The sequence below is a fragment of the Pseudonaja textilis genome, chromosome 2, assembly GCF_049901715.1.
Source record: "Pseudonaja textilis isolate UNSWEBS1 chromosome 2, rPseTex1.2, whole genome shotgun sequence".
Lineage (NCBI taxonomy): Eukaryota > Metazoa > Chordata > Lepidosauria > Squamata > Elapidae > Pseudonaja > Pseudonaja textilis.
In genome coordinates, this window is record NC_141991.1 from 77,178,709 (window position 1) to 77,250,797 (window position 72,089).

Genomic DNA, 72,089 nt, shown 5'->3' on the forward strand with positions numbered 1-72,089 from the left:
TAAAGGACTGGCCTGCGCATGCCCCCCCGTGCTCTGTTTTGGCCAGCAAAGTGTTGTAGGAGGTGGTCCAGGCCAAAAACGGAGCATGGGAGGGCCATGCGTGCACCCCCATGCCCCATTTTGGCCAGCAGAGTGCTGCAAGAGGTGTCCATCCTGTCTCCCCACCTCCTCGGCTGGCCCACAGAAGAAGTATACAATGCCGCTTCGGCCCTCAAAGAAATCCAGTTTGACCCCCTGATCTAGAATATATAGGGGTACTTCAAATTTATGTAGAAAATGTGAACAAGAGGGGACATTTTATCATGCTTGTGGATGTGTCAAACTAGAAAATTCTGGGTTCAAATGTACATACTGATTCAGCATATTTTAAAAATTAATATACAATTGAGACTAAAGGTTTTTCTTTTGAGACTGGTGAAGAAACATTTAGGAAAAAAGTCATGGAACTTTGTTTTTGTACATGAAAACTGCAGCAAGGTTATTGTATGCAGAAAGATGGAAAGATCACTACCCACAATGGTTGAATGGTTGATGAAGTACTGTAAATATGACTGACCAAAGCAAATAACATTATAGAATATTATAAAGGCTCTCAGAAACTAAGCTTGATTCCTGATGAATAAATGAGACCCATGTTATTTTCTTGGCAGCCATATGGATACAGTGATTCATAATTCTTTTTCTGGCATCTTTTCTGACTTCCCAATCTGGGCTAGAGCTGTGAACTTTTCAGGTGGGTCTTTTACCTAAGAACATAGCCAATGCCATTTAGCTTTTTCATGTTTAGCTAGCTGCTGCCATCTACTGTGACAGTGAGTATTTTTATAATACTACAATAAAATGCTGTCTAGATTCCGCAGTTTAATTCCAGTTCTTATAGAAAAGCAGTATTACAATCTCATTAAAACAATCATAGTTTGAAATCAACTTGTGTTGGAAACTGGCTGCCCTAGATAATGAAAAATATCCATGTCTAATCAAGAATAATCTCTGTATATTTTATTTTTAATATTCAGAAGGTGAGCTTCTCAGCTTAAAAGAGTACAGTTAGGTGCTAAGGGGACATAGTTATCTTTTAGAGCAAGAATTTATTCTTCCTAACAATCAGTGGTGGGATTCAAATATTTTTATTACCGGTTCTGTGGGTGTGGCTTGGTGGGCGTGGCAGGGGAAGGATATTATAAAATCTCCAGTCAGAGGCAGTCTTTGCTGGTTCTCCAAACTACTCAAAATTTCCGCTACCGATTCTCCAGAACTGGTCAGAACCTGCTGAATACCACCTCTGGTTGGTATACCTCAGATGTTCTAAACTGACCCCTTGCTAGTAATGTGTGATGGCTGGAAATGGTCTGAAGTGACCACTCACTTTTCCTTTAAGCTTGACATTCTGCAGAAACTAGATTCTTATTATCTTCCTCCATTTCTATCATCAGAAAGCTGCCGTTCATCAAAACGTAACAGTCATACATTGATTATTCACAATCAAATACTGTGCTGTCCAGACAGTTTAGAGTTAATGGGATTTGGGATAGTTAGTTAGGAATTGTGAGCTGTCCTCTTAAGGGAATGCATCATGCTAAATGTAGTTAAAGTATCCTGGGAAATGTAGTCCATGTCATGTGGTCACATCTGTAATCCAGATTGGTCACTAAATTGACCCTTGGTGGGTCAGGGGAGGTCTCCCTCACTCTTGCCTGAAACCATCATACCCTGCAGCCGCTTTAATCATCATGGGGTTGAGGTTTTATTATCTTCCTACACCACAATTCACATATACAAAGGATTGAACATTAAGAAGAACTTTGTCTGTTGTATTCCTCTTTTCTGTTGCTTTCTGACATTATATCGATTTTTCACCTTACTTTTCCCTTTCTTGGTTGTTTTTTTAGAGCTTAAATTCTTAATTTTCTTCTCCTTTTTACCCTTTTCTTTCTGATTTAAAATCATATGTCCATTAAAGATGGCTTCTTCTTCATCATCCCAGTCTTTTTCTTGTTGCATTTCCTGATAAGTAGAAATCGCCATTTCTAAAAAGCAAAGAATAGATCCAAAGGAACCCTTGCCTTCTTCTTCCTTTTCTCTTAATTTTTCAAATTGCATTTTCAGTTCTTCAACAGATACCATTGTGAAAAAAATTTTTTTAAAACAATCCAAATGTTTTCTTAGTCTTTCAAAAGATAGTTAAAGTCCCAAAGTCATCAAGCAATCAAAGTCAGCACAATCAGCACAGTCTATTTCACTTTCTTCTACTTTCTCTTCCTGGGGTAGAATTCAATTACACAATTCCAAGGTATTTTTTGGAAGTTTTATTGCGATTTAATCTCTAATCTTATAAAACTCCAAGCAGTCTCCTTCAACAAACGTTAGTATAAATCATTTACCTCTCTTCCTTCCCACTTAAAGCAAAAAGATTTTAATTTTTAAATGTCAGTGTTTAGAAATCTAATGTCCCCTTGGCTTTAATTTTGAAAGTTAGTACCTTCTGCTGCCAAAGCGGGTATTTCCAATTTCCATCTGCTGTCTCCATGGGAAGGAAAGTGAGGAGGAAAAAAAAAAACTTTCCCTTTACTTTCCACCGCAGCTTAACGATCTTCTGGGAAACAATATATCACTTAAAAAGCCAAAGTTCCAGGGTATTCAGATGTTAATTGTCGTCCCGGTTCATCCAAAAGCCTTCTCTTTCTTCACTTCCTCCTGCACACAACTTCTCCGGCTGAGATGTTCTTTGTGACGGCCATTACTGACCATCGCTCCACCACCTTTGGAAAAGGGAGTTAAGCCAGCTGGGAAAGGGGGGTGCGATATCCCCCGACCCCTGCCCAGATCTCCCCTCTCTTCAGTTATCCCTACAGGATAACTATAGCCTCCTAATCCAGTTGGATCGAAGGCACTCCAGCAGCGAGCGCAGCAGGGATCACGCACAAACACGAATTCCTGCTGCCTCCGAAGCCTGACAAACCGGAACTGCAGAACAGGCAGAATCAATACCAATATAATATTCTAGGCATGTAAAAGATTCGTGTATTTTTCAGCAGAATGTATATTTGAATGACTAGTTTTACCAATGCTTTACCTTTATTTTTTGTATCTTGAGGTTGTTCTTTCTCCCTTTCTTTTTTCTTTCTCCCTTCCTTCCTTCCTTCCTTCCTTCCTTCCTTCCTTCCTTCCTTCCTTCCTTCCTTCTTTTTTTCTTTCTCTTTCCTTCTTTCTTTTCCTTCCTTCCTTCCTTCCTTCCATCCATCCATCCTTCCATCCATTCTGTTACTCTGGGTGGCTTTCTTAAAGAAGTTGACTGCTCCTATAATTGCATGTTTAATAACCAAGGACTAAGACACCTTATTTACATTTTCACCAAGCATCTTCTGGAGAATTTGAGACTGTCAAATCATACAAAGATGCTTTGCAAACTAGGGACACAATATGCTGTGATTGCTATCCTTCACAGACGATTGGTTGTTTAAGGAATTTCAGTTAAAAGAGATTCTAGGATTTTCTTTTAATTATTTGCTCACAAAAAACAAAACATTAAATCAAACATTAAAGGAAGAAGAGGTCCTTAAAAACAATTTAAAGATAAAATGAGACAGAGGTGGTATTCAGCTAGTTCTGACTGGTTCTGGAGAACCAGTAGCAGAAATTTTGAGTAGTTTGGAGAACTGGCAAATACCACCTCTGACTGGCCCTGACCCCATCTATTCTCCGCCTCTTGAGTTACAGCTGATCGGCTGGGTCTTCTTTTGTTGCCCTGCACAGAAGAACGGAGCTGGAAAGCAGGATAGTGGGGTGTGGAGCGAATGGGGATTTTGTAGTATCCTTCCCCTGTCACGCCCACCAAGCCACGCCCACAGAACCGGTAGTAAAAAAAATTGAATACCACCACTGAAATGAGAGTACCTGCTAGAACAGTTAAATATACAATGATACTAAGTTTAACAAATTGCAATTAAACCTTGACGATATGAATTTTATTTTTCTTCTTTATATTTATAATATTTTTCTGCCTTATTTTAAGTTATTTTCAGGTTTCTTGTTTTTGTCTTATTATTAAAAACAAATCCATGTTACTGATAATAAATATTTTTAAATAAAAGAGGTCACCTAATATGGTTTTTGTCTATTGTTTTTGTATATTCTAGCTGCTTTTACTATGAATTTTTGTTGTCTGAATTTTGTGCCATCCCAATCTAAATTACTTTAATACTTATGACACAAATACTGAAAGTAGGTGCAAATAACAAATAAACATTTGACAAGTCCACATATCTAAAAATTCCATTTTTAATTTTAAAGCTTTGAAAATTGACTTTTACAACATTTGAAATTTTACTGGCAACAATCTGGACAGTACAAAATAGTATTTCTACCCATGCAAATCTTGTAAGGGGTAAGCAATATCAGATGTCATGATTTAATTATCACCTGATGGATAGTGTTAATCTTTCAGGATCAGCTATCAACATTAATGGAACCGCTTATACACAAGAAATGCACTGCAGACTAACACTCAGAGTAGAAATAAGAAAGTAATGGCAAAAAAAGAAGCTGGTGAATGGATTGGCACCTTGGAACCAACGTTCCCAGTCATTTGACTAAGATTCTCATCAAGTATCTTATTGATACTGTATGTGTATATCTTACTGGTATAGTTTGATACATTGCATTATATAGTACAGTACAGTATGATTCCTCCCTTCTTACAGTAAACTTAATCTTTCAAGTTGGGAAAGGATCAGTCTATAACAGCCTACCATGTATTTAAAAACAAGGAACTTCTCAGAAGTAAGAAGTGAAAATTGATTAGTAAGAACCTCAGCTGCAATGTATGAAACTCTCAGTTCAATTTTCTCCCACATTTGAATGTCAACTTTTTGTTCAATTTAAAAAGAAGTATGCAAATCTGAGTAAAGTCTTATCTAGCAAATAGACAACATAGAAGGCCCTTAGATAGCACTGAAAATTCATTATTGCTGCCTGGTCTGGGCCAGAGTTTTAATTATTATTCTCAATCTGGAGAAACATCTCAATATTTTACTGTGGGAACAGAGAAGCCATTGCAACTCACTAAGCAAGGTTGTGAGCAGTCTAGTTTGACAGCTTATAGTTTCTATGTTGTAATAGCCTGAGGCTAAAGTTCACTTGCCAATTCAGACTTGGTGTATATTTAAAACTTTCTCATCCTATTGCCCAGGGCATCTAATCACTTTATGTGTGACAGAAATATTAGTAATGGACATTGGCACTTTGACCAAAGTAGGACTTATGGTGACCACTTCTTTCTAGGTTCTACCTTTCCCTCAAGATAGGAAGCCATCAAGCAGCTTCTTAAATCTAGCACCCCTATAGTTCTCTAATATCTCCTTCATGCGCCTCACATGCCTCAACATGCAAGTTAAATAGGAGGATAGGATTTTCATTTCATTTTTTACTTAATGAATTTATACCCTGGCTTTCTATTTATATAAACATGTAACGCAAACAAATGGGAAGGTTCAGAATATAACCCATAACAATTAAAATACCACAATTAAAATCAGGGAGTGAGTTTGAGGTAGTGGTTAAGGCACAAGGCTAAAAACCAGGAGAGCATGGATTTTATTCCTGCCTTAGGCACAAACCAACTAGATCAGGTTGGGCCCGTCAGTCTCTCGAAGCCCTAGGAAGGTAGCAAGGGTAAGCCACTTTGGAAAATGTTGCCAATAAATGTTTTCTAGCAATTGACAGGAGTTTAAAAATTCACCCAAAGGCATAAATAAATATATAAACAAATAAAAGAAAAACACATTTAATTATATCATGACATTAATTCATCACAAAAAGCTGGGTGAAAGAATTTCACCATTTTCCAAAATAGACAGTGGAGGCCAAACATATCTATCAATTTGCTTGTTTTTTTATTAGATTTATAGTCCATGTTTTGTGCAGAAACTCTTCTGGAATCTTCAAGGGCTGCCCCAGGAAAGTAGAAGGTATTCCTTTTTCTAGATAGTCATAGTTGGTACAATTGGTTGGTCATGGCTAACTCTCTAATGGCCAAGTCTCTATCTTTTCTGCAGGGCCATGAGTTCAGGAATACTTTAAATTATTGCTGTCCTTGGAGAGCACTGCCATATCAAGAGCCAAAGATGGTATAACCACAGATTCATTGAGTTTCTGAATGAATCTGAGTCTGAACATGTTTCTCCCTAACAGCTTTAAGACATGAGTTTTTTTCTCATTCAGCTCAAAAGAGAGAGAGAAAGATGAATATCATCATCCTGTTGATTGTTTGATAAGATGACCTGTGGAAGTGGCTTCAGATAGTTATGAAGCAGTGCAAGTTCCTAAATTTTTATATGCTTGTATCCATTTCTATACTTCTATTTCTTATTGTTAAATCTATACCAATAATCTATACATACTGAAGAGTCCTATAGACTATTCCTAAAAACTTAATTTTATTAGCTATACTTACTTAAGAACTAAAATTATGAGTTGCTTTCTGGTGACTACTCTTATGAATTAGTTCCTTATTCCCTATTCCTTTTTCCAGCACATCTTTGCACTGTCGTTTGCTGAAACCCTCTAAACTTTAGACGTAATGAGTAACTGAGTTAAAAGGTCATTTTCTGGTCATTTTAACTACTGGACCTACTCTTGTGATTCACTTCAACCACAACTTTCATGCCAATTTTTTCCGTTGATAGCAGTAGCGTTCTTACTAGACCTAAGTATCTACTTTTCTAAATGACTTCCGTCCTTCCACATCAATCCCACACATATAATGTTTTTGCAGTAGATAAGACAAGATGTAACTAAGGAAGAAATAATTATTGGCTCAGGAAATATTGTTCATTTGTTCCTTACTACTATCACTACCTCTGAATACAACCCTACCTTGAGGAGCACTCTTAAATTGAAAAAGTGTGATGGGTCTGGGAGAATAAAAACTTTATTCATTCAACTGTTTCCTTGGCATCAGCATTTAATTTCATCTTCTTTTCCCTCATCATCCCTTTAATGAAACTGAGCAGTATTTCAGAGCACAATATGGACTTAGATGATAACAAGTGGTAGAGATGTTTGTCATCAGTATACATTGTCTATCTAAACCTCCAAATGATCCCCCCCACCCAGCAGTTTTTCAAATTTGAAACCACATAGGAGACAAGTCAACCACATAGGAGTTGAACAATATCCACTGGCATAACATTATAAGTGTGTTCTGACAGAAAGACTGAAAGTGGCAACTGGACTTTCTGGTTTTTCTTTGAAGATGTTTTGCTTCTCATCCAAGAAACTTCTTCAGCTCTGTGGGACAGAGGCAAGAGCAAACCACTTCTGAAATTTTGCCAAGAAAACTGCAGGGACTTGTCCAGATAGTCACTATGAGTCAACACTGACTTGAAGGCACACCCATAGTTATACCCAAAAGCTGCTATACTAATTCCAGCCATATTCTTAGACTCTGTTACCTGGTGGGCAGAGCTCCCCTTTTCTTAGCCAGCTTCTCCATTATGTATGCCAGGACAATACTTTACATCCTGGATAAGTTGCTACTTATCCAGATCTAAAGGTCTGGCTTTTTAAAAAGTTGCTACTTATCCAACATTTTTTTAAAAACAGACCTTTAGATTATAGGGGCCAGCTAAACTATTATCTATGTTTCTTTGATTAAACTGCAACCGAAAGAAAAAAAGACCAAACACTACTGTGACATCTATTCACAGCACCCCCAATTTTATCATGTTTCTAAACTGCACATGGATATGGAAAATGGGACAACTTATAGCTTCACTATCCCTTTCTGCATGTTTGATGAAACATGCATTACAGCACAAAATCTTCTCCTTACATTCTTGAATGAGATAGAAAAGGGTGGAACTTGCTTTGTGACATCAAAATACAATTTTCAGTACTGGCAGGATCATTCAGAAGTTAAATGTAGGCATTTACCACAATGGATTAAGGCTATCACAATAGTTTGCTGAATCAGATCAATCAAGATTCTTTTATCATCCTGACAAGCCAGCTGCTTATAAATATGCAAAACCACCGTCCTACTTATATCCCCAGAAACTTGCCTCACAAGATACATTGCTTTTTTTTGACCAGCACTTAAATTACTTGATGAGCTAACTGAATGCTGGTTGTTTCTATAAACAATGTACTGAATGTGTGTTGTTGTATATTTATATAAGAACTCCTCCTTTTGTTCCTTGTCTTTTGCACTGCCTACAGGCCAGGCAACAAATTATTTCCACTTAAAAAGACAGAATGGACAATTAATTCACCAAGTTTATTTTTGGAAAATGAATACTTGATGACCCAATGTGGGTTTTCGCTTGAGCCTTCTCATGGCCACGAAATAGAAGGAAATTGAGTAGCATCAGTCCTTGTTATGGACTGTGTTAACTCTCCTAACTGGCCATCAACCATTTCTCCATTTCTGCTATTTGTATCTGGCCTCTCTTCCATGAACTCAAAACAGCATACACAGAACTTTCTCCTCCAGCATTCCCTCACAGCAACCCATGTGTAAGTAGATTGGGCTGAAAATGTGACTGGCTTAAAGTCACCCAGCAAACATCTATGCTTCCAGAGTGAACTAAATAATATTGCCTTACTTTATTGAAAAGGAATGTAATGATTTCATGATCAGTAGTCGCAAAGATGATTGTATTCTGAGCTGATAGAAGAATAAAGTTTCAGGCCTTTTTCAGATATATAAATACTTGTTCCTTTTTCAAAAGTCCTTCTTTCAGTTCCCCATTTGCCTTCATAATAGCTGTGCACTGAATTTTGTCCTGCTAGATCTTTTTGTGGTTTCTTGAGTCTGGATGAGGCAACAAGGCTTTTCATTCCAATTGTACAGCAAAGGACTTTGGCAATCCTGCTTTTGGACAACAACCTTGCCCAACTGGCTATTGCTATCCTGACATTTTTTGGTGTTTAAAGGTCTATTTACCCATTTGTGCGTTTGTTTTCTAAATTACTTAATTGCACATCTGTTTTGTGGTTTACATAGAATAATTATAGTCTCTAGTTCACTTATTTTTTGTGGAAGAAAACTCAAGTAAAACATCTAGAAGTAGCTGTAGAGTTCACTATTTACATTTATCTTGAAAGAAATTTTGCTATACATTTTAGCTTAAGCTGACTGGTGTTAAAACTTCAGGTGAGGAGAAAGGCATTTGAGTGTTTCTCAGAAGATAGAGAAGAAATTAGTTCATGGCCCAAATTACATGTCAAAATGAACGATTCACTTTTACATATAGATAGTGCCAGGTCATCTTCAATCAAGAAAAAGCAATGGATATCATCGGATACTGGTATGCCACCGGGCTGTAATAATAAAGAAATGAGTCATCCTATATTAAGTAAGGAAATCATTGTCCTGAGAAATGATCCATTCCTCTCTTATCAATGGAGTTAAGAAAAAGTAATGTCAACCTGCACCTGAGGCTGGTTGAACAAGGTTCAGGAGGACAGCATTCACATTTAGCAAGACAATTGTATTGCCTTAAAAAGGTTATTAAAAAAACTAGTTCAGGTCAAGTATTAGAAGAGGTACTGAAATTTGGGCCAAGACACCTAAAAATAAAAATGGGGCCACTGGTATTTATTTTGAGAAAATACGTCCCTCATGATTACTATTTTTCAGTTTGATTCATCTCATAAAGTTGTTGTTAGTGTAATATAAAGGGGAAACCTTGAGCTCCTTGTGATAGAATTATGATGCTTATGAAATTATTTGACAAACCAGCAATTTTATTCCATGCTATAATTCCAAAGTTCCCCCCCAAAAGTAGGAAATGTATAATTCTCTAGATTTCTTTGAATTCTAATCACTATCAACCTCAAAGAGGGCAGCCAGTTATTAGAAATACAGGAACTTTGGACTTAAGCAATAACTGCAGTGTAGAATCCACAGATGTTTCCCCCTTATTCTAAATATATCAGTACACCAAAATGAAGAATGTGAAGCCTATATGTGGAGCTTCTTCCTAGCACCAACCTATTATTTTTCTAGTATTCACATGTAAATTCACTTGCTTGACTCTGTCTACAGAAAAACATGAGTTCTGTGGATCAAAACTTCCTTAAGTACAAATTCAATTTCTTTCAAAAACCATGGGGGTTAGCACATACTTCTAAAAAACTTTATGTTGGAATCATCTGTCATAATTGTGAAGCTTACAACCAACCACAACCACACTGCCAAGAAAATTACATGGCTGTGTCCAAAGACTGAATCTGACTTGAAAGAAACTTTACCTTATCTATTTAAGTTGAAACTCAAATTTTATTACAGATTGATTGTTTACTTCAAGGTTTTTATGAGGGAGAACTCCATGGCTTTTTTAAATGTGAGGATGTATTTTCACATGTGGGAAGAACAAAGGGGATGAAAGTTAGAACCATATGTGTAAACCAAAGTTAATCAACAGCACTGGTCAAACTATGCCTTGCATCATGCAACGTTCTTAATTGGAGAAAATATGTAGCTCAGAGTTGAACTGTGGAGTCCTTGGTGATCTCTGAGCTTGGTTGTTTTCCTTGCATGGATTATGTTACTTGGTTGTCTGCAGGCAAAACAACCAAGCTCATCGAGCGCTAAAATTCCCTGATATCAATAATGAATGATTTTTTTAAAAAAAGGTTAGAATGAAGAATTACATGGAAGATTTTCAAAGCACAGGGAAGAAGTTAAAATAGATTCTTGCTAAAGTACTTATTTTATTTTATTTTATTTTATTTTATGCATTACTATTACTATTAATCCTCCCTTCCTTTCACCCATCTCCTCCCACTTATGACTGTATGACCGTAATTTTGCTGCTTGTATCCTAACAATTTATATTGACTGTTTCCTAATATGATTTGATTGCTTATTGTACCCTATGACTTTTATTAAGTGTTGTACCTGATGATTCTTGACTCTTGACGAATGTATCTTTTCTTTTATGTACACTGAGAGCATATTCACCAAGACAAATTCCTTGTGTGTCCTATCACACTTGGCCAATAAAGAATTCTACTCTATTCTACTCTACTCTACTCTACTCTACTCTACTCTACTCTACTCTACTCTATTCTGGTTATCATACAGTACAAGATTATAGATCATTTTTTAGAAAGCTCATGTCAACATATGCAATACCTTGTACTTGCCCAAGTGGCTTTGGACAACAGCCTCTCGCATGACATCGCAAAAACCTTTTGAATTCTAAACACTTTTTAAAAGAGTGGTTGTTTTGTCAGATCTGGAGATGGTACACTATGAGAGAGCAGAAAGTAACCCAGATTTGGATTGTCACTGACAGAGCCACATTCAATTGACAAAATTCAATTTTACTTTGCATAAAATATGTATATACAAATTCCAAGTTATTGCAATTGAGAAGAAAAGGGTAATGATTATCATCGCAAAGTTTCAGGCTTCCTTTTAAAAACATATCTAGAGCTGAAAATTCAAACGATCCCTTGGAACTGCACAAAAAGGGTCATTGGCATCCTCTGCCACAGTCAATGGCAAAACATTTATGAAAAGTGTGTAAGTTATGTAAGACGAAACCCATGAGTTGTACATCATCATGTCATAATGCACATTCTGACATTTTCCCCCTCTTGCCTCTCCCCCCTCTCCAGACACCTATGAGAAAGGTCAAATTATAGGGCTGTGAAGATTGTGAGCCTCAAAGCAGAAATAGAGATAGAATCTTAAACTCAAAGTTTATTCTACAATATTTTTTTAAAAAAAAGAGTGCAATTTTAAAAAGAGCATTACAATTGAAAAATTCCTAATATGTAAAGAGAAAGTAATGATTCTGCCAGTATACAGTAAATGTACATGAAGGCTCTCTGACTCTATCCAAAAATATTCCTTGACAAAACCATATAGAAGCAAAATCTTATTGTTTGAACCTTACAAAAAATTGACCATCCCATTGGACTTGAGAATATAAAAATAGTTTAGGCTCTTGATCTCTAGCAATTGTTTTAGCAGTGAAAATGAAAATATAGTTTAAGGGATTGCAATTTGGTCTACAGACAGAATATAGACAAACAAAATGGAAGCCAACCTGAGAATTATTTAGACTAAGAGTGCTCAATGTCTTCATTTACTGCAGCTAAAGTCCAAATAAATCATTAAAAAAATAATTTATGGAAGAAACCTATTCAATGGAAGAGAGCAAGGTTATATACATAAGATCTAAGGCACTGACACTAGCTAACAAATTCCATCAGAAGATACAGGAAAGCTGTTCCTTTGAGAACTAGGGCAACTTTTGTCCAGTGAAGTAGAATCCATTGGACTAAACTGTTTAATGGGTGAGCTAAGCATATGACACCCGGTTCTCTTTCTTGGTACACCCTACAATACTAGGGGTTTTTCTTTGCTTAAGCTCATATGACTTAAATAATTTTGGAATAGATAGTTGCTAAATTATCCTACTATTAGGACAAAGTAATCTTATAAAGTGATGGCTGTGTCTGGCTATATGGCTTTTATTTTCTTTATTTCACTTCAAAAAGAAGATCACCTTTGCATACATTCCACCTACATGGCGGTGTTTTGTTTTGATTAAATTTAGGCTTTGCTTTCCACAGTAAAAATCAACTGAATCCTTGACTGTGCTTGACATGTAGATTGCTGTTCACTTTAATGTTTCATCCTGGCTAATAATCTGGAATACACAGGAGCTGGAAAATAAAACAAAAGGGTGGGGGGAGAAGAACCAGCTTTAAAACACAAGTCATGTTATTTGATCTCTCACAGAAATTTGCACTAAAATTAAAATCAGTATTCAGGTATTGTCTCTGTTCCAGGCTAATTGATACTCCAGAGGCAATGGGTCAGAACTCCTAAAATTCTCTTTAACTGTAGACTATGTTGCTAAGAGCATGTAAGGGGCTATGAGGATAACCTTGAGGGAGACAGGAGGAATTGCCCTGAGCCTAGACAACAGCCTGATAAACAAAATCTGAGTGAAAAGGAAAGCTAAAGATAGAATGAGATCTTACAAAGGACAAAACCACCCCCACAGCCCAGATAACAGGAATTTAAAAGGCAGGGAGGGAAGTACAGTCAGACTTAAAGATTCTGTTACTATAACCTTATAATACAAGTAGTATTAGTATTTATAATGTGAGTTTCCTTGTCTGGACTACCTTGAAGAGTTAAGGGGGCATATAAAAATTGTGAGTTTACAATAATTTGCTTTCTATTAGTCTAGTTTGTCTACAGTCTATTTGGAAAACTATTCAGCTATAATGATGTCCAGTGATCAACAGAATGTTCATCGATCCACATTTTAGATCAGGTTTAGACATGGAGCAGAATTAGGAAGAAATATAATGACAGAATCAATTATACTCACTACAGAGTGCAAGTGAGGGGGGAAATGTATGGGTTTTTTTAAAATCTTCTAAGTGAGTTTAGAGCTGGTCTCCTTGATGTGGTAATTTTTAAACAGATTTTTAAATAGCAATGTTAATAATAATATACATGCTAAATAATATACATGCTAAATAATATACATGCTAAAACTTCTTGTTGCCTTTTATGAAAATGCATCTGAAAGGGATATTTTTTTTCCTCCATCAAGACAGTGGAGTATTCAAAATAGGACATTTATTTTATTTAATTATTGATAGTATTTATAACTTGCCCCAATCCCAAAAGACTCTGGGCGATATCTACATTTAACAAAACAACATTACAGGACAAGTTATCGAGTCAATAGGTATGATAAGAGCAATGGAAGCTTTGCTAAAAGAATATAGCTTATATTTGTTTACTGAAAGCTTGTTATTGACACTTGGGGAGCAGAAAAAAGATTTCCAAGGATGAGAGGCTACCTGTGAAGGCTGCTGTCCAATCCATCTTCTGTGTCCTTGTGGGCATGGGGAAGACATTGTGTGTGTGTTTGTGTAAGAGAGAAAGTGTCTATGGAGATTCTCAGTCATCCAAGACGTGATTTTCCCAAAGGTGCTTTTTCAAGAGGCAACTGAAAAAGCCTTTCGGGTTTTTTCTTTTGAGCTGAAGAAGCTTCTTGGATGAGAAATGAAACGTCTTCAAAAAAAAAAAAATCAGAAAGTCCAGTTGCCTCTTGATAAAGCACTTTTGGGTAAGAGAGAAAGAGATAAAGGAAAAGAGTGCTTTAAGAAGAGCATTATATTAGCTTAGCTTTTATGGTTGTATTGTGTTTTCTGATTTAACATAATTCTGAGCAGACTGAAGACTACTAAACTCTTTCAAATAAGAGTTTAAGAAAGGTGTAGTAGCCATAGGCTGAAATAACATAATCCATTTTGCTATTTAACAATTCTACCCTTTCATTCAGATACATTGCTAAATCAAGTTTACTCTTAGGTTCTGGCAGACGAAAGAAACAAATTTGTTAAGATTTTGGATAAGGAGAATCTCATCACTGAATGACAATGAAAATTAAGACTAACGATTAAGTCATATAGACAATTAATTTATAGATTTTTACAGTCTATAGTCTATTTTTATAAATTATGACAAACAACTATTTTGGAACTTGGGTAATGCACTCTATATCTGCTGTCTTGGGACACTACAATCATTTGCAGGTTGACTCAGATATTTATGCCAGTGTGATATGATCATGACAGGCCTTTGCCTTATCTTTCCTTGGCTATATTTGCCAAGTTGTATTTGACAAAAAGAGAATTAATAGTATATTGGCTCCTTAAAGCAAAATTATACAACACAAGCTAATGTCGAGATTCTTAACAATATTACTTCTTGCTGATTGCACTAGAGGTAAAAGTATGTATGTATTCCTGTGTGTGTAAAGATTATGCAAGACTGTAAAGAAGATCCATGTTGAACCAGACTGAAGGTGAATTTAGTCCAGCTTCTGTCTTCACAATGACCAGGTAAATAGCAATAGCAATACCACTTAGACTTATATACCACTTCACTGTGCTTTACAGCCCTCTCTAAGCCATTTATAGAGTCAGCATATTGCCTCCACCCATCAGTTGGGTCCTCAACTTACTGACCTCAGAAGAATGGAAGACTGAGTCGGCAGTAAGCAGAAGTAGCCTGCAGTACTTCATTTTAACCACTGCGCCATCACGGCCCTTTCATGCAAAATAATGCCTCTGACAAGAACATAAATTGGATAAAATAACACAGTCCTACTTAGGCTTCCTAGCACATGAATTTGAGACCATTCAGCTCTGATAGAGTTATTATTTTGCTTAGGCATCCATTCATTATCTTCCATCAACTTACAAGTTGAAATATAAAATCATCTCAATCAATGCCCCTTCCTTCCTACATATGTACACTATTTATAAATACAGCTGAATTTTGGACTGCCATGTGCCAATATGTCTCGGAAATTATTGCACATCTCAATTTAAGGCTAATGCAGGTTCAGTAAATGCTCTGGTGTTGTATACAAAAGGATTTATGCTGTTACAGAGATGGCAACTTCTTGGCCCAGTGTTTCTCAGGGAGTCTTGTGAGCTAAAACCCAGTCCAGTCATTTCTTAGATTTCCATCCGGCTGCACAGTTAATAGCTATAAGCATTGTTGTACAAATTATTGTTGTATAAACTCTGATTATTATTTTTTTAAATGAAAAATATGTGTTGAGGTATTGTGACACAGACCGCATTTTAGCCATAAGTTTTTTGTTTTGTTGTCACTTCAGAAACATAGGTTTTGTTTTCCATTCCCCTGAGGATGCTTGCACTTGTATATCCAAGAAGAAAGTCCATAATCTTATTTCATATTATTAAAGAAGGCAAAATATGTCACATACCGAGCCGAGCATCCCTTAGCGAAATCTGTCAGGAACAAAAGGGAAAAACATCATTGAGCAAATAGAGGTCCAAACCCAGAGAAAGTCAGGCAGTATCTGTGTGCCTTTCAAAGACATCATTTCTTGCTGTCCTCTTAACTCAAAACAATTTCAGACTGTTAGGAAAACTTTCAGAGACGCTCTGGGCTACACAAAGCTTCCATTAGAAAAGAATTCTTGCAGAAGAACAGAGCATCCAGGGGGATATTTTGGATTACAGGCTACGTAGCCCTTGCAAGTAAGGTTGGAAAATATTTAATTGAAATGTTAGCCTGCTACAATCCAGCAATTCTCAGAAGCGTAGTAATGTAAAACATCCATGGCACAGTTAGTAATCAGTATATAATAAAGTAATTAAAAGGATTACAGGCTATCTCTAAAACCAGTTCCTGTAATTTTCTTCAACAAACAAAGCTCTCTGAAATAATTTGGCTTAACTGACTTCTGGTGGGCAGGAAGTGACCCAGTAAATCTGATTGCCCAGGAAATACTTGGACACTACAATGGCTCTACTCAGCAAAACTCCTTCCTCAGCCTCAACACTCCAATGTTGGAAAGCAGGCCAATTCATATCTCGGGGTTGTCACAGGGAAGACAGAAGGAGAAAGCATTAGCCTATGAAAAGTGAGATATAAATCTAGCAAGAGACAAATAGGCTGGATGGTTTTGTCAATGGCTACAATGACCTTCTGATCTAAGGAAGCCAGTTCACTTACAAGTTTAAGACTGAGATTGTAGATAAAGACTAAAGCAGATAGGCACCAGGATATTTCTTAAACATGAAAGTTGACTGGATGTCTTTGGGCCAGTTACTCTCCAACAGCTCAGCCTACCTCACAGGTTTGTTTTTGTGGGGCAATCAAAAGGAGAAAGGATCATTTAGGTATGTTGAAGAAAAATAATAAAGGTGGGATCTGAATAAATAATCTAATTATAATTATATATGTTGAGCCTGTTCAGGAAATACTTTCCAGCCTAGTTTTTTGTATGCAGAAAGATTAAAACTGAATCTGGATTTTGCACAACTCTTTCTGATTCTCTCACAATGCATGTGTTTGTGAGTGTGAGGGTGTATGTGTGGACACACAAATGAGGGAATTGCATTTATTGGTTTTATCGGGGAAAAAATGCCTTGATCAAATAACTGTAAATCAAATGACAATTTTAGAAAAATATATAATGATTTAAGCATTATATATACCTTGGATAATGCAGAAGCATGCTTGAAGATTTCCAGAGAAGGATCTGCAGGATCATCGCTTCTTTCATTATGCTTAGAAGCTGAAAGGACAACATTCAAATATATTAAAAAAAAAAAACCTGTATTCTCTAATTCACAAATCAGAACTCTTTATTTTATTGTATTTTATTATTTTATTATAATATTTTTCTTTGGAATTTATGCAATGTGCAGTGTTGACCAATACATATTTTTACAATAAAATTAATGGAAACCTGGCAAAAAAAAATTCAATAGTATTCTGGATCAGTACCCTGTCCAGATTAGGAAACACCTAAATAGTCCACACAGATTACATAATAGCTGCACCCTGATGTCCGTTTTTTAACAGTGTTTCTGAATCAGTCACTGGTCCACTCAGCAAGGCCTACCATAATAACAATTTGTTCCCAAGGTTTCAGCTGGAAGTCTTATCCAGATGTATCCTGCTGATTTGGGACAGATAGAAAAGGCAGATAACTATTTCCTAACCCGATGCCTATCCTTCAGAGGAAGCTACAATTCCTTTAGTGTCAGCCTCTTGGCTGCAGAAAGTTGTAATTCCCAATATTGTAGAGTTGATTTTCATTAGTGAACATAAATATGATCACTCTGTTCAAGAATTTGGGTTTTTTAATCTATTTTTTTCAACCAAATGAAAGGTTTGCAGCTGTAACCTCCAGCTTGAAGGAGTATCAAAAGGTGCTGGCAGTTTTGAGGGCAGGAAAAGGGATTGTCACAAAGTAGATAAGAGTAACATTAGAGTTTGAATAGCAAATAATATTTTTTTACAAGTTAACCCCTGATCTTTTTGTTGCTCCTCTTCTCCATCAAACATGTACAGGACCCACAAATCAGCAGAGGTACATAACTAAAGCCACATTAGAATCCATATGGAATAAGCTAACAAGCCAAGCAGAGAGTTTTCAAGAATGAGTTTGCTAAAGGCCATTCTGAAAACAGATAAAGTATACAAAAGTGCTTTGGGAGAGAGGAGGATCGCCGATAAGCTGCATGGAATGGCTTTGTGTGATTCCCAGTAAAAGTGCCTGATCAAAGGAAAGGTTACTCTTTCTTTTTCTAATCAACTAATTTCTGTCTGGCAAGAGTGTTTGTTTCAAATAAGGCTGCAGGAATGGGTGCAGATAATGTATGAAACCAACTTGAGCAAATCACTTGCTTGTAAACTTTTGTATGCACCCTGTGATCAAACAGTTTTAGAGACCTCTTCAGCTGTTGTTTTGCAGTGAATTGGGGTTAAGAAAGGGTTCCCCAAGCTTGATTGTCCTTTTTGAAGAACGATGGATGTAGTTTCCGAGCAACTCCTGCGTGGGATTCCAGGCTCAGGAGCTTACATTTGAAAGCCTCGTACTAGTCTCAACCTTAGCACCCAATGTGTGACAGCAGAGACAGATTTCCATGTGTAAGGATGTTATCATGAATTGTTCTTCTGATCCACATGGAAGAGATTCCAAGAAGCAGATAGAACCTGCCCACATTCCACCATATCCAGCCTCTATGGCAGGGGTGTCAAACTCAAGGCCCATGGTGGAGTGCTTAGATCTGGCCCATGGGGTCACCCTGGAAACTGCAAAGGACCAGCCTGTGGTGCCTCTGCCAGTGAAAACAGAGCACGGGAGGGCCACACACGGCCTCCTAGGCTCCGTTTTTGCTTGCAGAGGGCTAGCCAAACTAAAGAAAACAAAAACAAAAGGAGAAATGTTTCCCCTTTTGCATCTGAGCATCCAAGAAGGGACAGGAAAGGAGAAAGGGAAAGGGGACAGACCCACCCCCCGAGGTCAAACACAACCCTGATATGGCCCTCAATGAAATCGAATTTGACACTCCTGCTCTACAGCGACCAATACCAAAACAAGAGGCATCTCCATCCAATACTGACCTGGAGAATACCTCTGCGCATCTATGGAAGAATGTACAATTGTTGTCAAAGGAAATGATTCACCATATTTTGTGAACCCAGCTTTCCCTTTTTCCTCCCAAAGCACCAAGAATTATTTATTATTTTGCTCTGAGAAAGCCAGCACACACTTTAAAATGTATATGCTTTGTTTGCATGCCTTTTTTAAAAAAACAGATGCGTTAATTAAAGAGGAGGAACACCTGCTTGTTTCCTTCTGCGCAGGAAATGAACTTCCTTTCTACATAGGAATGTACTGGTGTTTATAATAATAGCGTGCCTTTAACTACTTAGGAAAGAGAAGCAAATCTAGGGCAAAATGTGTTCTGCTTGAACTCAAGCTGACCTACCTGGGGGTTGTAAGATACTATTGACTGCATAAATCACACCATTGGTGGCCATAATATCAGCTTCGGCAACAGGAATCCTGTTGATGTTTATTACGTGGTTTCTCTGAAGTAGAAAAGGTAGAGATAAATTGTCAAAGCATATGAAGAAATGAGATGACAGAACATAAACTAATTTGCAAAAATCTAATATATAAGTAGATTGTAATATTCATATAGGCAGGGGTGTTTTTTTTTTTAAATTAAGGTTGCTTCTGCTATTGACTGGTTTCGGATATTTTGTTCTCACAAATAAAAGCTGGAGCAGGCGATGTTTCAAAGAAGTACAGGGTCAGTTATATACATGTTTTTCTTTGCACAAATGCTGGGTGGGGTTGTGGAAGCTTGGCCGGAAGTAGGCACTCAGTGACAGAGCTCTCTGGGTGATTCTAGGCCAATCACGATCTATCAATAGAGGAGAATATTTGTAGCTCAGGGGTTGAAATGAGGGCTCCTTGGTGTTCTCTGAGCTTCATTGTTTTCTAGCAGATGTTTCATTACCCAATCTTACCTATAAGTGATGTTACCTCGTTTGGGTAATGAAATGTCTGGAAGGAAACAACCAAAAAGTCAGAGAACAGTAAAAACCTTTCAGTCACAGTCTCTTAGCCCAACTTAAGAAAATGAGAGGAAAAATATCACTGATCTTGCCTTGAGCTTTAATGGGAAAGGTAAGGTAAAACACAGTAATAATATTGTCTCAAGAAAAGTTCTGCTTTGCCACACCATTATAAACCCATTCTGAAGCCCTAGCCCAAACTGAGAAATGGAGTAAATTAGTGTTTATATAGTGTGCATGCACACACACACACCCATACACACACAAACCTTGATTGGGCTGTGGTAAATGCTACTTATAACTCATTGGTCTTTCTCTGTAAGGCAGATTCTGATTTTCAAGCCTCTGTCTTTGGCTAGGCCAATAAACTAATTAAAGGTTTTTATTGCTGAACTACTCTTTCTCAAACACAGAATTTACAAAAAACATTTAAAAGTGCAGAGCTGCTTAACATCTTTGCATTAGTATCACTAAAACTCACTTATCTGGAACTATGTGTGGGAGAGTCTTATTTTAGTTCCATCCTCCGTAACATACAAATAATTTTTTTTTCTAAACCTTATATAATCAGTGCAATATAAAAAATAGTTGTCATTCCCAACCAACCAGCAGGTCTTGCTTTGAGACTACATGGCAGAAAGAATGAAAACCGTGGAAGGGTAAATGAATGCTAATCTTGAATAATAAAGACAATGTCCACTGGGAAAAAAAACAGATTTTCCCCTAACATTAGACTTTAATAGTTTTACTTCCTAAGGCTCCATCTGGCAACCTCCAGTCTGCTAAATCCTAGTGGCCTTTAAAAAAAAAAATTAAAGGTGATATAAATTTAGTAGCTGTTCTTTAAACTGCATTCCGACAGATTGAGCTACAATAAAAAAATATCTTTTTTTAAAAAAGGGAGGGCAACATCATAAACTTACAGAGCTGACTTCCAGTTTATCACCCTGCAGAGACTTGATTCTTACAACAGCACCAACTGCTCCGCTCACTAAAATTTCATCCCCAATGTGGTACTTAAGGATGTTGGCAAGTTCTTTTGCATTACCTAGGACAGGAAGGAAAGGTAGGAGGAGACCAATCATATTTCAGGTTTATAGCTTATTTCCCATATTTCGTGGTAATTAAAAAACAAAACAAAATATCATATTGGCAGTGTTCATAAGCAAAGTATCAAAAGTGTTCCCTTTACATTAAACCAAGCAGCTGTTTCCCGTCTAGTATTTCTATCAAGATTCCCCTAGACAATCATAGCAATTCCTTCGACCTAATAAACTGTTTCACACTCTGCAGCTGGAGCACTTTGGGCAACAGCAGGAGGGATACAGTGCCCCAAACAGAAAGAAACACATTTATTCATGTTAGGTGCAAAAAGTGCAAAAAAAAGACTTGAATTTTGGGAATTCTATACAAGAGGCCAAACTGTCCTCTCTTTTTAGGTCAAATGCTAGTTTGGCGTAAACCTGCTTTGCCATTTTTTTTCTGTCCCATTGACATAATTAGCTGCTCTTCCTGTTCCTTGCATATTTTTAAATAAACGAGAATGGCAGTACATACTGACACTGAATCCTTACATCTGGTGTATAAAATTGCTTTTTGGCAAAAGTTTCTAAATGTGGCCAAAAATAGCTGGAAGATTGAGAGCAAACACTATTCTATATTTTTTAAGGGCAAAACTGAATCTCAAATGGAAGTCTAAAAAATAGATAATTCATTCCCCCTGGCCCAAAGACTGGTAGACATGGAACTACAATATATTTAGCATGAAAGAGCAGTATTTATCTTTGATCTCTGGGAAAATGTTGGGCTCAGAACTAATGATTGAATTATCTAATGTATAATTATTGAATTATCTGGGCATTGTGAATTTGAGGATAATGATGGTTTAGCTTTCCTAAAGATAAAATGTTGAGATCTTTAGATACAGAAACAATAAGAGGCAGGTATTTTACAATACCATCTATATCACATTCAAATTGCTAACATGTTTATCAGATTTTTGATACAGCCAGTCAGTCAAATCCAGGGGCCCCAACTCCACTCTAACTATCACATGGACAGTCAGAAATCTGTCATTCTATGGATCAGCTTGTTTCACAGAACTTTGCTCTCCACTTTCTATTTGTATTCTGTATTTTCCTACCTATGACTGATCACTTTCAGAAAGAGTAAGCTAAACATTTGCTTATAAAGCATAAGAACATTTTGACTGATCCTGGGATTTTTCAGCATCTCAACTGCTTATAGTAGCTACAAATCAATTACAAAGTATTTCTAAACAATAGAACAAATGTGCAGAATGCTGCTCTAGGAACTTACAAAGGATAGTCAGCGCTCATATGTTGATATCTGCTTTATTACAATGTCTCCAAACTAGTTTCAATAAATAAAATATAAATTCATATTATTTCAAACCCATAATTAAATATTCTCTGCACAAGCCTGAATGCTTCATTACTTGGAGAAAAGATGACTGAAATATTCATGTCTCCTGTCCTAATATGGCTTCATATTGATTATTTTCAAGTGACCATTTCAGCTAATGTGTATGATATTACTATATTGAACCTACACATTTTTGACCATATTATTATTGCTGGAAAATATCTGGATTGTGACTGGAATTTTGGATGACTTCACAATCAGCTGTGCATGTATAGTCTATGCTTCAGTGGGTGAATCAGTTCTATTAATGGATGTGGATCGGTTGCAGGAAAATCTTACTACATATATTCGTGAGTAATGGTAAAAATATAAGTTTTCTGGGTCATTATTTTAGTGGAGTTAGTAAAAGTGCACTTCTTTCTTGTGAGAAAATGGAAAAATACATAAGATATTATAAATTTAAATAAATACTAATGTAACAAAGGCTAATAGAGTACCAATTTGTAAAAGCATCAGTCTATGTTTTAGTCTAATAATATTTCTGTACACTATTTTTTCACTAGTATATCAAAGGGAAGCTGTGTATTTTTGAGGCTGAAACAAAATAAAATATTGGAAGTTTACTGGAAGGCTGAGAATAAGTAGTATAAATATAATTGATCAATAAGAACTTGGGAAGTTACCCATAAGTCTGTTTAGCTCCCTCTGAGGCATGGCTTGAAAAGCTTCATTTGTCGGTGCAAACACTGTGAAGGATCTTGGCCTATTCAGTGTTTCAGTTAGGCCTGCAGATTGGATGGCAGCCACCAGGGTACTGTAAAAAAAATCACAAATGAACAGAAATCCTTGGTTAAGAATTACAAGTTTCCAAAGGCAGTATAAAATATCACAGCTACAATGCAGTAGCCCCAATCTTTACATGAAGTTCCTGAGCAAGTGACTTATTCGTTCGTTTCAGAATTCACATACCTATAATAAATTGTTGAACTGGAGCAAAGTGATTAAGGAAAATTAGCAATGATTTTTAAGCTAAGACTTCCCGGCAGATTGGTTGTTTAATTTTTTGAGAAGCCTGGTGTACAGAGACTTTTATCTTTGCAGTTCACAAACTGCTTTCATTAGAACAAAAGCATCTTAGTGGCCTATCTGGCAAATTTGCTCAAGATGTCTGAGATCCAAAAAGGATTCAATGAACGTTCTTGGTTAACTTCAGGGAAGCCTGTGTGAGGTTTCAAAAAATAATAATAATAACATGGCAGTTGTGACTCCAATATCAAAGGCCTGTCTTTTTTTTTATGCATGTTGATGTACATAAAAAAATGATTTGTTTAGATTGTGTGGTTGTGACCACTATCTTGACTTCTTGACCGCTTGTAAAGATGTCAGTGGTTAACTTCCTGTCTAAACTCTGTGAAAATAGTTTTTTTTTAAGGCTGAATGTAAATCTGTAAAACCACCAAATGTATTTTAAAAAGCAAGCAAAAAAGCAACCTCTAAGAGACCCAACTTCTATAGATCTTCCTTTAGTATAGGTCTATGAACAGCTGATAGCACAATAGGGAGAAAGGGAAGGGGGAGTTATTGTATATTTCATATTTTTTTCCATTTTTTTTTATTTCAATCTACATATAACAACAATACATTAACAGTGTGGCATCAATATATCATACATCTCTCATTGCATTATATTCATATTAATTCATAATTCTTCAATATATATTTTCAACCTTACTCTCTCCAAATGCCTACCACCATATCAATTAAACATACCTAATAATTCCATTATTCAATTTTCTCCGTTTTTCATTTTATTTTATTTTTAATGAAAAATTCACATCTCAATATGAACATGACCATACTTACCTATTTTATGTTTCATATTTCCATCCAGCTGTTCCCCACCCCCCGGCTTGCATGCATGCTCACGCATACACACTCACTCACACACCCACTTGTGAAAGCTAACCCAAGGGTCAAAGCTTCTTTATGTTAATCAGTTTGAAGAGGTGGGGCATAGGAAGATGTAGCAACTGTACACAGATATCCTGTTCTCTTTTTCTGTCATAGGACACAGCTTGTACAGAAGGTTTAACAGATAGCAACAGGTTTGGTAAGCTTACAGTTATCTTTCTGCAAATAGAGAAGGACGACAACTTTTGGCTGTAAGTGTGTGCCAATATTTTAACACAACAAATGTCATTTAGGATTGCATTAGGCGCATTAGAAGAGGTGAAGCAGATTCCTCTCAGAAACTTTGGAGTGTCACTACCAGTCAATAGGGACAATAATGAATCAGATGAGCCAGTAATCTGATATAGTTAAAAATAACTTCTGTTTCCTGCTTATTTTTTTTAATATATAAGAGAAATACATACAGGTAGTTCTCACCTTACAATCATAATTGATCCCAAAGTTTCTGTTGCTAAGTGAGTCATTTGTTAAGTGAATTTTGCCCCATTTTATGATCTTTCTTGCCATATTTGTTAAGTGAATCATTGCAGTTGTTAAGTTAGTTATATGGTATTAAATGAATCAGGCTTCCCCATTGACTTTGCTTGTCTGAAGGTTGCAAAAAGTGATCACATGACCCCGGGACTCTGCAACCGTCATGAGTTAGTTGCCAAGCTTCTGAGTTTTGATCATGTGACCATAGGAATGCTGTAATGGTCGTAAGTGTGAAAAACAGTCATAAGTCACTTTTTTCAGTGCCGTTGTAATTTTGAATGATCACTAAATTGACTGTTGTAAGTCGAAGACTATATTTAAAACCTAAGCTTTATGTTTGTATATACATATATATACTTGTATGTTGTAAATAGAAACAATTAGCTTCTCCAAACAATCCTTACAGAAGCAAAACTGTTTTTCCTACTCTACTGCTTGTAAAATAAGAAGAAGAAGGAAAACTATTACCTGAAGCGATCATCTGCTTTGAGTATATCCATAACAGTTCCCATAGGGGGACTTAGCAGCTTGTCCATAGCAAACAAGGTACCAAATCTTCCTCTCTTGTCATGAGCAGCAATGCAGGCATTTTCTATGCAGAGATTCTACAAGAGGGATTGCATAAATTTGGAATGTGTAACATTTTACCAAGTTTGGTCCTAATCAGGACCAAACACAACTGCCTCCTATTATTTATCTAAATCATATGAATAAATGAAGATAAACATCCCCCTTCTACTTGTACCTCCCTATGGGCTTTCAAAATATGCTTTGAGGAAGCCACAAACTTCTAGAATAAATGATAAAGGTGCCCCAAAAGTTACAGTGAAACAATAAAAAGGAAGTGCAGTTAAGCCTCCACTCTTAAGAAAGAGCTTTGATATACATTTGCTCCCAGTTGCATTCTGCTGATCAGTTCAACATTGTTTGAAAAAGCTTTCCAGTGAAAAAGAAAGATAAAAATAAGTAGTTTTTTCTGAATCAGGAACAGAATGTGTCTTCTACTACATATAAATTATTGGCTATAGAATAGGAAGGTCGATATACCAATCATGAGGAGACATGATAGCGGTCTTCCAATATTTGAGGGGCTGCCACAGGGAGGAAGGGGGTCAAGCTATTTTCTAAAGCACCTGTAGGCCAGACAAGGAATAATGGATGGAAATTGAACAAGGAGAGATTTAACCTGGAAATAAGGAGAAACTTTCTGACAGTGAGAACAATCAACCAATGGAATAGCTTGCCCTCAGAAGTTGTGGGAGCGCCATCACTTGAGACTTTCAAGAAGAGATTGGACTGCCCTTTGTCAGAAATGGTGTAGGGTCTCCCGCTTGAGCGGGAGGGGGCGTTGGACTAGATCACCTACAAGGTCCCTTCCAACTCTGATTATCTGTATCTGGAATATCTTTATATATGCTGCCAAGAGTTATTTGGGGGAAAGTTATAATCTGCAGGCTGCAGACATATTATAGCATAAAACATAATAGTTATCTCCCAGTTGGGTTCTGTATATGTTTACAAACTATCAAAACATACTATAAGACTTAAATATCAAACTAGCAGTAATTATTAAAGAGAAACATACATTGCGGTATACAAATACTCTCAATTCTTTTCCACCCAAAGTTTCTAGCTTCTGTCCATGGAAAAGATATTTAGAAGAAAGCTGCTCTTTGATTATATGATTTTGAAGCAAATTTCTGTTTGCTGAAGGACTGTGATCTGCAGAAAAATAATAATAAAACCATTATTCATACATTCAGATCAGCACACAGTCAATTGCTTTCATTTGAAAATACATACAGACGGGAGCATCTGTATGAGATGACAAAGGTGGCAAATTATAAAAGCCGTGCTACGATGCAATTCTTCCCTTTTACACATGCATCGAGATTTTGCACACACGTACCAAAAGGCATATGTTGCAACATTGCAATAGAGCTTTCATCATTTTAACCAATCCTGTGGATGCCTCTGCATGAAAAGGTCATGGAAACAAAATCAGCATTTCCTTCAACTTTCTCTCCCTCTCCTTCTCTGCAATAGTCTAAGCAATGAACAGCAATTGCATTTTTCAGCCTATTTACAGCAGAAATCTCACAATTTTCCATCTACTCCTCCCCACCCATGTTCAATTCCTCCTAGGTTGTTACCAGATAGATATTCTACAAAAAAAAAATCATTCTAGGTTTTGGCTGGCATGGTGATGGTGGTATGAAAACCCAAATACTTGAGGACTTTCCATTATGATGGCCTCCAGATATGTTGAATTGACAACCTACCACCCAATTTATTTTATTTATTGTTTACTTAGAGTACTTTTATACTACTCAATTCGATCATGAAAGCTTACAGTTTATGCTAATAGCTTAGAACATATCTATTCTATCTGCAAGCATTTGCTGTCACGTAAATTTGCATGCACTAAAACCCACTTTGATAAGATATAATTATATACTAAGGATATTTAGGATGTTGTATACACTATTTTATCCTCTTTCTCCCCATTTTCTGTCCCACTGCTCCAACAATTGATCAACAATCTATTTTAATATGATAGATCTACACTGGGTCATTTTTAAATCTTTAACAAGATTTATGTTTAACGTTTTGACTCTCTTATGTATAAATGACCTTGTTTTAACCAGCTAAGAATCAACTTTAGGAAAATGTGTGTGTGTGTGTGTGTGTGTGTGTGTGTGTGTGTGTGTAATTGAGAACTATTACAAATCCTGAATTCCAGCAAAAAAGAGTAGGATTGGATATGGTTTTGTAATGCAATCCTACTAATTAAAAATTATTCTTAGCAGTTAATTCAAGTAGAAGGCACATCCAAAGGCACAATTCCAGGCACGGGAAGAGGGATGTGCTTTCCACCTCTCCCTCCATTTCAGCTTGTTGATTGGACATGAGGCACTTAATGACAAACAGATCTCACTGTATAAGAGTTCAAGTATACAAACCTTTGTAGAAAGAATTGATGGGAGCCAGGACTGTCAAACGCTCATTCCCAGTAAGATGTGAACCGAGACCAGCTTGTCTAAAAAGGTCAATAGATGTTGAAACATCGGATTCCTTTCCCAACTCCAGCAGAGTTTTAGCTTCAATTAAAATAACAACAACAGATGTCAACATGGATTTCATAATTATTATACATATTAAAACAGTACCTGATAAAGGGGCAGGATTGTATTTGTTAAAACTAAAAATAATAATCATACTAAGTGTGCTCAGTGAATTCAACAGGGCATTGTTTTTTGTTTATTTGTTTGTTTTATTTATTCATTAAAATTTCTATGGCTGCCCCTCTCAATCGACTCTGGGTAGCTTATAATTCAGAAAATACTACATTACAATTAAAATTCTAAAAACATTTTAAAACACTAAAAATATCCCGATACATGGGAGCAAGGTATTTGGCCAGTTAGCAATACAGACAAGAAACTGGGCCCTTCACACACTCAGCAGTCCAGACACAGGAGCATAGACAAGTTTTTAGGGCCTTACAAAAGACTAAGATTGGGGGCACTTTAATCTCCCAAGAGAAGATAATCCATAGAGTAGGGGTCACTGTGGAAAAAGCTCGTTTTTTTGGTCCCTGTCAACTGATACTCTTTGGCTGTCAATATTTGCAGCATGCCCATTCTACTTGATCTCGTTGGGTGAGTAGAGATTCTTGGAAAAAAGCAATCCCTCAAGGACCCCATGACTAATTTGTCATGACTAATTCCACTGGTTTCAGTGAGAGCAATTTAGGCCTAATTAAATTTGGATCAAAACAGTTTCAAAATTATTCAAAAACAAATCATTCTTCGTGTTTTTAGTTTCTTCCATGTTTTGTTTAAACAGAAAGAATTAGCACTGCCATTCCGTATTTCTCCTTATTTCATTTTAGAAGTTGAAAATGATAATTTTTTTAATGAAGTAAAGCATCTTCCTAATTATACACAACCTTTGTCAAGGTGAAAAATATCTAGTTTTAGCCTGATTGTCTCTTGCCCATTTTCATAATTATATCTGCCTGAAAGTAATTTGCGGCTTTTTTTTTTTAACAATACCTACCACTTCTCAAAAGTATAGGGAACATGCAAGGATCAGAATCTCTATGAACAAGGAAGCGTACATTATAGCATGGGCATAAACTATATGCAATTTCCATTTTCCTATTTCACATTCATTTCAAATGGGCAAAAATGAATAGTTCCATAAACCATGTTGGAAGAAGAGGAGGAGGAAGAGGGTGTTTACCAGAGTCTGGGATGAGAAGTTCATTGATCATGTGTATCACTCCATTTGTGGCCATTACATCCTTGTCAGCAATGATGGACTTTCCATTGAGAATCAGCTGGTTGCCAACACAGCTTACTTCCAACATATGACCCTCTAGAGTTTCCATGGATAAACCGGCAATAATAGCTTCAGCGCACATAGCTGTTTTTAAGATGTGGTTGTTCAGCAGTGCTATGGTAGGTGAATAGAACATAGTAAGCAGAATATTTTTTAAAGTAGTTTGTACATCTCTTCTAGTGATTGGTAAGCCATGGAGTGAAAATTAAATAATATTTCAGAACAACGGCAGGCTGACATGCTTAATATGTTTGTTTATAAATAAGCAAAATAGTCAAGCTAAAACAAATCTTGCAAATTGCTCAGTGCAGCTTTCTCTAATCTAATGCCCTCCTGATATGTTGAATCTACAACTCCTAGAATTATATCTGGAGGATACGCTGAGAAGGGTGGACTCATTGTTTTTGTTCATTGCATATATAAAAAAAGAGATGCTTTACGCTGAGAAGGGTGGACTCATTGTTTTTGTTCATTGCATATATAAAAAAAGAGATGCTTGTAGCCTCCAGTCTGCCTGGTCATACAGGCAAATCAATTATAAATACAATACTTAAGGGCATAGGAGCTGCTTAAGGACAAGGAAGGAATTCTACTAGTCTGAGCCAAGGAGGAATCAGTTGCTTGTTCCAAATCCAACCATCCTATCATCATCATCATCATCATCCATAAAGGGGAGATTACTATTGGCAGACATTCTGTAGCCATTTCTCTAAGAGAGTCCTGCCCAGTAGTGGTGAAATTCCCTTGTTGGAATAGTTGTTGGAACTATTGGAACAAAAATAGTGAGGCATAGAAACTTGTATATTGTAATAATATTATTATGTATCCAAAGAACCCATACTGGCTGTCTCCAGGTTGAGAACATCTGACTTATGAACAATGCATACTTACCAATGGACTGGTAATGTCACTAAAAATGGCAGACGGTTTAGTCCTTCCTTGAGCCAATGAACTGCTGATGGTGCACAATGTTTTCATAAACCACTGAAGCTGTGTTTTTTTTTAATATACTGCCTGTTTTCAGGAGTGTTCAGCAGTTCATGTAAACACTGCATAGCATCAGTAGTTTATCAGCTGAAAGAAGGAAAAGCCATCTGTCATTTTTAGTAATAGGCAGTCTATTCATAAATATGAGTTCCAACTTACATATTTCAAATTAAACACAGAACCCATTCAAATGGAACAGAATCCATTCTTAATCCAGGAACTGCCTGTAGTCTTCAAATCCATTCTAAGCCTTCCTTACTATACTAAAATATTTCTTTGCTAATAAGTGCTTATATCGTACAGTATAGTTTACATATACAAAATCAGGTACATTTATTTCCTAAAGATAAGATGTTTCTCAACTCTTACCGATCCTTGGCAAAACTGAGGATTGTTTCCCTGTTTAAAAGTACAGACAACTGGTCTAAATTATACTATGCTTTGGCTTTAGAAATGAATGAGTGTTGTTTATTTTGAGGCCCATCTAGTGTCATCAAATACATCATTAAACATTCTGATTGCTATTGTTCATCTTTCCCCCCATAGAAAGTGCTGATCAGCTTCCTCAGTTCTCTCTGCATCTGCTTTCTTGGTCATGAGTCAATGCTGACACAGCTTTCTCAAGGTTTCCTCTCTCCATTCCTGCCTTCAAGTCAGCACAAGGGTTGAAAAAGCTCATTGCCAAAGCAGTGACTCATGTAAACATCGTATACTAAAAGAGTTTAGGAAGAACCACCACTGTAGTAGGGAAGCATCTAAACACTGCAAACTATTACTCCAGTCAGGTTCCTTCCATTCATATATAACCTGTTGGTATAACAATTGAACAGAGAGAAAAAGGGACACACAATCAAAGCTTTTGCCTCTCTTAGCTCTAGATCAGGGGTGTCAAATCCAATTTGATTTGGGCCACATCAGTGTTGTGTTTAACCTTGGGGGGCCAGGATGGATGTGGCCAGCTTGACATCACTCATGCTGGGGTTGCCTTTAGAGGTCTGAGCACTCGGCCAGTGAAAACGGGCTCCTGAGCTCTGTTTTCAGCTGCGACAGCTTCTTGCAACCCTCTGCCAGTGAAAACAGAGCTCAGGAGGGCCATCTGCAGCCCTCACAACTCCATTTTTGGCTGCGGTGGCATCCTGAACCCTCTGCCAGTGAAAACTGAACTTGGGAGGGCCGCAGAGCTCCATTTTTGCTGGAAGAGGCACTGTGGGCCAATCCTTTGCTGTTTCCAGGGCGGCCCTGTAGGCTGGATCTAAGCACGCCATGGGCCGGATCTGGCCTCCAGGTCAGGCCTTGCGTTTGACACCCTTGCTCTAGATCATGAGAACTGACATCTTGATTAAAGTTTTATTAGATTTCAAAATAAGTGGTCTAATTCTTTAATTAGAACCTCTAGTTAAAACCGGAAGGCAATTTCATTTGTTCGAATGAGTTGAAAAGCCTAGTGACTAGGTTCAGTCCATTTTTAAATACATAATGTTGCCTTAGATTATAAGGTGATATGCACATATGTGTATTTACATTCACATACACTATGTATACTCAAACATTCGTTACTTTCACAAAGTAGAAATAAAATGTAATTTCATTAGAAGTTTAAATAAAGTTTTCACCACAAAGTATAAAAAAAAATCTTTGGATTTCATAACTGAGAAAGATCAATAGTCTCCATCAATGGTACATCAGATAAGCTGATCTCATACTATACATACCTTTAATATTAATGCTAATAATATTTAAAAACTTGATTAATTCTCCCATACAAGTATTTATTTCTTATGAAAATAAGAACATCCTAAAAGAATATGATTCAAAGGAAGATTCAGCTTTGCCAAGAGAATGTTGAAACATGATTTCTATATATCTGAAAGGATGAATGATAATGAAAGCTAAAATTGTCATTCATAATCTTCAGAATAGTGTGTTATACCTCAATACAGTTCCTGTCATTTGTAACCACGATTTACTGTCTCACTATAATTCAAGGGAATAAAGAGGATTGAATAGTAATAAATTTCAAAAATACATTTAGCTTCTACATAGACTCAAATCTCTGGTGAAAGCAATAGACTTTCTATGGTATTATTATTATGGATAGATTGTAGTTATTTACCTTTCAGAGCTCCTGGGTCTCCCAGGATCCTGTTTAACATTTCTTTAGGAATCTTCTCGAAAGCTTCATTGGTTGGTGCTAATAAGGTAAATTGACCTTCCCCGTCTAAAAGATTATTGAGACCAGCTGCTGCCACAGCAGTCTTTAAACAAATGGAAAAGAAAGAGAATCGTTTAAGTTAGACTAAATCTAATAAAGCTGCCAATTACACAAATTTCAAAGAAAGTGATCTCACGTTCCATTGGTGTAAGGAAATAAGATTGAAATCATTTGAAATGAACTTACCCTAAGAGTTTCAAGACTTTCTTCAATCTCTACAACTTGCAGGATACTGTTGGAAGTTGTAGAAATGACTTTGTCTATCAGATGGACTACTCCATTGGTAGCATGATGGTCAGCTTTCAGCAATCTAGCACAGTTCACAGTCACAATCTGGAATGGGCATGACAGGAATAAATGAAAATGAATATATTGTTGGCATTAAATGTCTATATTGATTTGAAGGATGGCATAACACAAGAAGGGTATCATTAAGAGAGAATGAATCTAGAGATTGCTTGTGTAGATCTGACAGAATATTTTGAAGAATCTATAGATTTTACAAATAGCTATTTGTAAATTAATAATTTTACTTTAATAAAAACTCATAAAGTTAAAGATCAATTTCAAAGAACACCTTTTTACTCAAACTTTTTTACTTGAACACAAACATCTAAATCCAAGGCACTGAACCTATAAAAACCGATGCATATATAATTCACTGCTTTTCCTTCATATAATTTGTATTATATTCACTCTACACCTATGTACAGTAGAAGTTTTCCCCCTTCTGTCTCAAAATAATTTAGCAGTTTTCTTTTAAATTATATATTATAATGAAAATATATGGCTGCAGGGAGATGTGAATAAAGGAGATGTGTTCAGTTTTTTAAATCTTTGCATTCCTACAAACATGCTATATACATATATTCATCATAATGGGTATGATAACATCTCTTTAAAGGGTTTCTTTATGGTAGCAACTCCAGATAAAAACAATTTAAAAAACTAGTCTTCTATTTTTTTGGCTATCATACTGTAGAAAGCTAATTTATATTAATATAACTGGCTACATTATTAAGCCATCCAAAATGAAATAATCTTATCTTCATCCAGTTAAGTCTAAGTTAAGCAGGGGTGGGATTCTACCAGTTCACACCTATTTGCTAGAACAGGTTGTTAACATTCTAAGCAGTTCAGACAACCAGTTGTTAGAAGAAATTACCGGCCTAATCCTGTAAGGAAGGCAGGAAGGAAACATTTTGGTGTTGCTTACTGAAACTGCCTCTTTGTTAACCCTTATTACATTCTTGGCAGGACTAGACTTCCTGTCTCAGGAACTTCTCTTGAGTTTTTTTCCCTTCCTTGGCTGGTACTTTGCTTGTGTGGAGTGACCATTCAAAGTTACAATGGCATTGAAAAAAGTGACTTAAGACCATTTTTCACACTTACGACTGTTGCAGCATCCCCACAATCATGAGAGGCCAGGCGAGGAGATAGTGCCTCGATGTGAGTGATGTTGAGATGGCCACACCCAGTCAGTCACATGACCACCAAGCCATGCCTACCAACTAAGCCATGCCCACAGAACCGGTTGTTAAAAAATTTGAATCCCATCCCTGAAGTTAAGTCTGTGCCCAACTGTATTTGTAAATTTACCGGATACTTACTCCATTTGGGTAATGATGAATCTTGATGTCAATATTCTGATACATTGAAGGGAGAGAAAGCCCGTGTTTTAGCTCATCAGTTAGGACTCGTTTATTCACCATGTGATATCGCAGAGCATTTAGCAACTCAATATTGACATTGCTCACCAAAGAATCCAACACTTCCTAAGATCAAGAAATCATATTAAAGAGTTGGCTGTTCTGAGCATCCTATCCCAGGTCTGGTCTTATGTATTTTATGTGACTATTTCTATCTGCTTTCTGCCTGGTAGGAGGTAGGGAACTGTACAAGTTTCCCTAGGGTGAGAATTGAGAGCTATGCCAGAAAAACAGCAGTTGCTATCTCAACATTTTCTTAACATAAATTTTCCTTACATCTGCTTCCTTTTCCAACCCAATGCATTAAAGTACGGCTACCCTAATTCTCAGTTAACATGGTTAGTAACAGAACAATTTGCAGGCACTATGTCGAGGTGGCTTAACCTTGAGAAAAGGAATTTTGCCTTTCCAAGTCGGAAACCAAGCTAATGAATGGGGTGCAGTGATAACTTCAAATTCAGTCAGTGCAACAATATCTACAGAATTTTATTGTTTTCATTAGATTGGTGAAAGCACTGGTAGCAGTTTATGCCACAAGTTCTTACATTTTGAAGCAGATGTGCAACATTGCAGCAGGTGTATAAAAATGGGAAAGCTTGTGACATGATAACCCAACACTACCTTCAGGAGACACTGGCTCAAAATAAAGACAAAGAATCTACTTTTCGATTGCCGATCTGACATTCATCTTCAACATTCTTTTGCAGTCTAACTTGTTCTTAGCTTTCATGAGCCTGGATAGCTATAGTTATATCCCTCTATTTGCCGCAAATAGTTTATATAATTCCACTTAATCTCATATTTTTAAAAAATATGTTAAGCATATTTCAATAATATTTCTGATAAAGACAAGGCAAATGTTTCATTTCACAGGCATAACTCTGGATCCAACTTCTTCACATTTATGTATTTTTAGTTTTATTCATAATGATTGGTTAAAACCAAGCTTAGAGTTCTATCACATGAGGAATTCCACTCATGTTGAGCAACATGCAGCTGCCTAGACTTACAGCAGGCAGGGATGCCCAGGCTTCATTGGTGGGGGCAAAGATTGTGTAGCTGCCGGGGCCTGTGATTTCAGCACTCAGGTTAGAGCTGGCAGAATAGAGCTGAGTGGTGGTGGCTCCAACAACTCCAAGTGTCTCATAAAGATTGACAAGTGGCAAAGCTGTTAAAAATAAAGGCATATCTCTTTAGCAAAGTCATAGTCAGTTAAGAACAAAATCTATTCTCTCTCCCTCTCCCTTTCTCTTTCCCTCTCCCTTTCCTTCTCTCTCTGCCTCTCCCTCCCTCTCTTTTTCTCTTTCTGTGGTGCCTTCAAGTCAGCATTGACTCCTGGTGACCACCTGGACAAGTCCTTGTAGTTTTCTTGTCAAAATTTCAGAAGTGGCTTAGCACTGCCTCCTTATTTCCCCTTACATCCTCCCTCAGACACATTACTCTTGTAATTTAAGTTTCCTTTAACCATCATAATTAATAGCCATTGACAGACAAAAATAGCATGGTTTATGGAAATGCTGAGGAAAGAAAATTCACTATAATCTCCCATTTGCCTGTGTAACAAAAGCCAAAATATGTGGCAGAAAATAGGGATAAAATAAAATTAGGACTGAAAGATTTTACTCTGAGATGCAGATGAGAATCTGCTTGCTCTGTATATGTGTTAACTAATTAAATCCCACACTTGTCTTGCGAGCTATTTAACATTGTTTATACTTTGAAAACAGAAGCATAATGACTGGTTTTAAAGGTTAAAAAGAAGCTGCCAATTTTTATATCACTCTGTTTAGAACAGATATTAGAAAAATTCTTATGATTATAAATTGCTTTTTTACTTACTGATTTATTGCTCATTGGTCAAATCAGGAGATATGCATGAATACATTGATCACTACAAATTTACATGTTTCAAACTAGGGGACTTTTAAGTGTCACTTAATAATCTTATTTACCAGCTGGGCAGCCTTTTTCTCCAGGAACTTCTTCATATCCAGGACAACATTCATAAGCAACCACTCTGTAGTGAGAAATATACACAGCATAATAAGATAAATCAACCAAAACCTCAGTTACCATCTGGCATAATTGGTACAGTGAAAGTTGACTGAAATTAAGTCTAGTTAGATTGGTCTGCATTGACCTTTCATTCTGTAATTTGTGACCATCAACCTCCCTGAAAAGTCATATAGAACAACTGGAAGGATGACGGGCATGTTGAGAAATATCCCCATGGTGAAGTTAATTGAAAAATTATAGACTACTCAGGGGAGGAGGCATTCTAAAGATGAACTGGGGAATTAGATTAGATTAGATTCAATTTTATTGTCATTGCCATGGATATAGGCAACGAAATGCAGTTAGTATCCAACCAGAAGTACAAAACAACAATAAAATATAAATGTATTATATAAATATATGCATTGAAGCCAACATCATATGTTGTTTGCTAACTGTTAAACATATACCCATTCACTGCATCTTTCTAAAGCTTAAAAAGTTTTAATTCATCTATGTATATCAGGGTGATCAACTGTAGTCTACATTAATGAAGTGATTTTTTTTTTTAGCAGATTAAGCTATTTTGGTATCTGCTGGGCTCCTACATTGTATTTAATCACTGTTTGGATGACATCATAATTGCATTATGTTTATTATCTTAACAAGCTGTCTAATGTTTTCTTTCACCAAACCTCAGTATTAGAATAATACTTCTCTCCATGGGAGATAATTTTTGCTTTCTTTGACCAGCCTACTTGACTAAGAATTGATTTAATTTTTTTTTCTTTCTCTTGTAACAATTTATATGAACTCATGGCTATCCCAACTGAATTATGAACAATCAGGTAAATAAATCAGGCAATGAATGTACCTCTGTGTTGTAAATAAGCAGCCAGGCCAATTAATTATGTTCTAAGGTTTAATTTTTAAAAAATTGATCAGTGATCAAACTAGTTGATCAGTGATCAAACTAGTTGTTAAATATGTCAGAATTGCCTCTGACATAATTAATAGCTGCTAGTGAGTTGTTTTTTCTCTGCCTTCTAGCACAGCAAAAAAGAAAAAAGAAATAAAAGTCAGCATATTTTTTTAAAAAAACTCATCCATTTTATTATTATTTTTAAACAGCAAAATAAAAGCTATGCTTTCCTTTTTCATATGGAAAAAAAGCTTCATCTTTCCCCAATATGGGTTAATTTCTAAATCTGCAACTTTTAAAAAAGCAGACAATGTAATCTCAGAGTCAAAGAGAATAATGTACTTTCTGTGGATTTAATCTATAGAATTGATTCAGAAGCAAGTAAAACGTGTTTGTTTAAAATGGTATGAAAAATAGAGGAATGTATCTGTATATGAAATAGGGGAGAGTCATTGGATGGCAGCAAGTTAAAACTATTTGGCATTTTATTATTTGATCTTCAGCATGCTACAGAATGAAAAAAAAAATCCTTAATATAATTAAATTTTAAACTGCAACAAATACATGCACTACATTTATAGAAATAAATTCTGTTCTGCAATTTCCAAGAAAAATTAGCTAGGAAAATCCTAACTCATTGTCTAGACTTTATATATATTCCATATGGGAAATGTTTTGCTTAAAATAATTTGCTTTCTTTGATGCTTGGAGCTCTCAACACCCCACTGGTACACTTTTCTGTCTCCACTAACTTTTTCTTTAATACAGATATATACATTTATATGCCCAATTTGGCAACCAAATAAACTCAGCCTTAATAGTCTAGACAGATTTTTAGTTCAAACCAGAATTAAATACAAAAAAAAAAAAATTAATGGAGAATTCAGCCACAGTTCAGCATCAAGAATTCCCAAGATAGACTAGCAGGGTTTCACATATTAGGGAGAAATAAATCTGAGGCAAATATACACAAAATAGACAGTTATAGCTCAACATTATTATCCTATTCCATCTTTATGGGTCACTACTTAGCCTAGGTAAATATCTCTCTCACTGAAATACAGAGGTACGTAGTAGAAAGGAAAATGTTGACATTGAAGAGCCTCATATGTGTGGGATAGCCCTCAAAGAGTATGACATCTAATTATTTGTTCTACCACTGATCACTCAGCTTGAATCATTATAGCAATAGCAATAGCACTTAAACTTATATACCACTTCACAGTCCTTTACAGCCCTCTCTAAGCAGTCTACAGAGTCAGCATATTGTCCCCAACAATTTGGATCCTCATTTTACCCACCTCAGAAGGATGGAAGGCTGAATCAACCTTGAGCCTGGTGAGATTTGAACTGCCAAATTGCAGGCAGCTGGCAGTCAGCAGAAGTAGCCTGCAGTACTGCAGTCTAACTACTGCGCCACTACGGCTCATTATCCTACTTATATCACTGGCTGGATGAATAGATAATAAGAAGCCCTTCTCAAGATCTGCTTCTCAAAGTGGTATTATCTAGTGGTTAACAATTTTATTAAGTTTGTTTCCTATGAATTTTAAAAAAAGTCCTTTTAAACAGTAAGAACTATCAGACAAGAGGGATGTGAAGCACTATGAAGTAGTATATTAGTCTAAATGCTATTGCTGTTCAGATGCAGAATAAGTAGCTTGCAAAAAATAAGACTTTGCTTATCTCTATGCTCAGTTGCAATTGAAAGAATCCTAAGAAGGACTTTGGATTCCTGTTTTTAGTTATGTTACACCAAGATAGAAGAGGTTTTTTATGGCCTGAGTTCTTAGCTTAGCTCTGATGGTAAGTTTGTCATATCAAATCAAAACTGAGTTTCACATAGTTTGTTCCTGAAGAAGGAACTAAAGAAGGATATGATGGCACACATACTACATATTTGGGTCAGAATCAACTGGCTTCCTGCCTCCATTTTCCTGTTTGGTTTTTCTGTTGGAATGGTACGTGGGAATGGCTTTGAGGGAAGAGGGGAAGTGCTGTGTCTGAGGGAACAATCAGACAAGAGAGTGAGGAGCCCACAATTGCTTAACCGTCAGAGAAAGAAACCTAGGAAGGACACACCCTAATTGATCAGACTAATAAGAGACAGCAGGAAATCTGTACTTTCAGACTTGGAAAATTCTGTTAATGTAGTCTTACAATAAAATAAAGTTAGCTTAACTGATCATGTTTCCTTTCTGGTTTACTTTGGAGGGTTGACAGCTGCTTTCCTTCTCAGTTTGTTACTAAGCAATTATCTTCTGAATTATGATTCTCCTGGTTTCCAATGTCCTGTATGCCTTAGTAGTATAACTCAGATTCAAGCGTTGTCTTTGATTATCCTTATTAATACTTTACTTATTGACCAGCCCTCCCTTGCCAAATGCAAACTGGAGAAGTGTATGAAATTAGATGAATGGAATATTGTGTCCAACAATTGTTTTAGACTTCAAGTCCATAATCTCTTTGCTAATGGGCATGCTGGCTGAAGCTGATGCAAGTTGACATTCAAAACCTCTAAAAATTTCTTAATTGCTTACCTGGTACTTTACCCCCCTAAATCATTTCTTTTTAAAGTATCTTTTAAGGAGCAAAGGTATTCTTATTTGCATTCCTGTGGGATGGAATTCTTACAGACTTATGTCATTCCTGGTAAACTAAATCATTCTGTTTACATTCATGAGTAAAAACTAAAAGAATGTAAGGATGCTATCAGAGAAAATAATTCCTTCTTTGCTCCTTCAACATCTAGCTTTGAAAACTTACCTAATTAACTAAACAGAGTTCTTCTTTCACTGTACAGTTAATAAAATATTGTTGTATCACTTTAGTTGCCATTACTTTTAAACCAACATCTTATCCAAACATATACTGACAGTTATGCAAACCTACTTCTCCACGCAGTCTAATTCCAAGTAAAACATACATTCTAAAACTGGGAATGTCTCAGGAATCCCCCTGTTCTTTATGAAAGTAACAGGGCTACGCTAATCCTCACTTTTTATCTATATTTTCACATCAGATTCTGATGCTCCACCTCCCTTAGGCCTTGGAAGCTGGTTTTGAAAAAATAAACAATCCTCCCCAGCCTCTAAGTTAAAAAAAAAGTTGCTATGTCCCCCGCCCCCCATCTCAGAATAGTCCATCGAATTCATAAAATTCAAAGATTCCTTTTCAAAACTGATTTAGCATAACTCCTCAGGCATAATAACAACCCGTGCAAGGAAAGGGTTGTTCAGGCAAGAAAGAAAGAATGTGGAACAAAGGAAAACTCAATTAATTTCGATTACTGTTGGCATTTATATAAGCACAAGAGTACAGTGACTAGTAGACCTTTATCAAAGAAAGACAAATGATGATTGAACATCAAAGAACTCTGAGAAAACTTTCAAATAGCAAAGTGATTGCTCACCTTACAAAATCAAAACACACCAGAGATAACTCTGAATTGTCAGGTGAACTAGAGGACACATACATTTGTGGGAAGTTTTATAATCAGACAGTATCATGACATTTCTCCCACAGGTTTCCTCAGGTCTATGGGCTAAAGACAGAGCACAGCATCTGGTGATAGAAGGGTGAAATGCAATGACATTATCCTCCAGCAAACCAGAGGTTTGGAAGAAGAACAAAATCAGCTCATTTTCCTTTGATGTTATGAACGAACATTATAGTTCTACTTTGTCTTGGAAACACAACATTTTGGGAAATGGCCTAAAGGCATTCAGTATTAAAGAATTGTACATTTCGCTTACTTTACTACCATAGTCCAAGAACATCTTGTAAATGATAACATTGCTTGCTTTATTATGATAGCAGTTCTTCAAGATAGTTTAACTAATGGCAGTTTAAGTGCTTTGTGGCAGAAGAGATTTGAACCCACAGTCCCTATATGTAACTTATTTTATGGCTTATGCTTTAATCATCACCATAAATATAAATTCTCCTTTGCAGATGTTTAAATCTGCTTCTATGTTAACATTTTATAATCAGATTTGGTTTTCTCATATGCAAAACCGGGAAGGTAGCCTCATGGTGGCAAACATTTCTAATTATATCACTTGTATTTGTGGCCAATGGACCAGCACTTGACTCAATGGGGACTTAAACAGAAGACCACATATATTGATCTCTGGATACCGAAGTCAGCTTTATGTATTAGACCAAAAGGAAGTTAGTGAAAGACTATATTTCAGAAACAAATTTTAGGTAAAAATAAATACATTGCCTACCAAATAATTAATTACATTCTAACATTTAGGATAAGGTTTCTTCCTTTGTGTTTTGAAGAATTACTTAGCTAAAAACAAAGCAGTCAAGCAGCACAAAGTGCTCTAATTTTTTTTCAAAGAGTGACCTTGGATTTTCAGTATTTCCTGAGGGACCCATTCCAAACATTGATAGAGCCAAGGCTAAATCATATATGATTTATGCCTTTTCAAGAACCAAATGAGTTAAATTCTATTTGAATCTAGCTAAGAGAATTCAGCCACTGCAAATAGAGCAAGGAAGTGGAATTTAGTGGGGATTTAGATATCAGTAAATCAAATGTCATAAGCTTTGAAATTTCTAGAAACCTGACTCCAGAAGCTTGATAGGGCAGATTAGGATTAAAAATATCTCTCCATCTGACTCTCTAAAAACACTAAGAAGAAAATCAGAACAATTCCAGCAGCATAATATTCACATCCTCTCCCATTGAGTCCCTTGATAGGAGAGGAGGGCCTCCCAACGCTATCGGCAATTCCTATTAATAATTATTAATGTAATATTTTACAGGTATAACATTATGTTCTATTGCAGCAGAAAAAGTCATAGAGATGGAACAAATTACCTCTATAAAATTCAAGAAGAGAGGAATCAACCTAATATTTTGAGACTGGAAATCCACAATCAGAATTTTTTTTTTCAATCAGAAAAGAATCTTTTATGGGCAATAGTAAGTAAGAAATAATTAGCATACTTAAAGGGATCATGAGGTGAGTCAGTTTGTTGCAGTGGTTAAGGAATCAGATTACAAATCTCAGAAGACAGTGAGTTCTAGCCTTAGGCCAGGGCTGTGATTCTACCGGTTCGGACTGGTTCAGTAGAACCAGTTGTTATGATTCTGTGCAGTTTGGAGAACTGGCAAATCATGCCCCTGGCTGGCCCCACCCCTCCCTTCCCTCCCTGCCCAGTCAGTACTTATCACTCATGCACGACATCGTGCACATGCGCATCATTGCTGACTGCATTCTCCCCCACCAGCCCCGCTCTGTCACTCCTTACAGTATTTCTTTTTTTTTTCCTCCCACGATCAGCTGTTCCAATGATCAGCTGTGCCGGGATCCCCCTCACTATCTTACTGCTTCACCCAGGAGGCTTCCCTGAGGCCCAGGAGGCAAAAAGGGATGCATTTTTGCAGCACCCTCCCCCAGACTCCATTTTTTGCCAGCTTGTGGCCAGCCATTCTTCCTCAGCCCCAGGAAAGAGGCAATGGCAAATCATTTCCAAAAATATTCATAAATTTGGGACCAATTTAAAAAGGAATTATAGTTGTCACAGTAGTGTGAAAAATGGTTCATCACATAATATAGGAATGAGTTAGACAAATTTCCTTTGCTTTTTCTCTTGACTTTATTTCTACCTGTTCCTTCCAGATGGTGAGTTATATCCCCCTTTTGGGAGATATCAAGGACCTTCAGAGACTTTTAAACAATGTCTTTTTCATGTTCAAAGCAGAGAGTGGTTTGTGCTCCTCAGACAAATGGGGTTTTCTAGTAAAGATGAGCCTAAGGAAGTAAGAAAAACCTACATCCATGTTTAAAACAGAACAATGATCCAATCCCTCCTATACACTATTTACATATCTTATCATGTATGTATTCTTTTCAACACACATTTTAATTATAGATATCATGAATGTAGAGTATGAAAAGCTGTTTTCAACACACATTTTAATTATAGATATCATGAAAGTAGAGTATGAAAAGCTGTCTTGAAAAACTTGCTTTAATTTGAGTCTGCTAGCCTGTTACAAGTGTCATAAGCTATTCATGTTTGGACTTGCTTTGGATTGGATTGAAAGGTGTGGATCTTACAAATATTTTGTCTTTTGATAACTTGGCATGAGTATTTTTACCAGTTTCTCAGGACTTTATTATCTTTATTGTACATTGTCCATGAAAGTTGCAAGATTTACTTGATCTTGATGCATAGGACAGAAAAATCTCAGGATCGGTGCAATTACACAAAGAATCATAGCTTCTCTGGAAGACTATAAAAAGAAAGCCTCCCTAATAGATAGTAGTCCATGTCCATTTTAAAAGAAAAGATGAACCTATCATTCTTCTGAATAATTGGTTTTATATAAGTATCTCCCAATTCAGTGCCCAAAGCTTTTAGCTGTCTCCGTCTATAGGTCTAAACTTAGTATATTGCTACCACTGATGTCTTCTAATCGTTCACAGCAGTGTTTCTCAACCTTCGTAGTTTGAAGATGGGTGGATTTCAGTTCCCTGGATTCCTCAACCAGCATGCTGGCTGGGGAATTCTGAGAGTTGAAGTCCACACATCTTCAGGCTGCCAAGTTTGAAAAACACTGGTTTACAGTCATCTTCATCTTTCGTTAAAAAGTTTTTATCCATTCATGAACCATATATAATCAGCCGTGGTGGCAAAATGGTTAGAATGCAGTGTTGCAGGCTAATTCTGCTCACTTTGTCAGGAGTTTAATCCTGACCAGTTCCAGGTTGACTCAGCCTTCCATCCTTCTGAGGTTGATAAAATGAGGGCCCAGATTGTTGGGGGCAATAGGCTGACTCTGTAAACTGCTTAGAGAGGCTAAAAAACACTGTAAAAAGCAGCATATGCAAAGTCTAAATGCTATTGCTATATATCACTTGTATACCAATTCTTAATACTTAATAAAACTTAAAACTTCAGTTATTTTTTTAAAAAAACTCACATTTTTGTTCTGTAAATAAATATTTCTTGTCTAGGGGATCAGTATATATAATTGGAAACTAAAATTTTGCTAGAGGGTAGAAATTTTGATTAACAACTGCTTAAAATTAGTGGTGGAAAAGATAAGCGGTCCAGAAATGTTTTTAATATAGTGCTGATTGTGCTTTAACAAATATACTGTTATTATTAACTGTTATGGCCCAAGTAAGGATTTTCCGGATATGTTACATAGATTTTTGAATATCTCTTTACATTGGTGTGGATCAAGTTGAATCGGTTAATAATTGAAAAAGAGCTGCTGCTGCTGAATTTGATCATGTTCCAATAATGTTATCAATTACCAACTCTATTTTTTCAAGACGGGATTTAAATACAACATTCCTGAAAAATCTACTTTTTATAAAATAGATGTAACAAAAAAGGTTTTTTTCTTAGAATGAAACGTTCTGTGAATGTCTCAGTTGTTTGGGAAATCTTTTAAGACACACACACACACACACACATGCACACGCACACACACATACACATGCACACATGCACATACAGACAGTCATTTCATTGCTGGTATTTCCTAGGGAAAAAAAACTTGAAGCAAGAAAATGGGAGGGGAAGAATGGGGAATGAATGCAAAGAGATTAACCCTAGAATTATCTAAATCTCTGCCATCCAGAGCAACAAGGTCTATATTTTGCATAAAATATGCAAGCCACCCCTTATTAATCTTTTCTTCAAGCTAAAGATACCCAGATTCCTTCAGTCACTCCTTTCAGCAATTTCCTTGGACATTTACCAGATTTTCCCTGTACTTTTTCAAATGTAACATCTATGATCAGTCAAGTACTCAAGGTAAAGTTTGACAAATGTAACATAAAAGCTGAGAATCTACTTCTCATGATCTCACCTGTTCCTATAGTCTATGACTGCATTTGCTTTTTTTTTTCAATCATTCTGGCTCCTGTTCAAACTATAACAAGACACTCAAAATCCTTTTCACATATACTTTTGCCAAGTTTGCTCTCACCCATCCCACCTGCTTTTTATTCTTTTGTTGCTGATTGTTGGACTTAAAATGTATTTCTGTTGAATTTCATCTTGTTCGTTTAGACCCATCAAGACCATTTGAATTTTGATTACGTATTCCCTAGTACAGATAACCCTTGCCAAATTTCTGCCAGCTACCAATTTGATAAGCCAATCACCTCTCTTGCTTTAAAATTCTGTGCTCAAACAATGGAAAGTCAGGACCAAACTTAAGTCCGTGGGATATCTTTTCCAAATCTCCTTGCAGGTTGGCACAAAGCCATAAAAAAGCACTTCATTGTTTAATCAATTATGAACCCATCCAACAACAGTCTTTTCCAAGATATATCTGGACATTTTGTCAATCCTCATTTTACATTTTTTGGCAAACCATTTCTGAGTGGCAGCCTCGCCATGAAGACCAGACCATGGCTAGGAAGGCTAAGACTGCTTTTATTGAGAGTAGCTATAATAGAATCTGGCAAATCCGGCTGTGCTTCTACCTCCTCCTCATCTAATACCCATGTGAATTAGGGCAGGGGTCGCCAACCTTTTGGACTTCAGGGACCACCAAACTCATAAGTTTAAATCCCGTGGACCAGACATCCTGGGAAAATCCCCCAAAAAAAAGTCTGTAGGAAAATTCCGCACCTCGTTTTCCTACTGATCGATCATTCTTTATTTGGGATCGCAGGATACCATCTCCAGCTCCATTCTCAGGGGCAGAGAGAGAGACTTTTGGCTTCATGCAAGGAAAGCAGCAGAAGCAGCAGAAGTCTTTCTTTCTCTCCCCCAAATTCCTCCAGAAACGAGTCTTTGTGAGACTTGTCATGCAAGCACAGCCTCTTGGAGCAGGAGGCCTTTCAGGGTCCCAAAGACTCATTTCTGGTGGAGTTTGGGGGAGAGAAAGAGAGACCTTTGCTGCTTTCCTTGCATGCAGTGAAAAGCAGAAGAAGAAAGAAGCAGAAAGAAGCAGCCCGGTGGCAGGTCAGGTGCATGGGGTGAGAGGGGCAGGTTCCCTGTACCCTTTCCCCCTCCCCTCACTACCTTGTGTTGTTCGCAACGCAAGGGACACAAGCCTTGTGTTCCCACAGGCCATGTGGGTGTTGCAACCTTATGTTTCCACACAGCCTGGATTAATTGCTTTGGAGGGTGCTTTGGGGGTGATATTTCTCTGTGAACCACCAAAATTTTCTTGTGGACCACCAGTGGTCCCTGACCCATTGGTTGGCGACCACTGAATTAGGAAGATGTCCATCTGAGATATTTCTGTGTACTTCCTGCTTGTTTTGAATCCAAGATTCGCCCCCCCCCCACTTATTGCTTTAGTAATGGATCTCATCTATCCATTGTACATTCAGATTATGTCCCTTACTCTCTATACTGAACATTGGAAATCATAAGATTGTCAATTTTTTTTAACATTCTTTGATACTGTATGTTCCCAATCAACCTCTTTTTACAGCTCTTCTGATCTAGGGGGGAAAAAGGAATAAGGTTGCTATTTCTTTCCAGAGAAAAGTACTATATTTTGGGATTCAAAACTCCCATAATACCCTGGTGTGAGACTTCATTATAAAAGTGCATCTCCTATGGTCAACAGCAGAAGCGCAAATGCAGAAGGGCATAATCGAAAGCTTCAAACCTTCCAGAGTTGTAAATATAGTCTATACCAGGGGGTCTCTAACTTTGGCAACTTTAAGCCTGGAGGATTTCAACTCCCAGAAGTCCCCAGTCAACTTGGGGACTTGGTCTATACAACTCTCCAAACTCTCCTAGCAAACTGTAAATGTTAATGTGATTAATAGAGATGATTAAATCAGTGCAGAATTGGTATCACTAAACTGACTTTATTCAACTGTAATTAATTTTCCATACGTATTTTTTTCATGTAAATTAAATTAAGAAAATTTTTATCTTGGACCCATTGCTTTGCCAGCCCTACTTACTTGCAACCATTGATGTAAAAACACTTACACGCTTTTGCTCTAAGACACTGGTTCCCTTAAGACATATTTTCCCTTTTCTAACTTCTGTTGATTTCAGGTTACATAGAAACATATTTATCACCACAGATGATCAACCTATAAATTACTCTGGCCAAGTTGGCTCTCTGGATCTTTCATGATACTTATATTTATCTCATCCCTCAAATTTCAAATTTATCGGACCTTGGGGAGGATACACCTTTCTCAGAAGACTAGAAGACTTTAGCAGAAGACTGGCAGGCAGCCAGCCTGTATAAATTCCTAACTGAGTGCAGATTGCTTCTTCCTTCCAAGAGTATGCATCAAGGCCGTTTTTTTTTTTTCAGGAAGCTTCAGGCTATGCTTGTTGGATTTGCCAGGTCAGACATCAGATTGATTTGCAGATATCCCTCATGGGGCTGAAGAAGTCAGGAAGAAAACCTTACTTCGTTATTCATTTGCACGCCTGTTGAGCACACAAAGAAAAACTTTCTCCTTTTCTTAAACTTTACTTACGTTGATTTTCCACATATTTTCTTCTGGTACCACAGTTTGCAACTTGGCAAGTATTTCTTGTTGGTTCCAATGAGTTTCAGCACAGCACATACATTGGGGCTACAAATAGAAGGAGAAATATTATTTTGCATTTCTCCATTCACAGCTTGGCATTCAAACAGGTCTTGAAATAAAGAAATAAACACTGCAAAGATTAAGAAATGTATTGTTGTTGTTGTTGTTATTGAACTTCCAGGAGATAGAATATATTGTAAACTCAACTGGGGTTTGACATTAAAGCAAGATCGGGGCTTGTCTTCCTCTGAATTAATAATAAAAAGATACCTTTTCTCCTCTGACAATAATAACAATAATTTTAAATGCTTAAGTAAGAACAGCATATTTTCTATCAAGGCAGCTAGTTAGTGTACCACCAAATATCATTGGGTATACTGCCTTAAAACTCTTACAACCATGTTTCAAGATGTCTCATGTGTGCATGGTTGAGAAAACTATTTCAAGTCATGTCTTGATGGTAAGGTTTCAAGGTTTGATGATAAGGCTGATTATTTGATTTATGGTATGTAGCCTCTTATCTCATATTCATGACTCTGGACAAGTTACAGCAATTAAAAGCAATAAAAATATATAAAACCATGTAACAAATTGTATAAGATAATTTGTACCCGAGGTATTCAAAACTATCAATACACAACACAACTATACAGACTTTATTGCACATGAGGTCCTGAATTCTGGATGGCAATGTCAGGTCTCTAAAGCCTTGCAAAAGGCTTTAGGTTTGGATCCAATCTGATCTTTAAGAAAATGGTATCGCAAAGGGCGGATGTTACAATAGAAAATGCTTTCTTCTTTGACCCTACCAGACAGACAGGATTCTCCTGGCCAACCTAATACACTATCAAAGTCTTCATCCATACTTTTGCACACATATAATCATGCTGTAACAGCACAATGCATACTGATGTGCTACTCTGCCAATCTTCCTTGAAATGTTTTGTGTAAAAGTATATAAAGCTGAATTCATATCTGATTTCTATATGGTGTTATAAGCTTCATATAGCTAGCTCCCATTGTGGTAGCACCAAGAGAAAATAATATATTAAGTAGTATAGAAGAATAAATAGAGGAAATGTTGAGATGGTAATGAGTTGTGGTCAACAACCTCTACTTTTCAAAGAAAAGCAATAATATATTTCTCACAGTCTGTTTCAGGTTACACATAATAATAGGACAGGTATGCATGGAGAAAACTATAGAAAAGATAAGAACAGGAATAGGAACCTATCAATTTTCTTCCAGTTCTAACATTACCTTTTTGTCTAGTTCTACCATTAAACAGTGAAAATGAACTCATGAGAAATTCAACTACCTCAATATTTAATAATAAGAATAAGGAAATCACAAAATATAAAGATTTGCAAATAGAAGTAGAATGTTCCTGGCAAAAGAAAGCAAAAATATTATCAATATTAATAGGTGCGTTGAGTGTCATTCCATCTGAACACTATCAGCATTGACAAAATCAGCACCAGTCAATTGCAAAAGGCAGCTTTACTTGGAACAGTTTACATCCTGAAATGATTAAACAACAATCCTAGGTCCTTGATAGTGGGACAAAAATGTCAATTCCAATCTAAAAATCTAGTTGACTGTGAAATGGGAATGTAAATCAAATGCTGCTGGAAGTATTGTGTGATCTCCCAGTGAAGATCAAACGATGGTATGGATACTCCTTAGAGTTGGATTTGGATGTGGGAATCCCCAATTAAATAATAAGCAGCCAAACTCATTAGCCTTGGATAATCATTTTTCCCAAGATGCCTTCCATCAAAACATAAGGTTGAGGAAAGATAACTTTTAACTTCTTTCTTATTGTTTCAGCAGTTTGTGCCTAATTGCTATGTTTAGGGTGTTTAATTTCCCATTAAGGAAGTACCAGCATCAAAAGCTCTGCCTGAGTGCTTGATCAGGGAGTTTCACATTTTTTTGGTAAAATGAGGGGGTCCAAGTTTCAGGAGAGGTGAAGAGTTCAAAGTCCTTTGAATGCCCCCCCAGTGGAAATCATATTATTATCTCAATTTAACTACCTTCTAAAAGTAGATTCGAATGGAGCTCTTCTGGAAGAAATTTGGGTTGTAATTTCATCTTGGTTGAGGTTTATAGGTTGCTGCTTGTTAAAATATTCATGTTTTACATGTGCACACATAAATTTAATCTGACCATGCCTAGTTTAATTATATTGTATATCTGTGAATCATGAAGTGTTCTTCGGCATTGTGGCAGGATATACATACATACATACATGTTGGGCATGCCTGTTGGGCAGGAATATTATTGGGTAAAGGAAAGAGTTTGCCTTTCCTTTACCCAATAGCAAGGTGAAATCACTGTCACCTTATCTCTGATATTTTTCCCATTGCTCAAAGAAAAATAAGGGAGGCAATCGAGCACATTTGAACCACAAAAATATTTGGTTTTTGATTTAAGGATTCCTGTGCCCTCTCCAAAAGGCCAAGGCCAAGACTTGGTTCTTCTGAGACTACTACTTCTTGTTTCTGCCTTTCAGAACAGATGTGGTAGTTTAAAAAGAAGATGGGAGGAAAACCTGATTTCTTTTTCTTATGGGGCAAAAGACACTTTCTATTGAATAAGGACCTCTCTCAGCAACACAGATTCTCTTAAAGCTTTCTCAAGGCTTTGTTTTAAACATTGACCCTCTCACAGGATTTGTGGAATTTAAAAAAAGAGTCAGTTACTGCAGGAGGAATTAATATACCCTGTGGATAATGGAAAAACATTGAGCCAACTCACCTTTGAAATTGGCATTAAATTCGGTAATCCATCAGGGAAAATGTAAACAAAGACTTTCCACCCTATACTGTTGGAAGAAGAGCTCCAACCACAGGAGGCTTCAATCCAGCCATGAGTCACCTCCAGGAAATCCTTTCACACCTTTGTGCAGATGTCCTAACACTTTGTGCCACTATCCATCTAATCTCCTCCTATTCATTGCGCAAGTGCTTCCAATGGCAAGTCTATGGGAGAAAATTGCACCTTTATCCAATTTTTTTCCAGTGTGTAATTTTTGCAATGATAAATAAAATGGGAAGGAATCCCAACTGGGGAGCGGGGAGAGGGGGGAGGACAGAGATATTGCCAAAGCACAGCAAAGCAAAATACACCATTAGCCTGACAGGGGAGGAAGGAACAACGGGGGTAGAATATTAGAAGAAGGGGGGAAAAAAGAAACTGTAGCTTTTGGGAAGAAATGGCAAATATGCTAATGTAACACCAATAGGAAATACCCATCTCTCAGTTCCAGATGCTACACTACAAATATTGGCAGCCTTGTCTCTGGAGCAGAAGCCAAGATAGTAGTTATCTGGCTCCATTTCCCAAGATCTGTCCATATCCCATGGCATCATTGAACACGGAAGGGACATAATTCTCCCTCTTCCAGATAGGAGCTTCGCAAGCATGATAGGTTTATAGTTACCAACATCTGCAATCAATGCATCCAGGTTATATGAATTGCAATCAAATAGTTCTCAAGGAGATCAGGAGGTTCTCTATTTATGGTAGAGAGATGAGAATTCCTAACTTGCTTCCAAAAGCAAGTTAGGAATTGGGGGGAAAAAAAGACTGCAAATGCACACATGTTACACATACACCATCACTGTTCTTAGCGGGATCGATTTGTAGAGGGTTGCGTGAAGTTATAGCAGAAAGACTTAAATAAAATAGATGTGCTTTCCATCATTGCAAATGAATAATCAGGATGTTGACATCCTGCTACCATTTTTTTTTTCTGGCGGGACCAGCTGGTGAATCTTTTCTCATCCCTACACCTATTATTGAACCATGAAACAAAAAGAAAAGAGCCTTGGGCAAAATGTTGAAATTCAAGCCAGTTTTGACACTAGATCATAACCCTGGGGGGAATCCCATGTTAGGGATCGGGCAATGATTTCTCTTACTAATTATTTTGAATGTTTGCATTGGGAAAGAAAGAAAAAGGAGTGTAGAAAACAGCATCTTTATTCTTACTTAGCCCTGTGCACGCATCAGGAGATGAGTGAAGAGATCCTGTCTTCAGGACCAAACCATTTGACATATTTTACACTAAGAACTGTGTTTTCGTATATATCAAAGATAGACAACCTGCTACCCTTTTTCGAAATTACAAGTTTCACGAGCCTTTGCTGCTAACCCACAATCTTCAAAAATATCTACTGAAGGACTTCAAGTTGACTAGGATGCCTGACCCCAACACAGGCATTTGTGATATCACAGAGCATAGATCTGAACAAAGATCCATTCATCACATCTAGGGAGAACAAAACCAGTGCTGTATTCTGAGAAAAGTTTTTAAAAGTGACAGGAATAGGAAAAAGCCCTGGAATCACTGTGCTAAGCAACCTTTGGTGCAGGACAAATCTTATTTACACGCCTGACTGGTTGTGTTACTTAGAACACAAAAATACCTTTAAAAAAAGAAAAAACGATCAGAGGCTCAGACAGAGAGACATGTGTCCATGGGACAGCATTTACTTTCTTACTGTTAAGCACTAAGTCTTAAAAATCAGCAAACTTTCAAGCCACGCTGGACTTTCATCTGGGCGGGATCAGCTCTTTGACTCTAAATTTGCTCGTTCTTATGCATCTTACCCGATTGGTTCAATAATAAAGGATATCATTTGAGTTGATTTTGGGGCATGTCTGTTGGGGAGGGACAGTCTTTGGCAAAGAAAAAGTCTTTGTTTCCCCAGTGACCTTTGACTTCTCTGTACCAGGATCCAAACAATCAGCCCTATCGACCATTTGCTAGCTTTTCCCTCATTGGCAAAAAAAAGAAAGAAAGAAAGAAGGAAGGAAGGAAGGAAGAAAGAAAGAAAGTCAGTCAGTCAGTCAGTCTGCGGGGAGCATTTTTGAACTGCTGAAGGATTTGGCTACTTGAAGTGGAATAAGGCGATCGGGGCAGCCCGGTTCCCAAGAAAGCTTCCTCTTTCCTCTAGGAAATTAATGGCAACGAAACCCAGAAAAACACCCCACCCCCCGCCGCCCTCTGTCTCTTGCTCCCACAGAAACGCATTCGGGCTTGTGACCGCCCCGTCTGTGCCACCCATTCCAAGAGAGCTGTATTGAGTCTCTTTCCAAGTCCCCACCCCACCCAGCCCCACAAGAAAGTAAGAGGCATGAGGTGGGCTGAATGGCTCCCCCCCACGTCCAGAGCACTCCCGGTCCCTTCGCTGTCTCCCTCCTCGGTCGCCTTACCCTTGATGCCTGCCCCGGATCCGGCTGTGCTGCAAGATCTGTTGGTAAGGGACTCGGCTGGCCGACCAGGCATTGGTGAGCCACAGAGACAGCGCCAAGAAGAAAAGCGGCCCGCTGCGCATCGCGAAGGAGTCCCCGAAGCTGAGAGATCGGCGACTGACTCGACAGTCCCAGGCGAGCAAACGGGGCAGAGCCGGACGGGGAAACGGCAGGCACGGAGAAAGGAAAGAGCCGCCGTTAAATAAGAGCGTGAGCGAGGAGGCTGGACGGGGCGAGGTGGGGGTGGGGGTGGGGGGAGCAGAGACAGGCCCTATTTGGGCGGCACGGGGCTGGACGGGGCGCGGCTGACTTCCCGACCCAACCGAGCAACCTTGCCCGCAAGGCAAAGCGAGGAATTAAGAGGGAGACTGTGAAAGCAGGACTTGCAGTCACCTGAAGCTCTCAGAGGGGCTGAAGCTGAACTGGGACTTGGGAAACTAGGACGGGAAGACTGGAGGGAGGCCAGTCGGAGGAAATCCATACTTGGATACCATCCGCTCTCTACCACTTATCTGGCAAGAGAGTTGATCTGTCCGAGAAGTTCAGCTGGTAGCTCTTGCCCGCTCCCTACATCAGGCATTAAAAGTACATGAGTCTGCAACCCAAATGAGATGATGACTGCAAAGGGGGGTTAGGGGGGAGTATATTGTTAATCCATAAGGAAGTCACTATTCCCATTTTAGGGAAGGGGAACTGAAGACACAATAGTGACTCATTCCATACGTCCATGAGATCATAATTCAGTCTGGGTCTTCCAAATACAGTTCTGCTGATTTTACATCCTAGTCATTGCCTTTGTTTATGTCTGTACAGTTCCATGGAACTGTAAATGAGATGTGAAAAAACAGAAGGCAGTGGCTACAACAAAATGAAATGGATTCCTAAACTCAATATGCATTAAACTGCAACTCAAACAATAACCAGCTGGGCAAAGTTGGGACATTAGATGATATGAGAACGAAAAGCCATATTAAAGGACTATAAGGAGAAAGCAGAAAGCAATGAATGAAAACATGGCAGGCATCTTCAGAATAGACAAAGACTCCACTTGTGTGAATTGAGTTTAGCTCCTCATGACTTCATTGATATGCCCATGTTGTCTTGTTGACAACAGTATGGTAGCAGTTTACCATGATCTTCTTCTGGATGATGTCTGTTACATATTATATTATCAAGTGCATAAAAGAACAAGTCTTTGCTGTAAAAGTTTATGTATTCCATCTCAATAGGCCTGAATGGATAGTGACTGCAATATGTGTGAACTAGTCAAAATGTGGCAAAGAGCAACCTGTTGAGGAACATCTGGAAGAAAGATTAAATTCATATTATCCAATGTTAGGAAAGGAACTGGAAATAAAGCCCTCGGGAGCAACTTTTCAAAAAGCTTCTGAATGAGACAAAAAAGGGGTGACCATTTGCCTTCCTCTCCTCCTACAGGAGAAACCCATGAATGGAATTCAATTCAGAAACTCCAGGGCAAGGCCATGAATATTATCCCGTAGTCCTGTATCTAAATGACTTTAGCATGAAGTTAAAAAGAAAAATAGCTTCAATTCAGATAAAGATAGACTTGGGTAAAAGTACACTTCATTATGCTGGATGATGACACAAAACCACAACAAGGACTGAGATTCACAGACTGCAAATGTCAAACCCCATAAATTGGCCAGCTGCTCAGTGAGTTGGGTCTGTTTGCTTGCTTGCTTAAAAAAACAATTAAAACCACAAAGGCATTTAAAGACTGACATACATTATTTCATGGGTATATGAGGTAAAGTGTTAGTCTTTAAGGTACAAGAAGACTCTTGTTTTTGCTACAAAAGACTTTAAACATCATTTTTGTTCTGTTAAATAATAATTGTTAAAATGATTTGCAGAAATATACCTTGATCAATGTTTTGTGTCTACAGAAGTACTGGAAATATTGACTGTAACACATCAACACAAAAATGTTTTTATACTTATTTTCAAATTAAGCAGCCAAGAAATGACAGCTGCTGAACTATAAATCAGGAAATGAATTTCTCCCAAAGGTATCGCAGAACCTAACAGAAGAAGCCTTTAGCTTGATGGAGATGTGAGTTTGTAAAATGTAACCACAGGTTTCTCATGCATAACCCATATTTCCTGAGAAACAATTATAGTTCACAGTATTATTGCAAACTTTATCTACTTTATCTACTGAGAACTCACTGTAACTATACTATACTATAAATACCATAGCAGAGGGCTTGTAAACAGATAAATGTCCTTCTTGTGAAAAGTGAAGTTTTCATTTGCAATTTGAGGAGACCCAGGTTCTTTGGTAGATTTTTGCGAAATAAGAACCATTACATCAAGCTATGTCTGGACAATATAAAATAACTTACAGACCGGCTGAGTTGTTTGCTTATTTTAAAAGATAATATTTCCCCAGGTTTTGAAATGGGGATTTATCATTATTCTATGGCAATCCCACCCTATTTGGCTTAATAAATGTCCATGCTAGTCAATGGTATGATAAACTAGATTACCTAATGATTAATTTCATCTCAAAATAATCACTTTTTTAGGTATATTCTCAAAAATGAAAAAATACATGTAAATTCCTTGTCACACCTGGTCAATAAAAAATAAAGAATCAAGAATAAGCAGAAAAAAATGAACTAGTATAAGTATTTTTACTTCAGCTAATCTTCATATAGACCCACGTGAGAAAATAAGTATGCCTACTCCATTGAATAACTGCCTCTTCTATTTAAAATTAATTCACTTAATCCATTAAATTACTGGTTTCATTATAAACTTTTTTAAAATGCTTCCGGTTTCATGCTCATTTTTTAATCTGCATTTACACTGTTGATTGTTACTATCTTTATCTTCTGAGTGGGTGAATATACTTACCACTATATGTATCTGAGTAATTTTATTCCATTTACAATCTGAGAAAGAATACATTCAGATGGGAAACATTGTTGAAAGAAATATCCTTCTGGGTTCAGTTCCAAGTGGGGGAAAAGACACTGGAATCAGAGGTGGGTATTCAGCAGGTTCTGACCAGTTCTGGAGAAACAGTAGCGGAAATTTTGAGTAGTTCGGAGAACCGGCAAATACCACCTCAGACTGGAGAGTTTACAGTATCCTTCCCCTGCCACGCCCACAGAATTGGTAGTAAAAAAATTTGAATCCCACCACTGACTGGAATCATGGAAGTTGCTTGGAAAGGAAGTTTATTGATGAACAAGGGTCTCATGCCTTAGAGATCTTGGGCGAAGAAAAAGGGCAGAGAACATCATCTTGTAGTTTTATAAACTAAAAATATGCCCTTTTAATAAAAAATAAAAACTGAAGCAAACAACCAAGCAACTATTTTTAGATTATAATGTTTCATGTGACAGTTCATTCTAAGAAAACAGTTTTTATTCTCTTGAAAGATACGCACATACATATGCTACATAATAATGACTGACTGCACATATCTTACATATGTTTACACCTGTAAGAAGTTAAAACCCACCCCTCTCCTAGAAAAAAACAAATATTAGCAAATATTAAAAGGGCAGAATGTTTTCTTTTAAAGGGAGGCAGAAATTCAGCCCTCCGACCTTCATTAATGGGCCATTAAGGCCTGGGTCAGTCTACTCTACATAACAAAGATCTACCTCCTTTAGGCAGAGCCATTTAATTGCCCTTTATTGCACCACCCAGCAAGAGTCAACCAAACTTATCACATAGACAACCTACAAAGCTAGCTATGACTCTGATAGCAACCAATCAGGATAGCCCCAGGAAGTTCAAAGGCAGAGAGGGTATAAAACCCAGGGACTCCCAGCTTCTCTTCCCTTTTCTTCACCCAAGATCTCCAAGGCACACGATCCTATTCATCGATAAACCTTTCCAAACAGCCTCCATGTTTCCAGTGTCTTTCTCCCCATTTGGAACTGAACCCAGAAGGATATTTCTTCCAACACTCCCATATGCGGCTGTTTTGATGTGCCTTGGCCTGCCTTGGATGCCTCTTAGCAAATTTCCATTGTAGATGCCCTAGACAACATTAAATGATCTGGGAAAAAGTAAAGCAGAATTGGGCTTGATTAGTATTTGGATGGGAGACCACAAGGAAACCCCAGGATTGTATGCTTGACTGCCATCAGTCGAGAGGAAAGAGTGATCCAGGACTTGTTCCTGACCAGATTACAGGTAACCCTCAACTTACAATCACAATTGAACCCAAACTTTGTAAAGTGAGTTTTGCTCCATTTTATGACCTTTCTGGCCACATTTGTTAAACGAATGACTGCAGTTGTTAAATTAGTGACAGGGCTGCTAAGTGAACCTGGGTTTCTCATTGACTTTGCTTGTCAGAAAGGTGGTCAGATGACCCCAGGACACTGGAATACGCATCAGTTGCCAAGCACCTAAATTTTGATCACACGACCATGGGGAGGCTGCAACGGTCCTATGTAGGAAAAAACAGTTCTGAGTCCCTTTTTTCACTGCTGTTGTAACTTTGAACGGTCACTAAATGAATTGTTGTAAGTTGAGGACTACTTATATTCAGATGCTTTTCAATAGCTCTGTCCTGTTAACCTCATTAAACCATAGAAATCACATTGTAACTGACCCATTTCACTAAAAATGGGACTCGCTGTGCAAGGGGGAGCGAGGTTAGCTTCATGAAGTCTCCTGTTACTTGGAGGACTTTCCAGAGTCTCCTCATTGTTCATCCTCCAAGACCATGGAAACCAGGATGCCCAGCAGCTGTTTACGAAGAGTGGCAGTATTACTTTGATAGGCTTCTGTGAGAAGCTGATTAAAATCAGACCATATAGAAACTTTTAATATGCTTACATTAGTATTCTTTGTGACGTTACTAAGGAACATGTAGGTCAAATAAATTGTATGACGCAGAGGTGGTATTCAGCAGGTTCTGACCAGTTCTGGAGAACCGGTAGTGGGAATTTTGAGTAGTTCGGAGAACCGGCAAATACCCCCTCTGACTGGCCCTGCCCCCATCTATTCTCTGCCTCTTGAGTCCAAGCTAACCGGATGGGTCTTCTTTTGTTGCCCTGCACAGGAGAACAGAGCTGGAAAGCAGGTTAGTGGAGTTGGGAGGGGAATGGGGATTTTGCAGTATCCTTCCCCTGTCACGCCCACCAAGCCACACCCACAGAACCAGTAGTACAAAATTTTGAGTCCCACCACTGCTAACAACGCTACAGTTTTAAAAATTATTTTTAGAATATGCCTTGGATAAATGTCTTTTTCTAGTTTACTGATTGGATCACAACTGATCCTCGATTTACAACAGAATTGGTAATGTATGCAGCAGTGGTTGGTTTGCCACTGAGATGGCCATTGGAAGATTGGCATTGGTTGGTACCCAAGCAGAGGTGATATTCAGCAGTTCTGGAGAACTGGTAGCATAAATTTTGAGTAGTTCGGAGTACTGGTGGTAACCTTCCCCCAAGAGGGGGGAGGGAATGGAGATTTTACAATATCCTTCCCTTGCCATGCCCACCAAGCCACACCCACAGAACCGCTAGTAAAAAAATTTAAATCCCACCACTGGTATGACATTATTAAAAACTGATCAGAGCAGGTAATGGGTAGGAAATTTGTTCAGATCTTTGATTCAGAATTCTTTTGTCGGCATTTTAAAAAGTTGATTAACAAAGAGTCTGTAACAAGGCAATTAGACAACAGAGTGGGGATTATACTACCATCATTTTAGGGGGCACATGGACAGGAGGTATTGCCATGAATTCTGTCCCAGTTATGGGGAAAGAGTCCATTTCAACCTTCAGCCTCCACGTTTAATATCTCAGCTAGGGAAGAATTTGCTGAGTTCCGAATAACTTTCATTCCTGATGTGTCGATGATGTAAGTCTTTTCAACCTCACTGTTTGAGTTTGGGGAGCCAAATGGCTCTTTTATTTAATTTACATTTGGGAAGCTGAGACTAATAGAGTTCTTTCCTTGTCTCCATTACATCATGAAGTTAGATTTTTCTAAGGTTAGTCCAGGCACAGAGAATGGAAAAATGGCAGGTGGCCATCACTTTCTCTTCACCCTTGGGCCTGATGGAGAGAACACTTAAGCTGGCCAAGGAACTTAACCTACATATGTCACACATACATACTTTTATGAAATACATATGGTTTACTTTAACTAGAGTGATTTTATAGATTACAGTTTATAGATTACAGTTAAGCAGATAATTGAGAAAAGATGCTGTTTATAGAAAAGGAACTAAAGAAAGAGCCAGTTGAGGAGGTTTGTAAACATTTCTTGATACAGAATTCTAAGATAAAAGAACATTTGATCTGCTCCTTCACAGCCCACTGAAATAAGCGATGTTTTAATAAATCATGTTCCATTTGGTATAACTTGCACATGAAGGAAGTTTAGCTGTCAAGCCAGTTTATCTTCAAGTCAGCAGTAAGTGATGTTTATAAAAGTTTCTTCCAGCATGTTTTCAATGTCTCCACATCGTTATTATGGTGCCTGCAGGCTAAATAGCAAGTGAACTTGTCATTGGTGGTAACTGGTTAGCAAGCAAGCAAACCAACCCAAGGAAATGAGGTTCAAGAGGCTGCAATTTGCACTGAACCGCAGTAATGGGGAAGCTCTTTCTCCTATGATGACTTTTCTGCTTGAATTAAAATGACAGGAGTAGATTCTTGTCTTTTGGATCTGGGAAACACAATGAAATGAAAGAGCCTATTTTTTATTTCTATGAAGAAAATCAGAATACATTCTTCAGTGGAAATGCACATATTATACACTCCTGAGATCAAGGATTTCTTTGTCTGAAACAGGTAAGAACCAATTTCAGAAAATGGGCAAAGGGGCAGCTAACACTGTACTTTGGAAACAGGACAATATCTTGCATGTTGAATCTACACCTGAAGATAAATACGATAACTTAAGCACTCCAGACTTCCCAATGGAAAACTCTTATCATTAAACAAGCCCATTAACTCTCCTATCTCTAGCATAACCAGCTTGAATAGATTGCCTGCTTTATCTCACTGTAGGATCTGCTGTGTCTGAGAGAGAAAATTTAAGAAACTTATTTCCATGATTTTTTTCTGCTGTAGGTTTCTATACTTACATACATGTAATTGTGATTCATGTAAAATTAAAACAAACAAGCTAAAGAACTACACGCAATTGAAATCAAACACATTTTAAATAGAGATAATGCACAATGGATTATAATTTTGAGGCAATTTATTTGATAAACAATTCCAATTTAGAAGAGTATTGTTTGAAAAATCCACTACTTTTGACAGAGTAATGGTAAACCTAAATCCCTACACATCCAATTGATTTTGATTGTACAAATCAACCCAGCCACTGGCTCCATACTACAACTTTGTCATATTAATGTACTGGCTAAATTTATACAACAGTTTCCAAAATCTATTTACTAGGTCATCATTTAAGAAAAAGAAAAAGAAATAATGGTCGCAGGCTTCTTCTGTTGAGGTAAAGGTAAAGGTTGCCTCTCACATGCATGCTAGTCATTTCTGGCTCATCTCTGTTTCTAAGCCAAAGAGCCAGCACTGTCCAAAGACATCTCTGTGGTCATGTGGCTGGCATGGCTAAATGCTAAAGGCGCACAGAGAGAGGTTACTTTCCCACCAAAGTGGTCCCTATTTTTCTACTTATATTTTTTATGTACTTTTGAACTGCTAGGTTGGCAGAAGCTGGAACAAGTAATGGAAGCTCACTCAGTTACATGGTGCTAGAGATTCGATCCACTGAACTGCTGACCTTCTGATCAACATCTTAGCCACCGAGCCACCACGTCCCTTTCATTCTGTTAAAGCAAGACAAATTTTGGGCTCTTCCTATTCACTTTTATTCATCTATACTATTAAGCAAGAAAAGTCAATTGTATAACTACAGAGTAAGTGAAGCTTGGTTTAACACCAATCACTGTAAGAGGCATCTTGGAGTCTTGGTGGACAATCACTTAAATATGAGCCAATAGTGTGGCAGCAATCAAAAAGTCAATGCAATCCTAGGCTGCATTAATAGAGGGATAGAATCAAGATCAGATGAAGTCTTGTACCGCTCTACAAAGCCTTAATAAGACCACACTTGGAATACTGGATCCAGTTCTGGTCACTACAATAAAAAAAAAATGTTGAGATCCTAGAAAGAATGCAGAGAAAACAGTACAAATGGGTTAAGGGACTGGAGGCTAAAACATACAAAGAATGTTACAGAGATGGACAGTTTTGGTATTTATTAATTTTATCCATCAGAGTTTGCAAGTTAGATGTCTTGGGCATATTCCACAAATCTGTCTTTGAATCATAAGTAAAACAGACATTTTTTTTATCTTATGGGTTATTATTCTTCTAGAATGTCCTAATTAAAACTCTTTGTGTCTGTTAAACTGTAAAATAAACAAGAGTCTGTTTTTCTTGTCTGACGGTGTACTATGGAGTTCAAAGTCATATGGTTTTAATACTCCAGTTTGTATAGGCAGTTTAAGTCATTCTTGGCTGCTTCCTCCTTTGCAGTACTTTCCTAGACAGTTTTAAAAAAAGAAGGTAGAGCCACCTCAGCCAACATGCTTTGATCTTTTTAGTACTTTTGTCTTTGCTGAAAGAACCTCACAAACAGCTTAGTGTTTGTGACTGCCCAATAACATGTAATGGCTTGTGATACAAACACGTAGCTACCTCCCAGGAAGCACTGAATCTTCATCTTAATACATGCTAAAGCTATTATAAGACTGATTTGGATGCCTAAAGTACATTGAAAAGATCTACTTGAATTGGCCTAAATGGACCAACTCAATCATAAGAGCATCTGTCCAACGTAAAAATATCTAGCAGCCTTAGGTCACATAGTCCTAAGCATCTATTGCATCACACATGAGTCTCAAAGTAAAAATAAAATGCTTTCAACCAGTTCTTGATAAACACAGGTGATGAAGAAGAGATAACATTACTTGGACTATGGATTTCAGTCTAACACTTCTAGAGTAAAAAGTATTTCTGGTGCAGCATGTAGTTTACGGAAGTGAGCTGGCATTTCTCTCTCTGCCTATAGCATGTTTACTTAGTCAGATTCTAATAAAAAAAAATGGAAACCTTGCGTTCTGATCTTCAATGATAAAATGAATATCCAGCATACAAAGATTATTCTGAAACATGATCCAAAAAAAACCCAGCCAGGTATCCTTAGCATGATTTATGTCTGGATGTGTTTAAATAAAAAGGTGCTAGTCAAGGGTATTCAGAATGCTGTCTGACCAATAAAACACCTTGTGTGCAGTGAACTGGCTGCTGTTTACATGAATTACAACAGGCAGACTAAGCCATACTTAATGCATCTGAATTACATCAATTCTCATGTAATAGTATGATAAAGGTCTGCACTGCTTGATGTATGAAAGCTGAGCTATGCTAGTGACAACAACAATAACAAAATCTGTCCTCTAACCCAGAAAAGAAACATGGATCCCAGGTTCCAGAAAAGGGATGTCAAACTCGCATCGTCATATCATGATCATGTGGCGTATCGTGACTTTTTCACCTTCATTAAACCAGTACATGACACATCTGGCCCGCGGGCCGCATGTTTGACACCTTTGCTCCAGAACATTTCTTTGTATTATTATTCTCTATGGAAAAATTAATTATATACTTCTGGGGATGATCATGGAATTTCAGAAAATCATATTGTAAATCATTGTGTCAAAAGACAGGAAGGAATCTCTGGTTAAAAAAAACATTTGGATAATTTATTTTGGCCATTAGGAAACAACTTCCTTTTCTCATTAAATGTTGGGTTTCCTATTCTCATTCTAAGTGGAACATTTTTTTAATTAAAATAAGTAGGACATAGAGCTCCTCCTCATAAATCTGTGTCAAACCAAGCCTTATTTTATTTTCCCCTGATTTCCTCACCAATTTCTGTTAAAATTCTTTTCTTTTCTTGCATTGGACAAAATCACAGCTACTTTGCTCTGATTTCTCAGTTTTTAAGTCAATGTATATTTAAGTCTCCCTCTCTCTTTCCCTCCCCCTCCCTCCCTCCCTCCCTCCCTCTCTCTCATTTTCCACTACACTTTTCAGTTTAAATATGCAACCTTTGCTCAAGTTGCGTATTCAGCTGCCACTGAATTCAAATGTTCTTTCCTTTGAATAAAGACAAAAATGCTATAAAACAAGGTTTGACTGGGCAGATTCCTTGCATCAAACATAAGATATTTAGGAGAACTCCAGGGACAGTGGTTTTCTCTTGAATCATCTTTTTCCCCTCTCTCTGCTGCTGTTCCCTTTTGACAGCAATGGAGTTACACAAAGAAAGAAGAAAAGAAACAGAGCAGTTTCTGTTCGGTTCTGGATTCCTTTGACTGGAATCACTTTTTCTATTCAGACTAAGGTATGTATATGTCCAACTAAAACAAATGGCGTTTGCAACAGTGACATGCAAATTAAAAAAAATCACTAGATTTTCTTTGGAAATTTAGGCATACCGTTTTTCTTTCATAAATTGTTAATCTTCATGCTAACATCAGTATAAGAAATCTCATTGGGAAGAGGTTTGGTCCAAAAATGTTCTACATTTTTTCTCAAGGGTTAGCAGCAGTTCCTTTTTTGAGCCATTCTATTCTTTCTGACAAAATCATCTGGGACATATTTTCCACCTGTCCCAGTTTTTCAATCTGTTTACTTTCCTTCCAATTTCTTGATTAACTACTGCACTGTGTTTTTTTTAATGCCTCTGCATCTCAAGTAGAATTGATATTGCTTGGGCTGTTCTTTTCCACACCACTGGCGCCAGCATCTGGTGAAAAGTCTGGAAATTGGGGAGAAATGAAGTAGATCAGCCTGATCACAGGGACCAAGGACTTGATGAGATGTTTCTCAGAAACAATTTCCAGATGTTTACAGCCAGGGGTCTGCCACACAAAGACAAGTGGCTCCTTCTCTGCTAATCACAGCTACGGATTCTCAGGAGGGCAGTAGGACATCTCTCTGCTTTTCCACTGCAGACTGCAAAGTGCTTTTGCAGAAGATTTTATTTTCCCTGTGACAAGCAAATCTATCTAACACTTAGTAAACTCCTGCTAGAGTCCTAAAGGTCTGCTGCAAAGCTTAAATTATATTCAGAAAGAAAAAGGAAGGAAGGAAGGAAGAAATGTATACAACAGTAAGTGCATACCACAATGATCCACATCATTCATCATTTCAATTCTCTTCACAAGCTTGTTGTTATGGGGAAAATAGGAGGAGAAAGGTGTGTTGAATATAGAATAGAATTACAATAGAATTAGAATTAGAATAGAATAGAATAAGTTGGACCTGCTTAGGCAGGAAACCCTGCTGTGTTTCAGACAAATGGTTGTCCAATCTCTTCTTAAAATCCTTCAGTGTTGGAGCATTCATAACTTCTGGAGGCAAGTTGTTCCACTGATTAATTATTCTATCAGGAAATTTCTTATTAGTTCTAGGTTGCTTCTCTCCTTGATTAGTTTCCATCCATTGTTTCTTATCCTTCCCTATTGGAACACTGCTATCATATCACCCCTAGTCCTTCTCTCCATAAACAAGACATATCCAATCCCAGCAACTGTTCTTTAGATGTTTTAGCCTCCAGTGCCCTTATCATCTTTGTTACCCTTCTCTGCACTCTTTCTAGAATCTCAACATCTTTTTATATTGTGACAACCAAATCTGGATACAGTATTCCAAGTGTGCTCTTACAAAGGCATTATAAAGTGTTATTAACACTTCACATGATCTTGATTCTATCCATTTATGTTCACCACTTATTATTTATAAAAAATAATAAAGATAGGAAATAGATAGGCAGACAGACAGACAAACAAACAAATAAAATTCATTCTAAAGAATTTGCAGAACAGATACCAAGGAACAAAAATATGAGTCAGCTACAGGACAGGGTTAGAGTTATGTACCTTAATTTTTACCTGATTTCAAGAAACTTTACACAGTTGCAACCTTAGCTTTAAGAAAGTGTCTGTTTGCTTCTAGTTGGGCTCCAACACTTTGTTTGAAAGCCAGCGGATGGACAGATGCTATCGATTCAAACTAGTATATCTAATTACTTAAAATACAATTCTCATCATTAAACCAACAAAAAGAAATGGAAACTATACACAATATACATAGCACACTCTCAGTCGAACATGGAGGAAAATGTTCAGCTGGACATTTCTTCTTTGAGAAATCTCAGTACTCTAAAACCTGGAAAGTTTACATCTCAGTCAAGTTCCATGGAAGAATCAAAGGAAGGCCTGTTTAGTTGATTCAATTAACTTCCATCTGTATTTGACTCAATAAAATAGTGCCCAATAATTTATTTTCTCTTGGCAGTAATTTCAGTCTGAAAGGCCAAGGTCTTTCCTCCTATGATCTTTGACATTTTTCATTAAATTCCTGGTGCTTAATCATTTGTAGCCAACATTCATTTGAGTTCTTTTTCATTTTACTCTTTTGAGTTTCAAAACCACTTGTGTCTTTGAGTCCTTGTACATTCAGACATTGTGTCAGCTTTTTAAAACACAGTGTTGGAAGAAATACCCTTCTGCATTCAGTTCCAAGTGGAGAAAAAGACACTGGATTCATGGAAGTTGCTTGGAAAGAAGGTTTAATGGTGGACAGGACCGCATGCCTTGGAGCTGCTGAGCGAAAAGGGAAGAGATGCTGAGAGTCCCTTGGTTTAATGCCCTCTCTAAGCTTTGAACTTCCTGGGGCACAGGAAGAGTATCCTGATTGGTTGCTGTCAGGGGTCATAGCTTAGCTTTGTAGGTTCCTTGTGTGCTAAGTTTAGTTAACTCCTGCTGGGTAATGCAATCTTCCCAGGTGCCATGTGGTGAGATGGGTAATCCTATCATGTCCTGAGGGCCATCTCTTAATCCCATCACCCTGGAGTTTTTGGAGTGGCAGGGAGCTGCAGGAAGCTGCTTTGTCTTTAAAAACATGTTTCTCCTTTTCTCATCCATGGAAATATAATATTCTGCCTTTTTAATATTTCCTAGAATATATCATTATTCTATGAGAGGGGTGGGTGCTATGCTCAGGCTGATTTCTTCACATTCTGCTCTATACATTTTCTGAGTGTGATTTCTGTGCATAGTATTTCCTTTTTCATAAATATACATGCAACCCTCCCTGGAATACAGAAGTGGAAGTTGTAACCCAAGAAAAATAATAATCTTACAGTCATTCTACCTCCTTCTCGTAATATAGCGTTTTCTTATTTTGAATCTGTAAACAATTGTGTATAAAAAGTATGAATCAAAATGCTAATGAATAAGTGTATCAGCTTTGGTTGACTTTGAGAATAATTGAAATATACAATTTAATCAGAGTTATATAAGCTTTTGAATGCAACTGTACAAATATGTTATATTTTTACAGATTTCTAGATAAAGGTACATAGCAAGCTCATTGCCTTTCTTCTTAACCTTCTTTGATGAGTTGCTATTCTACTCATCTCACTTTACATGTAGAAGATGTCCATATAATATATTATGGGTGATATCGATTTATAAATCATCCAGATTACCTTGTGTATTGATGCACAATGGCTTCTACTAGTTTGGATGAAATCTCAGTTTGTGAACCCACAGTACTTAGATACATGAGTGATTCTATCTGTTGCTACAGCACAATAAACATTTTAATGAGTTGGCAACAGACAGTCATGAAATGGTCCATCAAATAGGAAGTAACAACATTTAAGAGCCTCGCAGCTGCTATTGTGATGGCTGAGAGGTGGTTGCTTCCTGACAATGCTTAGAAAAACAAAGCATTATGGAGAAAAATCCAAAATAATTCTCAGTGACGTTAATTGGTGTCACTATATATAAAACTGGAAGTAATTTAACCATCCTGTCTTCTTCTCCAGATTAACCCTGTCCATGTTACTGGGAGGATTACAAATCAAATACGACGGGTGGTTCCATTTGGACTGATTTAGAACTTGTTTGTGTATCAGAAATAGGCTAAAATTATCTTTTTCTTCCCATTCTTCTGAATGAGTTATGATAATTGGCCTACATATCCATCCATGCCAAGGAGGAGCACCTTCTGTGTACAGTCAATCAGATAAGACAGTATAATACTGATGAAACACTTTTCACACATTCATATTATCTGTTATTACAGCATTCCTTTCTTGTAACTTTAATTTCACTTTCTTTTCTTTTTCTTTTTGCAGCTTTTATGCCAACAATCTCTCCAATTTATTTGCAAATTCAAAATGACTTTGTTTTGCCTAATTCATCTTTTATTTCCAGTTCTCTTGAAGTTAACACAGATAATTGCATCTGTAAATTTGATGGGTTATAGTTAGGGTGACAAATTCTACTCAGTTTAATACATTATTTTCTTATGAATGTACTATTGATTTTTCTTCCTCTTTTGCAGAAAGCAAAATGCATTGGGAAAGCAGAAGTGTCTGGGCTGACTTTGCTAAATGCTCAAGATGACTGAAGGTTCTGTTTTTGCGGAAAATGAAAAATTATTAGGAATGATCATATACAAATTTCCTTCCTTGTTAGATCATTTTCTATTTTTTTTTATCCAGTAGAAACATTACAGATATTGTTTTTGGTAACCTATGCAATAATGGACTTTTGCTGATATCAGGAGTGAAATAATGAGGTTTTATGGATCTAGAGGTGACGATAAGAGATGGGATATGTGAGGAAGAGATCATTTGCTCTATTTTCAGAGACAGTGATATACTTGTGATGAAGATGGGAAGTCATTTCTTTATTTTTTTTTGTTTATGTACTATCTTCTTATTTTCTTTCTTTTCTAATTCTCTTTTTTCCTTTCTTTCTGAAATTTGTATTTTTCTGATTATTATATTAGGGTAATTTTTTTTTTAGTTTGCATTAATTTTTACTTATATAATTATGATTCTTAATAAAAATTTATATTAAAGGGATATGTCAAATGTCTGGTAACACTACATTCATTATCTCCCTGTCAATGGATCCCTTCTTTTGCCCCTATCCATCTACTGCAGCTGGTTGGAATATGGGCTAGGGCAGCAGTCTCCAACATTTTTGGCACCAGAGACCAGTTTTGTGGATGACAATTTCTCCACAGGCTGAGGTGGGGATAGTTTTGGTTTCACTTGTTTGCCTGTGGCTCACCTCCAGCTGTGGGGCCTGGTTCCTAACAGATCATGGACCAGTACCAGTTTGTGTCCCGGGGGTTGAGGGCTGAAAATATGGCTTCCTTACTACAGTCAACAACTGTTAGTAAACTTTACAAAGTACAAATAATAGACTGCACAATTATACAACACACAGTTGTAATTTGCCCAGAATCACTTAGGTGATGGGTGGTATAGAAATTTAATAAATAGATAAAAATGAATAACAACTTCCTCTCTTATTATAGTTTTTAATGATGATTATTTTGGATATTTATTTGTTTTCCTTTTTAATACACTGTTGTACGCTGCCCAGTCATGTTTTTGTAAGATGGGTGTTCATATAAATGTGATGCATAAATAACGTATCATATTTATACATCATACAGCTTTCCAAGTTGGTCACTTTTTCCTGCAATTTATAGAAGTAATGCCAGTTTCTCCTGGCTTTTCTCTATTCAGGCTGAAATGTAGTCAGGCCATAGAGGAAGCTATCAGTCCAGTTAGGGAGGCCAATTAGGAGCAACCAGGAGACAACTTCTCTGGACAGCAGTTTTACTGCTCTCACCCAAATCATGAATGCACAGGGAATTCTGAGAAGCTCCAAGCATATTTCAAGCAGAGATAAGGTGCAGGGTTTCTTCTTTAGCATTTATCCCATCTTCAGCCTGAGAACATTGAAATGGTAGCCACTTCCATCACTGACCCTTAGCCCGTCTCTGATCCTGCAGATCATGCTACCCTCTCACCCTTTGCCCACTTTTAGTCCCCCCTGGGCATTGCAATGAAGGGATTCCCACAGAGATGAAGTATGGGATGGAAGAACCAGAGGCGCTTGTCTGAAGATGCTGTAGTTGCTTCCTTGTTTCAGTGGTGAAAATGCAGAAAAGATTAGGGCAGTTTATGAAAACAGCTGTGTCTCAGATACCGGGCTGACCCTTTTTGGATGAAGCATCTGTAGAACCTCCTTCTGTAAGATGCAAGGTCTGCAAAACTATGGATGAATTATCTTCCAACCACCAGTGACCATTCTCTGTGCTTCAGAAAACTACATTAATTGATAACCTACAAACTGCCCTTTGCTGGAAAAATTGCTGCCAGGTTTGTGTTTTCTAATGAGAGAGATGATTGTGACCATGCTGGATCTCCTCCTGGGCACCAGATCATGAAGCAAGTTTGGGAATACTTAAAAGGCTGGTTTTGCCTGCATTATGCAATGTCTGCTTTCTCTTCATAGGCATCCAACCTAATTGGCCTTGGCTGATTTTCAAAAAGCCAAGCAAAGTCACACCTGGGAGGCCACTAGACAATATCAAAAATGTCTACAGATATGCCTATGGAACCACCAGAGATCAAGTTCAATTTAAGAAGTGTTTATCATTTTCCAGACCAACCAGCAAATCCCAGATTTTCTTGGAAAGAAATTATGATAGATAAACTATTTGGAAAATATAAAGTAAATCTGAATGATAGACTTGGAACTGATAGGGGTCTGCTTTCTAACTGTCTTTTTAGGAAGTTAATACATCATTGCACTGAATGAAATACAGCCTTAGCAATAACAATGGTTAAAATATGATGCCTGTTTGTTCTATATGCAAAAGCTTGATATAAAAACACGTAATAACATGTGGGTGAAACCCATACAGCACAGATGAACAGTCTTTAATGCAGTAGGATTTTTTCCATCATCTACTTTCTTTTGGAGCTTTTTTAAACTTATTGAGCAGATTGGGGGTGGGATCCTTGGGGGAGCAGTCATAAGAAGGCCACCCTTTCGTTGTACTACTTATGAAAACAGTTCCTTCCATGGAAAGTCATCTTTGGATTTCACCCACAATTAATTATCATAAATCAAGAAAAACAAACTCCACTATAAATAGATGCAACATATGTACTTGCCCTAAATATCAAATACAGAGAAATCAGTTCAATTAGATTTTGGTTCACATGAGGCTAGGACTATAACCTTTATATAATTCATAACACATTCATATAAATGAAATGAAAATTGAGAGCAGATGTCATATAGTGGAATAGTAGCTGGGATTATCACACTTAGGATGTATTTTCATGGAAAATTCAGCAGGCTTTGAAACATGCTTTACATATAAAGTAATGTGGCTACTACTGAACAAGAATACTTTTTTTATTACAGAGGTAAGTCATGTTGTTAACTTCATTTTACAAGAGTCAGCCTAAATTTACAGATGTTTTGGCAAGAGAAAGAGGAATACTTTCCAGTAACTGATCATTTGTAATTTGTCCATGTCTCCACATCATGAACTTTGCACACAAACACACGCACATCACATTACAGATGCCACTCCCACTCAGTTAACTGATAGTCTTTAATGTCTTTTGCATATGAAGGAACCTTTCCTTTAAACAAGGAAATAGTTCTCTGCGTAACCCTTATATTACTAATAAAGGAGAATATTTGTAACTCGGGGTTGACATCAGGGGTCCTTGGTGTTCTCTGAGCTTGCTTGTTTTCTTGCAGATGTTTCATTACCTGAACATCATCAGTGCTAGGAGTGGGGTTTGCTCTCAGTTTATATTCTATTAGCTCTCCCTGTCAGTATTGGAGTGGGGGGTATTCTTAGAGATTCTTCAGTTGAGCTGTTTATTTCTGGCTTGTTTGGCTGTTCCTTGCTTGGGATATTGTTTACTTTATGGTTGGTCTGATGTTAATCTTGGAGCTAATTTATGTTCATCTGGGTGCCGATTGCTGGTGGAGAGGTGATTGTTCCTTGAATGAGTTGGCTCATTCAACTGCCCCATTGAAAATGATAGGCTCCTCCCAGGGACTTAGCTCTCCTATCCTTTTTGCACTGGGTCTGGGTGATAGTCTCTTCTGCATAGTATGTAGATATTGTTTATGTCTATGTCTCTATGGATGGCTAATTTGTCAGAGTGCCAGGCTTTTAGAAATTCCCATGGCTTTTGGCCTTGGCTTGGTCTAGGTAGGATGGTCACATTTTCCCAAATGAAACTATGATTAAGTTAGTCCATATATTATGAAATTAAAGAGTTTTCATCATGTCTTCTGACTGCTAGCTGGTGTTCACAGATGATCAGTTTGTTCCCTGATTGTTGGTTATATACTATACATTCACTACAATATTCGCTGAATTTCTGAGAAAGAACATATTCAAAATAATATATAAGATCAAACTGGTTACTACATTCTCATGAGGAACATAAAGAACAACAGCAAATTTATAATAAATTAGAGTAAATCAACTTTTTAAAAAGGTGGCAGTAAATGGTTGATAATTTGGTGTGAACTTTCTCAGTAAAGGTTTTAAACAAAATAAATCCAGGAATAACCTTTTAAATTTGCACAAGAGTATATATTAAATTCAAAGGGCAATGATTATAGCAAGTGGAATATTCCCCAGAAGCTTTTCAGGAAGTAAAAGAACAAGGCAAGGGTATCTACTTTCTTCTATTGGAAATTTCTGTGGAACTTTTTGGTAGATAAGATCTAAATAGACAAACACATATGTGGGATCAAAATTCAGTCAGAAAGGACAGGAGTATAAAATGAAATACCATGCAGATGATGTAGCACTAATAATTATGTGACTACAGTTATGTATGACAGTTGATAAAAACAATCAAAGGCTTCAGCTCATTCCACGGATATAGAATTAATGAAAAGAAAAGAAAGATAATAACAAGATATGTAATCTCTGAATAAAAAGAAGACTTTGTGAAAAAAGAGACTAGTAGGGAAAAAACCAGAAATATCTGGATTTCTATTGGGTAGGATGCAATAAAGACATATTTGAAAAGAATTACAATAAATTATGGAAAGAAAAGAAGACCTTAATGGGTGGAGAAACCTAAATCTTTCTTGGTTAGGACTTATTGCAACAATAAAAATGGATATATTCCTAAAATAAACTTCCTAAACTTCCTGCATCAGTTCCAATCTGAAACAAAAGCTTGCAAGACTGGCAAAAAACAATCAATAGATTTAGATGGAGCAGGAAAAACAATGAAAGTAGGGGTCAACATTTTTCAAGTCTCAAAAGTAAGAGGTAAACTTGTATTATATTATCAAGCAGTTGTCTATCATGAATAACAAATTGGATAAAATCCCCAAATAGCAGAAAAACAATAATAGAAGGACCTGGCTGAGTCAAAGGACTTTGTAAATTTCAGCCCCACTAAATAGACCAGTCTAGAAAATCAACTTCACAGGAAGGCTAAAACCACTTTTTATTGGGATAGACTATAATAATAGCAGAATCTTGAAAGA

General features: G+C 37.2%; 1 protein-coding gene across 1 annotated transcript; it reads right to left on the bottom strand.

The window, feature by feature from the left end:
* Window positions 1-11,310: 11,310 nt before the first annotated feature.
* On the bottom strand, window positions 11,311-53,303 carry TGFBI (transforming growth factor beta induced). Its single transcript, XM_026696518.2, has 17 exons — window positions 52,634-53,303; window positions 47,357-47,455; window positions 35,944-36,008; window positions 35,002-35,159; window positions 33,893-34,057; window positions 32,469-32,615; window positions 32,184-32,325; window positions 28,985-29,197; window positions 27,700-27,837; window positions 26,322-26,458; window positions 25,205-25,341; window positions 22,975-23,105; window positions 20,830-20,954; window positions 19,312-19,414; window positions 17,026-17,105; window positions 15,786-15,810; window positions 11,311-12,684 (listed from the first exon to the last, which is right to left on the bottom strand). Exons 1-17 carry the CDS (start codon window positions 52,753-52,755, stop codon window positions 12,644-12,646), a joined length of 2,028 nt encoding a protein of 675 aa, XP_026552303.1. The 5' UTR covers window positions 52,756-53,303; the 3' UTR covers window positions 11,311-12,643.
* Between the last annotated feature and the right edge of the window lie 18,786 nt (window positions 53,304-72,089).

Bases quoted from the DNA above. Each gene is read 5' to 3' on its own strand.
- TGFBI (XM_026696518.2), bottom strand. From the start codon at position 52,755: ATGCGCAGCGGGCCGCTTTTCTTCTTGGCGCTGTCTCTGTGGCTCACC. The intron at 36,009-47,356 runs GTAAGTAAAGTT...TTCTCACTACAG, and splicing joins AAAATATGTGGAAAATCAAC to AGTGGTTGCTTATGAATGTT. The intron at 27,838-28,984 runs GTAAACACCCTC...TTTTAATTGAAG, and splicing joins ACTTCTCATCCCAGACTCTG to CTAAAACTCTGCTGGAGTTG.